The 63,997-nt window shown below is 31.6% G+C and overlaps 4 protein-coding genes across 5 annotated transcripts; 1 reads left to right on the top strand and 3 right to left on the bottom strand.

Moving 5' to 3' along the window:
• Window positions 1-13,498: 13,498 nt before the first annotated feature.
• On the bottom strand, window positions 13,499-15,863 carry LOC114196001 (transcription factor TCP14-like). The gene has a single exon (XM_028086473.1). It carries the CDS (start codon window positions 15,506-15,508, stop codon window positions 14,366-14,368), a length of 1,143 nt encoding a protein of 380 aa, XP_027942274.1. The 5' UTR covers window positions 15,509-15,863; the 3' UTR covers window positions 13,499-14,365.
• A 12,760-nt stretch (window positions 15,864-28,623) lies between these two features.
• Window positions 28,624-30,009, top strand: LOC114163404. Its single transcript, XM_028047722.1, has 2 exons — window positions 28,624-29,412; window positions 29,662-30,009. The coding sequence occupies exons 1-2, from the start codon at window positions 28,624-28,626 to the stop codon at window positions 30,007-30,009; spliced, it is 1,137 nt and encodes a 378-aa protein (XP_027903523.1).
• A 7,813-nt stretch (window positions 30,010-37,822) lies between these two features.
• LOC114164443 (scopoletin 8-hydroxylase-like) lies at window positions 37,823-39,436 on the bottom strand. The gene is made up of 3 exons (XM_028049117.1): window positions 39,370-39,436; window positions 38,886-39,207; window positions 37,823-38,148 (listed from the first exon to the last, which is right to left on the bottom strand). The coding sequence occupies exons 2-3, from the start codon at window positions 39,177-39,179 to the stop codon at window positions 37,885-37,887; spliced, it is 558 nt and encodes a 185-aa protein (XP_027904918.1). The 5' UTR covers window positions 39,180-39,207; window positions 39,370-39,436; the 3' UTR covers window positions 37,823-37,884.
• A 2,225-nt stretch (window positions 39,437-41,661) lies between these two features.
• Window positions 41,662-45,573, bottom strand: LOC114164468 (NAP1-related protein 2-like). 2 transcript variants are annotated; one of them, XM_028049155.1, is made up of 10 exons: window positions 45,301-45,573; window positions 44,916-45,038; window positions 44,747-44,797; window positions 44,297-44,368; window positions 44,045-44,158; window positions 43,894-43,955; window positions 43,252-43,312; window positions 43,061-43,120; window positions 42,874-42,921; window positions 41,662-42,132 (listed from the first exon to the last, which is right to left on the bottom strand). In XM_028049155.1, exons 1-10 carry the CDS (start codon window positions 45,421-45,423, stop codon window positions 42,052-42,054), a joined length of 795 nt encoding a protein of 264 aa, XP_027904956.1. In that variant the 5' UTR covers window positions 45,424-45,573; the 3' UTR covers window positions 41,662-42,051. The 2 variants fall into 2 exon arrangements, with proteins under 2 accessions (XP_027904956.1, XP_027904958.1); XM_028049157.1 differs by having other exon boundaries at window positions 41,667-42,132; window positions 43,061-43,117.
• Window positions 45,574-63,997: the final 18,424 nt, after the last annotated feature.

The raw sequence follows: 63,997 nt of genomic DNA on the forward strand, positions 1-63,997 counted from the left end.
ACACCAAGAAGCACGTGGGGGGTGGTGATCGGAGGTGAGTGGTTTTTTATATGTGAGGGTTAAAAGAAATTGTGTGCTTAGGGTAAGAGAGAGGTCTTCAGAATCATGAGGGAAAAAAATTGTCCTTATTCTTTTGTTTGATGGGTTTATATAACATTATAAATCTAATGTAATCTCGTAGTAAAGTTAGTCTTGATTACAAAGAATTTTAAAAGGCAAGAATTGATTTTTATATTATCACATTATGGGGATCAAATCACAAAAAAATCATAGATGATCAAGAAAATTAATTATAATTAGAAAAAAGATATTCTTGAGAGACATATTACTATTTTCCTCATCTAGAAAAGGAGGTGTCATAAAATCAGAGTACAAAATCACAGTAAATGATACTAAATATTAGAACATATTATGTTTCTAATTATTATACTAAGTTCTTGATCTAGAGCAGAAACGACAAAGCATAGAGTGGGGGTGAGGAAATTAAATTTTGGGTTGCTGTTAGTTGCAAGAAAAAACAGTATGGATGTATAGAGTATTTTGGACTAAAATAGAAACAAAGTCTCAAAAGAAAATACATAAAGGATTAAAACATTTTTTCTTTTTATTTATTTATTTATTTATTATTATTATTATTATTATTATCCTATTATTATTATTATTATTATTTAGACAAAGAAAAAACCAAAGAAAAAACTTATTTATTTATTTTTTTTAAAAAATAAATTATTATTATTTATTTAGCCGAACGAAATTGGGTGTTGACAATAGGTATAATTTGCTTATGTTTCGTGAAGTGTAATTTTTATCATGGGTTTAGTGTGGTACCACCAGACTTTGTATTATTTTATTTTATTTTTTTATTTAATAAATTTTAATATGATGACAAATGATTGATGAGCTTTGAAGTGTCAGTATAGCAGATATGTCAAATTTCATAGTGATGTCTAACATTACTTTATTAGAGAAGGAATTGAGAATTCTTAGTAGGAGAAAAATATTTTGAGAGCATATATTCTGAGTCTTTTAAATTTGATAAAGAATATACAAACAAAAAACTTTATTATTATGTTGAACTCATAATTATGTTTAAAGTTAGGCAAAAGGAAATATTGTTATTTTTTTTTTTAAAGAAGAAAAGGGATTTTCTCAACATCATAGTTATGTGTTTAAATATTGATGTATAATATAAGAAAGTCAGTATAGAAGGAATTTTTGAATTGAGGTTTTGCACAGGGTGGGTAATATGAGTCAGCCCATCCGCTTTTGCTTGCCTCACATTTGGTCAACAAAAAATGGTTGGTGTGGCTCGTCCTGCGTAACATTCTAAGTCGTGGACCTGTTAGCCGGACCATATAAATATTGTTTATGTTTTTAATTTTGTTATTTTGAAATAATAAGCATAATGCATTGTGCCTAAAGAAAAAGAAAAGGCATAACTTAGACGTAACCAGTAAAATATACGTTTAAAACAAAATAACATATATACTTAATCTTAATTTTTCCAATAATGAATATTCTTAAATTTGTTCAGATAATTATTTCGATTTTATAGCGTAGAAATTTCTTAACCAGAGTGAACAATTTTTTAATGATATGCTAAATTATACAATGACTAATGTAATATGATTTGATTTTGTTAGGCATGAAATCATGTGATGTTTTGAGTAAGAAATGGATATAAAAAAATTGATAATGGGATAGTTTTAGAAGGAACGTGTGATAAGTAAAAAAGTTCTTAGGTTTCTCTAAATTTTGTAATATAGAATACAATATATTTTTAAAGGACGCATATTAAACTATATTCAATATTTAAAGTGTTTTAGTAAAAAGAAAATTGGAGGTTTAAAATTCAATAAATTGGAAAACAAAATTAAATATCAAAAGTGAAATTCTAGAAGATTACAACAAATCAATTCACATATTCAAACAACCAACCAATCCAAAAGTTATGGTTCTCTAAAATTAAATCAAAGTTTGAACAATTAACCCATTTTATTAATCAACTAAAGTATATATGTGTTGTTCTACCACTACAAGAAAAATAATTTTTATCAGGGGTTAGTTTTGCCATTTTTGACGATTTTAAACCTTACTAAAGGAGTTATTTGCTTTTTTTCGGAAAATATCGACGGTTTTGACTAACTTTTGGTAAACCAATACTTATCGGCGATTTCGAAACCCATATTATTTATCGACGATTTTGAAACCTCTGATATTTTCTGACGATTTTGGAACTCTTGTTATTTACCGGCAGTTCTCAAATCCTAGTACTTTTCAGGGAGTTTTGCAAACATCTACTAGTTGCCATCGGTTTTAAATCCTTTGCATGGCATGACAGTACTAGAACCCCTTTTCAGTAACTTTTACCCCTACAATGCAATTCATTGTTTATTGATGTTTTTACTTGATTTTTCAAATTCCCTTGATTTTTTTTTTGTTGTAGTTTTTTAATGCACAATTCCTAAAACATATAATATAAAAAGCAAACATTATAAATTTTTGATATTTGTTTTTAACTAGATATAACATTCATAAAAACAAGGAACATTGTATTTAAGTTCAAGGTAAATAATAAAGTTCAAACCTTTAAAGTAGTGAAATATTACAATATCTTTATTCTTATAGTTATAGAGTCAAACATAATGAAAGTCTAATAACATTCTCCAATCTTGATGTGAATCATTTGTTTCTTCGTTAGGAACACTCCCTTGATTAGATACCTAACATAAAAAATAATCATAATAAGTAACATTTTTACACTATAAAATATATATTAATATACAAAAGATTTAAATATCACCGGTGATGAATGGAATATAGAAAAGTCATAAGACAATTTTCCTTGATAGTTTTGTACAAAGAAAGTCATTATTGTCTTAATTTCATTAACTTGTTATGTTAATGAAGAAACCTATTTTAGAGTATAATTAATCAAATTGTCTGTATTTTACAACATGTCTAACAACAATACAAACTTAAATCAAACATGGTTATAAAAAAAATTCAAAACCAAGAACAACATGAGTTGGTTGATCCTTATCATGGGTTTGAGAAGGATCATGCTATAAGGAGGATGACAACAACAATGGTAGAGTTGGCCTTTAGGTGTATACAACAAAAAAGAGATATGAGAACATGCATGGATGAGGTGGTGAAGATCTTAAAAGGAATCAAGAGTGATGGGCTTGTTGCTTTTGAAGTTATAAGGACTGATGAAGTTATACTTTTGAAGAAGAAGGCTCATTTTCCTATTTCACCAAATTCAATTGACGATTGGATTAAAGGCTCCTCTATATCTAACATATTCCCTCTAAGGATCCCAGAACCAAAATCCCTTTAAAGATCACAGTACAAATTGATATGTTAAACCTCAAACTTCTTCCTAGGTTTAAAATGTGCGTTTTTTATGCACTCAAAGCCATAATTTTAGATTATATACAGTATTACTTTTATTCTTTCGATAACCCTCATAAATATATAATGTGAAATTATATATTGGATTTTGAAATCACAGATTTTAAATTACAAAAAACTAGGTTTTAGACTTTTGAAATTAGATTTTGAAACATAAGTTAAGAAGAGAGGAGTAGGTAGTCGTTCTCATTAACATATTGCAGAAGAATCTAAGAAGGAAAGCATGTAAATATATTGCATTTTTATCTCTAAGAAACTGACTGACGCAACAATGTGGTAAGAAAAGAAAATTTCTAAAAATGATTAAATAGAAAGTATGACTGAGAAACCAAACTACTAACCTACCGTATAGAGGGAAGTATTTGAAGTAAAATGTGAATTTGTCAATGAAAACTACTGAATCAAGAAAAGATGATAGGAAGAAAAGAGGAAGCATCTTAATGAACAACCCTACATCGAGGAACTATGGGATTCTATGGCATTATTACATCTATTTATATTTTAATTTGCCTTGGTTGTATACGTTGTGATAAGAACATTTGTCTTTTGAAAATGTACATGTTATGTAACTGTTTAGCTATATTATTGGCTATATAGTTCATAATCAGGATTGAGAAAAATCATAACTACATGTATGATGCATATTTGTTATTGTGTGCCTCAGTAGCTATTTTTTAAATTCAAATTCTTATAGCTTGTTCTTAGTCGTTATTTAAGTTTGAACAAGTCTTGCCTGCAAATTTGTTGAAGTTGTTTAAGTCTATTTTATATTTTAAATTTTGAAGATGTGGTGGATTGTTTTTAGCTTAGTTTGTGAGTGAAGTTTTAGTTAAATACATGTTCTGCTAAATTTAAAATATTCTTCTACTAGTATATCAAGTCTTAAAAATAACATTATCCAGAAGAGATAAATTAAGAAAAAAGCAATGATCAAAAATAAGAAATTATTAACCTGATTTTATAACTATGTATAAAAAGGAAAACTTGATGGCATCCCACTATACGAATGAGCATTGAAGCCAAACACTTTAAATGGACAAAGTCTGAAACATAAATCCTTAACACGTCCATGATATTCTTGACTTTCGAAAGCATAAGCTAAAGAATCGGTACTTGATATATATTTTGATTGACATGATGATAATTTTGATTCATTACTTGAATTTTTCCCTATATAGAACATGAGAAGAAATTAATTGAAATAAAATGAAGTGTGAAAGATAATATTATAGACTTTATCATAATCGCAATTATACAAATTTCCTTTGTTTCATTACTAACAAATGTTCCATTAGCATGCGTGTGTGTAACTATCATACCTCTCATCTGCTGACCTTTTGGCCACATTCCTTTTCCTATAAAATTGAAGAAAAAGTATACGACACAAGAATAAGAGTCATTGATTATTCTTAATCCAAAGGTCCATATTCAAAGATAATAAATCTTTTCACTCACAATTTTTTTCAATTTTCTATATAAATCAACTCACTCATTTCTTTCATCTACACTGGTCTTTTTGACTCACCTACTAATTTCATCGATACTCATCTTCATCCATTTTCATTTCCCTCGTCCACTATAATTTTCTTATGTTTTATTTATTATTTTTTGTTTAAGATAAGGACCTTTTACAATAAAATTCTTATTAAAATTATTGTCCTTAACATCAGTCACATTGATACAAATTAAATTAATATTAAAAATAGATTTCATTTAGTTTTATTTTAGCTATCACTAAATTAAATAAATTTTAAAATTAAAATACTTATAGTAACCTTCAAAAATCAATATCAATAAATTAAGTTGATGATAACGCAAAATCAATGACATTATTTTTCTGAGAAAAAAAATTGATTAATTAATATTTGACTTTTTTACTTATTAAAATTAGGTTTTAGATGATAGTAAATATGTTTTTTTATAGTGGTATTTAAATGTCTTGTAAATTATGCAATTCATTTAAAGTAAACCGAAGGTAAACAAAACTTATATCCAAACAGAAGAAACTATGTAAAATCATTTATCTGATGTAGTCAGTATTGATATATAGGATTGGAGGAGTCCAAGATAAGCTGCTTTCCTTTATCCACACGATATCATAATGCACATATATGTTTTTTAATTACTTCATATCAATTCAATTTGCATTTTCTTTACTTTTTTTTTTTTTAATTTTGGCATTTTCTTTGACAAATTTAATCTATAACTTTGTGTTATGAATCTAAGTATGAGTCTAAGTTTCACATTGGTTAGAAATAAGAAAGTAGAACACTATATAAAAATAAAAGTTTATAAATTTATTGTCTTAATGTTTTGGATTGAAAGTGATGTCAATATTTTATCTAGTTGAATTTATGTTTCATTGATATTGTATCTCTCCAATGAAACACTCCTTCATAAACTTAATGCTTTGAAGGTCCAACTGTGTTGAAGCTGATAAGGAATTCACCTAAAATATCTTCTGTTTCTTTGCTCAGTTGTTAATTTGTGTTATTCATGAATAATGTCAAGTATTTCCAACAGAGGTGCACATTGCCCTATGCGGCTATGGTGTGATTCTGTGTTTGTCCGAAGCAACAACAATTTACAACAAAATCATTCAAGTCCGAAAGACTTCACATGTCAAAAAGATAATACTGTCTAGAGGGCTATCATTTTCATTGTTTTACTCGTATGTATCATTCATCGGGTGTTGGAGCAGTTTACTGTGATGAAGAACAATTATTGGCACCATCACAGCATATAACAGGCCAAAACCAAATCATATTCAATGATACGGCTATGCAGCAGCAACAGGGAACATATCAGACGTTGACCTCTTTCATTTCCAGATTAATAACATCACTTCAGACAAAACAGGGTAAATAGGAATACACTTTAATGTTTCACAAAACTGCATATTACTTACTCGATCAATTTCACATTTTCTTTCTTTCATTTCCGTTATAAAACAGGGTCAAACACAGTTTAAATACCTTTTTTATGTATATTTTTTGATATATTTTTAAAGAACAAAATCGTAATAAAACTCCACGATTCACTTACAATAACCTCGAAAAGGCGAAAGTGTAAGTTAAAATATGCAGTGTAGCAGTTATGGAGACAAAACCAACCAAAATCTTGATTTGTTTGGGGGAGTTAGAATGCACATGCTGGTTGCAGCAGGTTAGCAGCCAGGACAAACACTTAAGCTGATGTCCAACATGACATGTGAGGGATGTGGCAGTGTGCTGCAAATTTTGCATTATTGTACCTGTCTGACTATACCCCGTTGTCACATGTACCAATTAAGAGCATGTAACAAGCTTCAATATGGAGGACTGTGATTATTACCACCTGCTCTCTTGCTGCAGCTGCCTCCTTAATAGCTACGAAGAGTACACACACCCGAATAAATCTATCAGCTCTAGTGAATTTGTATATTTTTATGTATGCTGTTAAGTTAGTTACTTTACTGTCTTTATACCCTTCTAGTTATAAACAAAAACAACAACTTCCTACTTTCTTTTAACATACTTTATCTTATTATTTAACATATTTTTAAAGTTTAATAAAGAAACTGTATCAAAAATTTTTAGAAGTCTCAAGATTAAACAATCTTCTAATATATAAATAGAGTGCAAACTTCACTTTACTAATTAATTTTGTAATATAAATTTGAGAGTATTGTTTTAGTTGAAATAGGAATGAAAAAGATGATATGGGTGAATTTATTTTTTGTGTGGCATGTCCATAGAAAGTGGAAGCACAGAGGAGAGTACTGTAAAACAGAGGATATTGAGTGGATGTGGTGGGTCTGATCTCCGATTTGTGATGTGGTAAGCAGTAACTCCCAAGCTGTTGGCAAAATGGCAGTATGGAGGCACATGCTGCTGCGTCAATATCAATCATTTCTCAGTATTTCCTCATCACAAACTATGCCAGGATTAACAGATTTTCTGGGCCCAAACAGGGAATTAGGGAATTTTATGTGTCAAATTATTGGAATCTGCTGCTCCTTACCACCTAATTTTCCACCTCCTTTTCTCTCAAAAAATCTACCACATTTTCGTCTTTTTGAAGGGGTTAATTAAATTTGCACATAAAGTTATTGAATAAAAGAAAATATATATTAGGTATAAAATTATGGGGCAGTGAGATTGAAGTTCATGTTGATGAGTGATGAAGTTGTTTGTTATGCAGATATTAATGGTTTTAATGATAATAAATGAACAATAAAACACTTCTAATCAGACAAATCATTGGCAAAAGATGTCGAGCGTGAATTTAACTGACAGACAGGTAGTGACGTCACCTAATCATGCAAAAAGGACTCCACCAATAATTTTAAATCCTCTCATCATATTAATTTCTTCACCACTTTTTTATCTTTTCTTTTCTTTACCAATAGTTAAATTATTTTACCTTTTCAAAAATTACTACGAGATGCGTTTCATTTTAAACAACATTATACTTCCACTATTTTATTCTAAAATGAAAAGAAAATTAAGACTGCACTACTATTTAGGTCTTTCCACATTAACTCAAAAATTAAGAGTTACAACAAGAATCATCATAATCACAATATAGTTACTATATATATTTTTAGTTTTTTCTCTTATATTTGTAAATATTATTAATGTTTTGATTTTAAGTCTCTTAAGATCAATGGATTATTAAAATTAACTTTTACACTTGAGGTATTATCTATTTTTTAAGTTCAAATTGTTTTATTACGATTTTATCTTTCAAAAAAATATTGGTATGGGAGAAGAAAATTAAGACAAAGATTTGTATAAACTTCATTTTTTTCTATACTTCTAAACCAAATAGGAGATTTATGTATATCAGAAATATCAATATTTCAATTTTAAGTTTGTTAAATAAGATCACACAGATTAAGATTAATCATCATACTAGAAATATTGTCAATTTTAAAAATTAATAATTTAACCATGATTTTATTCTTAACAAACGTTTCCATAGATTATAGAAAAATACTGTATATAAAGGATTTCTCATCTCAAATGTTAAACAATACAAGGCTTTTAAGTATAGCAAAACATAATACAATTTAAATACTTATCCAAATAAATGCAATGAAGTCCAAACATATATATATTAAATCATTTATGGTATTGTTGAAGACAAATATATTTTATAAAAAAAAAGTTTAATTTATATTTTTCCAAAATTTAAACCCAAAAGAAAAATAATTGAAAGTTTCCCTGAAAAGTTTCTCCAAATAATATATATAAAAATATCCCGAGATTTGTTGTTGTTGTGCCGACGTTACTTTTTGTGGTGGTAAGCTAATGCATCACCTAAGCCATTTATTGTTGTATAATATGTCAAAATGGTGATGGGCCCTGCTGTAACTAAATTTAAAGCTTCATTACTAACTCCAACCCAATTAATGTAACTACTTCTTATATGTCTCCAATTTCATTGGATCATTCATTTTTTCTTTTTCAAATTATTTCTTTCTTCCAATATCCTTTTTAAACTAATTTTCTATAAATTTCAAAATATGAAATATATTAAATTCATATACAATATTCATACACACGCACACCCACTCATTCAAGTTGGACTTGAAGGATTTACACCAGAAAACATTTAAGTCAATGTGCTTTAATTCTGATTCTACTTGTTGTCGTCATGGGAGATATTTTTTCTTCGAAAACTTTTGTAAAATATATCGAGAAAAAAGTAGAGGAAAAGAAAAAAAAAAAAGAGAAAAAAGAATTTGAGGTTATCGTAAATCTAAATATACTTTTGATATAATAAGACTCTTGAAATATAAGGAAGAAAACATAACACAAAAAAAATCACTAAATAAAACACTTTCTAATTTCTAATATCTTTTTGTTAAGGGAAAATTGTTGCAGGTTGCACAATTGTTTCGTGACGAAAATCAGGTGGACCAAGTCATAATCCAAATGAAATTTTTAATAGGACAATTATTGAAAGAAAAATTGTTGCATGTGGCTTCAATTGTCCCGTAATGGAAATCAAATGGGTCAAATCATTATCAAATTGTGGTGATTGGATTAAGTTACACTCTTAAGTAAAAAGAGTTACGTCCTAACTAATAGTTATAACTTTTAGTCTAGTGGTAAGCGTTCGATCCTAACACTCTTTATAAAAAAAAGAGTATAAAAAAGAGAAGTAGAATCAAGACAAAACTTGAAACTAATGTCTGATACACATTGCGATCTGCTACTAATTGTGATGATACCATAAATCTGTGTAGTATCTGATAAGGAAGTAAGTTATGTCTGGGACAACATAAAACGCAGATTCATCCAAAATAATGTTATTTTTGTTATCCGAAACGTGCATTATTTACCGAAGCAATGATGCATTAAGTGGCAATACGAGAAAGTAGACACGTACGTTAGCAACTTCAATTGTTGTTCCCTGATTCGCCTTTTACAGCGCTAGCTAGCATTAGGTGGGAGCCATCTTCAAGCACTGTCTTTATCCCTTTACTGTTCAACTGCCCATAATTGGAACATCACCAAGGTACCTTCTTCCCTTCACCATTTTCATCTACTTACAATTTTTATTTCACATCACATATATTACATACAAAACCTTTAATCTCTTCTTATGCTCATCATCTTCATAAATAAAGTTAAATCAGAATCCTATGTGCACAACACAAACTGTACTGCTGAATATCCTGAACCTGCTTTTTAGGGTTTCCTCTTTTTCTTTCTAATTTTCCTTTGCATCATACACTAATGCTGCCTGTTATATATATCCATACTTTTAACAACTTAAAATTAGCTTATATATGCTTTTTAAAATAAGTACTATTATTAACAATGATTTATCTTATGACAATTTATAAATGACAAGATTATGTAAATTTTTTTTTCATTATAACTAGAGGATTAAGTTTATTCTTTTGTATGTTTCTTTCTTCGGTGGATAAATAATTTAAAAAAAGTAATTTAGAAATATATTAATTCCTCCTCACTCTTTTTGTTTTGTCATCTCACTCCCGAAGTCACGGAGATCCCTTTACAAAATCGTTTATTGTAGCATATGATAAAGCATTTAAATTTTTTTTATTTATCATAACTTTGGCCTAGTACGCATATTAAAATTCTTCGTTTTGTAATTCCTTTACTTTAAAATTATACATAAAGTAAATTATAATGGGTTAAATGGCAAATATATTGCAGTGTAGGAAATTTAAATTAAAACAAAATTAAGTCGTTTATGATCGTTTCTTTAAATAAAAAACTATTTATAGTAATATTAACATATACAACACGTTATTTAAATAATATTTAAGTTACAAAATAATAATGAGTTGTACAGAACATGAGTTGATAAAGATTGATAGTTAATTTCATTAATTTACTATAAAGAATAATGGTTCATTCACATTCATGCGTCTTAATAATAATTATTATCACATACCTACTTTCTCTTTTTTTAAGGAATGACTACTTTCTCTTATTTCACTTCTCTTACTCCATTTCATATTTACCATCTCACAATTTTACTTTCTCTTTTTTTTTCAATCTCTTTTTTTTTTCATTCATATATTAAAAATAAAATAAATGAAGGGCTATCCCCTGGATATATGTATGAGTATCTATGTCATTACTATATTTAATAAATAACAAAGGAATGATTATTCCGAATAGTTGTTTTTTTTTTCGCACTTTCTCTTTGTTTCGTCTTTTTCTCGTCAATGGCACCCCTCTAAACTACTCTTACTTAAATAAAATGAATGTGATATTAACTTTTAAGGAAATTTTATTTAGAAGTGAACTTTTATTTGCAAATTCACTTTAAAATAAATTAGTAACCTTGGATTTAAATATCTCAAAGTATTTCGCATGTGACTAGGACTTGTATGTGTAGATATTCTATGAATATGTATCCATGTTGATAGAGAATATACAAATTAATCGATACAAGTAATATCTAAATTTTTAAATTAGGTAAGAGACAAAAATAAGTATATATAAAGTCTTAACCTGTTAAATCATTTTTAGTTTATTTTTGGTATAATTAACGCAACATACTCACTCTCGTCTGAATGTGTCTAAATGGTACCCGTTTTTTACTTTGTGTATATTTAGCACCCTAATTCGTTAATTTGTATCAATATAATTTCTTTTTGTTAACGTCGTTAAATAAGATAACGTCTGACTTTGTGAACCTAGTAAGTGAGGAAAAATATTATGAGGTGACACGTGAGTTATGTGTGATGTGGAACACTTCTGCACTCGTTGGTGAAGAGGGGGAAGAGGGTTTGCTAAATTTGGAGGAGTTTGCGTGATTTGGACAAAATTGAAGGTGCATTTGACATCAAATTGGTGTTGATTTCGGATCGCAGGTGCGCAAACTAGTATTTGTGGTTGTTGATTGCATGATTTGTTGTTGGGATCGTGGTTTTTGTTTGAATCTTATGCGTGGTTTAATTATTGTTGTTATGTGGGAGAAGAAACGTTGTGGTTATGTGACCCACACGAACGGATGACTAAAACTGCGAGACATTTTCCACTTCAAGCACCACCTTACCCCTACAGCAAATGAGTTCCTTTAGCTCAAGATGAAGAAGAAGATGAAGATGGCAATGGACAATTAGGGCTTTCAAATGGGAAAAATCATTTAAAATAAAATTTAAAAGAGATATGACACGTTAAACCAAAATTGCCACTATACAATTATGTTCATTGACATGTATTTATTCTGCAATGCCACATCAGTGCACTGTTAAAGATGTTTATGAAAACTTAACGGGATGGATTACATTGATGCAAATTGACGAATTTGGACATTAAGTAGACACAAAGTTAAAAATGAGTACTATTTAAACACATTCAAACGAAAGTGGGTATGTTACAATTAATTATACCTTTATTTTTTATTAAATATTATTTAATAAATATTTAGATGAATAGGAGTGTGAATAAGATAGGCGTATACAAAGAAGATGTTGATGAAATATCCTCCTTGAATATTAGAAATGAGAATGTGAGATTTACTTTCAAATGAAATTAAACTTGCACTCATATTTTTTTTCTTTCTTTATCTCAATCTCTGTTTTTTTTTTATTCATATATCTAAAAGTTAAATAAATAGATTAAAGAATGAAAGGGTATCAATTAGATATACGCATGAGTATCTGTATCATTATTATAACAAGAAAGAGTACAACCATACAACTAGATTCCGCATGTCGTTGTTTTTCTTTTCTGCACTTTCTCTTTGTATTTTCTTTTTCATCAAGACACCATTTTTTTTTACATTGTCGATCTAAACTACTTTTAATTAAATAAAAATGAAAATGATGATATTAATCTTTATGGAATTATAACTCTATATAGTATGTGAAGCTTTTTTCTAGATTTTTAATTTTAGAAGTGACCTTAAACCTTCTTTACAAATGTACTTTAAAATAATTTAGCAACTTTAGAATTAAATCTCCAAAAATAATTCGGATGTCACTTCTAAAGTAAACAGAAATAATTTTAAAGTTAGATTAAATCAAAAGATGATGCCATTTGAAAAAGAAAACGATTTGGTGGACACAGACCCAATCATTCAATGCGGCGATCAAAAGAATGGCCCGCCAAATGGACGGTCCTGGTTGATGGACTGGTGGGCCATGTCACAGAAGATCATTAATTAACGCTCTGATGCCAGCAACTGCTCCATGAAAAGTGAAGAAAAAAATAACTCAAAGAAAAAACAATACAGAAATGAGTTTGTTTTAAATTTATACTCTCAATTGCCTTTTTTTTCTTTCTAAATGCTAAGGTCTTATGATTATGCAATTTGATTATTCTTATACTTCAATTTACTTTATTATTAAGTTCTATTTAAATTCCATGTAATAATTGAGTCACATTTTATACTTTTTTTTAACATGAGAAGACATTTCTTTTGCTATTTATTTACTTGCTCATTTTTAAATCACGCATGAGAGATAAAAGTAAGAATGATAAACTTGATTATTATAAATGTAAAAAAAAAAAAGATGAAAAAATATTCCATCAATATAATTGAAACTTGATAGATATCCATATATCTAAATGAGTTTTATGTTTTACAGAGAAGAGAAGTATTATAAAAGAGAAAAGACAAGTCTAATTATGTAAAATAAAATTAATAATTACCTTATTATAGTAATTTCTGAATGAGATTAATATTGTTCCTGATGGAGGAGTTAGTGAGTGAAATTTGTACATTGGTTTGGACAATAAGCAGCAGCTGGAACCCACCATGGAGGCAACACCTGGAACCGATAAGGTGTTGCAGACCCCACCATTCTACTATACCTCCATCTCTCAAAATTCTTAATCATCCATTCTCCAAAACCTCCACATTCATGGCGAAGATTTAGAGTGCAAAAGCATTGTCACACTTGTTTCCTTTTATCCCTCTAGCTTTTTCCCTTTGGTAAACTGTTTCATCCCTTTTACTAGAGACCAGGAAAACGCAACATGTGAAAAACACCAATGTTGTTAATTCAGAAGGAAGATAATTGAACTTGCCATGTTATGATGGAGAAGTGAGTTGTTTTCTTTCTCTTCTAAGAATAAAAAGCATAAAATTACAAATCAAAAGGCTTTCGGGAGAAAAAAGGGAGAGAGGAAAAGAAAAGCCAATTGCACAAACAATGATGATAAGATATCGTGTAGTGAAATAAAGCCAAATAATATCCAACTGTTAAATAGTGTCATCTCTCTCTCTCTCGAACCCTAAAAAACCCTCTTCTCTTCTCTTCTCTTCTCTTCTCTTCCAACATATTAACCACACCAAAGAAATAGAAAAAATAATAATAATGATAATGATTATCCTTTCAAAATAAACAAAACTCAATTTCGTAGGGCAATAATAACCAAACCTCACGTCACGTTGTGTTAAAACACCAAACTAGTACACATGTAGGAATCGAAGAACACGAGTTGGTGGATTTGATGATCCTGTGGTGTTAATTATCATCGTGCCGATCCTCGCTTCCACCGTGATGTGACTGTGACTCACTCGCCTGAGATTCCGAAACGCCGATCACCGTCCGGTAAGGGTTAAGCCCCGAAAGCATGCTCAAATGCCCTTCGTTGATGTTCCCACCAATCCCCGAAGACCCTAATTGTTGACCCGGTAAAAGGGCCATTGGGGTGGGAAAGTTCATGAAATGCAACCCACTCGACATGTTTCCTCTATACAAGGCACTGTTACTCACACCGGGGAATGTCCAAAGAGGAGCTTCACCACTCACGCCTTGGCTATTGGAATTCGCCACCATCCATATATTCGCCGGGATTTGAGCATGGCTCGCCGGAATTGTCCCGGAGGAGCTGGATTGCATCAAATAGCTTCCGACATGGTGTTGCATGGTGGAGGATAGGTCTTGCTCCAAGGGCCGTCTTTTCCTTCCCAAGCCCTCTTCGTTGTTCTCCGAGGACAAGTCGAGGGATGAGGAGTCGCGCAATTCGTGCTTGGGTTGGAATATGGAAGTGGAGATGGGGTTGTTGGATTGAAAATTGAGGAGTGTGGTGGAGGTATTGGTGTTGTCAAGGAACAGGCTTCTCCTGGGTTGGAGAGAGAAGTTGGAATTGAAGTAGTTGGATCGCAGCTGGGAGGGGACGGACATGGAGGAGCCGGAGCTCCGGTGAGATATGTTAAGGGAGGTGAAGTTAGCAGGGATGGTGCCGGTGCCGGTGGCGGCGATGACAGCAGGCTCGGCCTGCTGGAGGAGCCACTCTATGGTCTCGCCGTCGGACTTGTGTCCGAGCTCCCGCGTGAGCTGGAAGACTCTGGCGGCGCAGAGAGCGGGCATTCGAATTCGACGGCCGCGGCCGTCGACTTTGGTGTGGCGGTCTTTGGTGGAGGTTCTTTTGGGTGGTGGCTTTTTGGGGGAGGCTTCGGAGGGTGTGGGGAGGAGGGTGGTGGATCGGGTGGAGTTGGAGGTGGAGGGTTCGGCTGAGATGGCTAGGGAAGGGTAAGGGGAGGAAGTGGAGCAGGAAGAGGGGTCTTGGTCTTCTTTCTTCTCGAGGAGTTGAAATGGGAAGTTTTGTCGGTGTTGGTGTTGGTGGTGGTGATGGTGGTGGTGGAAATCGTCACCTCCGTCCATGATCGCATGGGAGGGTTATTGAAGTTGTGTTTTTTATGGGACAGAGTGAGTTTATGGTTTAATGTGTTTGTGATGAGAGGGGTGTGTGTCTAGGTTTGTTTGTTTTGTTTTTTGGAGCAAGGGAAGGAATTTGAGAGAGAGAGAGAGATAAGAGAGTGGGAGAGGGCATGAGCTTTAAGCAACAAAGATAATGAGTGGGAATTATATGGGTGAGCTTTAAAAAGCATGATTTTTGTGAGAAAAGAAATTTGGTTGTAGTTGTGTCTGGGTGGATGGATGGGTTTTGAATTGTATAAGCGTATAAATGAAAGGAAAATAATTAAATTTGAAATGGCGAACGTGGAAAAATGAAAGATTTTATGGTTTTGAATTTTGTGATGGGAGAGAGGGAGGAGTTGCCCTTTTTATTGTGGTTGGACAGAGTCTTTGGTTCAGAGTCCACGTGAGGTGCTCTTTTTTATCATTCAATCCATAAAGACAATGGAGGGCGTGGTGGGTCCCAATCCCAAGTCAAAAATTGAAAGACCTGGAAAGGAAAGATTATCCGGTGGGTCCCTTCTCATTCAAGTAATCATTTCGTTTTGCCTTTGGCCTTTGCCTTTTGTTCTGCACCTTTGTTGGGGAACTTTGGGATTCCTCAATTGGCCTTTGCCCCTAAAAACAAGGGCTCTCTCATTTCTCAATTCATTTTCCTCCTTCTTAGTGGACTTTACCATCATCATCATCTGCAACTCACACATTTACATTCTCCATTTGCTTTATACACCAACAACGCTCACACACTTCATTCTTACTCCTTTTCCACACTTCTCTACATAACAATACACATAATAATTAATACACTATGTCACTTCCATAATATGTGATCAACTTTGTGGACTCCATTGTTACGTGCGAGTTTTTTAAGAGATTTGTTGCTAAACTTTCTTTTCTCTTTGTACTTTTTATTAAATATTAAATTTCTTGATGATGATGGGAGAAAAGGAGAGCACAGAGGCTCTTTTTCTGTGGACATAAAATGGATGTAAGAAAAATGATATGGGACAATCGAGCTTTCTTCCAAAAAATATAATAATATATGTGGTAGTTGTTGGCCTTTATTTACTGTTTTACCCTCAACTCAAAAATCTTCACATTTACCTGTAAAATTAATGGTTTCAAACAACAATGTATCTAATTGATATTATCCGCAACGTATTTAGTGCAAGTATATATCGTTATTATATGTGGAGCATCTATCCACTCCTATTAATCTAGTTGATAGGACACATCATTAAATAATACAAGAAAGCACCTCCTTAAAACTAGGTTCAGAATGTAACACCAAGAACATATAGAAACACTTGAAGTCTAAGTCTTTAAATATCAGATACTTCAAGTGTTATGTAATTGTATTGTATATAAATTTTTTAATACGTGTTTTTGTTGCATAGGTTTTACATTCTGTCACCTATTAAATGGATTTTGTCAAATAGATCTTAAGTTACTTAATAAAATCTTAAACAAGTTGTAATGATTAACAATTTTATACTAAGTTAAAATTGAACTCAAAGCCGTTTATATTGTATGCTTTCTTTTAACTTTGTTTAATTGTTATATCTACACATATTATTTTAATTATTTCCTTTAATGAGATAAAGAGATATAAATGTTTTGAAGATTGAATAAGAATATTTCAAATCAGGGATCTACAACTATAAAGATGCATCTCGAAGTCTATACAAAGAGTCAGTGAAAGACTAATTCTTACTTAATATGGGAGTTAAAATTTTAAGTTATATAAAAAGATTGAGTTGAAGTTGAAGAAGACATACTAACACCATATCTTTCTAAACTTTATCGAAATTATTATATTCTTTGTCGGTCGTGAGATATGTTGTAAATTCTTCATTCTATAAAGTTTTTCCAAGTGAGCTTAAAAGGTTGAAGAACACACACTAGCACCACATTTTTCTAAGCTTTATCAAAATCATTGTACACAAACTTAAGAGGTTTTGTGTACTCATGTAACATAGAAAGGTTTATGTATTCACTGCAGTCCTTTAATGGAGCTACTTAAGCAATGAGCTTAAAGGAGAAATGAACGTAGTTCCAGAATTAGGATAAATCAATATAAAATCTTTTGTGTGCTTGATATACTAAACGGTCTAGTCTTGAGTTGTGAGAAAAGAGTCTCAGGCTCTATTCAATACCCCTTTCTGGAGTTAGTTGTTCTATCAAGAGTCCAGACTTTTCTTGAGTAAACCATCTCCTCTTTTGTTCTTGAACCAAGGTATTTTCCTTGGTGCTATAATCATCAAAAGTCTCAAACTTATATGGATTCCTGTGTGGTGGTTAAAGGTTGTTGGCATAGTCTTCCATGTTGTGCTCCACATCAAACCCTAAGGGTCTAGATTGATGTCTAGATACACCATAACAATGTAAAGGTGTGTTGCACACCACTATAGGTCCTCCCCTTTGGATGATCTTCTGCTTGACCTGAGGTTTGAGGTTGTAAAGAGATTTTATCGCTCTTTGTTTCCTTATCATCTATTTTAGTAGTTTGGAATAAATGTCTTCATTAACATTTTCTCCCAAACCTTTCAATTTCTCAATAGGTTTGAGTGTAGGATATGAGATAGGTTGAAAGGAATTTCTCTCATCAAATGGAAAATTATGTGCTTGGAAAGCTTTCTAACATGTTCTTCAACCCGACTTTGTGCAAGGTGACCTTGCAACACACTTATTTCCATATTTTCACTTCCTTTTGTCAACTTGTAGACGACAAGAATATTTACAAGATTTTTATATGAATACAAGTATTTACAAGATTTATATAAATGAGGAAAAGGTCTCATCCCTCATTTCTTTTCATTTTGACCTCCATAGAAGGAATGTATTCTAGCATTTCTGTGTGGTTCCCTCATTCTTCCATTTTTTTTTCTCATCATCTATGATTCTTCAAGTTTAATCAATCTTTTTATCATAAAGCTTGGATTACTCATCTTGTTCCACTTCTTTCCTTTTGAAACTTCTAATTCCATTGTTATATTGGCTCTTGATAATAATGTTGATGTTGTTGACATTGTTCTATCAAAACAAACAAATAATAGCAATATAAAAGAAAAAAAAAAGAGTTAGTAAAGCAATTAAATATCACTCTTTCAAGTGTATACCCCCAGCTCGTTTAGTGAAGGTAGAAAACCATTCTCAATCACTCAATTTTTGAAACAAATAAAGTAAAATTTTAAAAAATCTGTCTTGAATCAAATGCAAGGGGATAAATTCAATACACACTTAAGAAGATGAAGGATTCAAACTTATCCAGAACAAAAACTTAAGAATTTTGAAAGACAAACAGCAAATCAAGTGGTTAAACAAAGAATATGACAAAGAGAAAAAAAAACTTTAGAAGGTAACAGTAAGAATAAAAATGTATTAGACTTAATATTGCAAACTATTCAATCAAGATAATTAATGTCCAAATTCAATATCACTTTTAGTAAGAAGTTTTAGACATTACAATGTTACAACTAATTTGTCAACTCAAAATGAATTAACAAATAATATTGTACATAAGTTTTAAACTAGACAAAGGAGGAAAAAATTTAATCTTAAAATTCTCATGCTTGAGTTACTTCCCATGCTTCATTCATAGTTCTCATGCCTACCTTATTCTTTACTTTATTTTAATTTTGATTTCCATGCTTAATCAAAAATTGAGCGGGTTACATTTGGTTGTTAATCACTTAAATTTGCTCCTTGCTTCTTAATCCTCTACTATCCACACCTCCTAGTTTTTGGGCTTTAATTGTCTCTACTACAAAATTACTATTTGCACCTATTTTACAAGTAACAAAAGCTAAAATCAAATCTCTAAGTTTTTAAAATTTACAAGTATACAAGAATTTATTTAAGATCTTCCTTATCGTGCATCATTAACTAAAAATCCTTGGAAGAAACTCAATTAAACTGGAAATTTCACCAACAACAGGAAGAATTTTTCAAGAAGTTGTGGAGTTGCAAAATTTCACCAAAAGTGTTGTACTTCGATTTCAGGCTATCATATATATTGTTTACTTTATTTTACCTTTCTCCTTTTATTTATCTCATTTCTTTTATTTTCTTCATAGTGGTGGTGTCTATAATTACGATTAACATTTTAATGTAAAATATCAAATCCTACTCAGAATGAGTATAGTGCAAAATATATTATAAATATCACAATGCTTAAAAATTAAGGGTTCTTCAATCAGAAAATAAATAGATAATGAACACACATATGAAGAACTTGTATAGCACTCATCAACTTATTCTTCTCCTTAATTAGGACCACACGCAGTGATATCGTTTTCTTAGCATTTATGAACTGGCTGAAGAAAAATATTAAAGTGACACTTTGAGTTTGTGACATGCATATATATAAAAAATCGAAACAAAAATATGTGTCTATAACCTTGCATGCGCTAACATGCTTTGCTTCGAAGATGACACTGAATCTTTTGAATATATCCAAAATTTTCCTTTTTCCCTATTAGTTAAAGTAACAAGTGTTACACTTTTTGGTGCTTACTATGCTTTTACACTTGGATTCCTTCACATCCTAATTTTTACTTTACAAGAAAAAGAAAAATAAACATATTTAATATCATAAAAACATGAATCAAGTCAACTATCGAGCAATAAAAATTTAAATTTCTTTTTTTATATATTTTAAAGGAGAGTATACCAGAAAGGGTTTTTAGAAAAATATTTTTATATATGTATATGGTAAAGTCTATGATGAGAGATGTAATATTATGCGTACTCGAGAATGGGAATTTTTAGAAAAATGAAATCTCTTTTATTTAAGTTTGAAGAAGTTATGAGAGTAAAAGAGAAAACGAGTTACGTTGTGTAAGTAACTTGAGAAATGCACATCACGAATAACGACAAAAAACGCTAGCCGCGGATAGAAATTAGGTCAATTTTGGATTGCATGTAATGAATGATTAATTTATTGTGACATAACTGGAAAAGTAAAGAAGCATCATAATTCAATGCTAAATCCAATTAACAGGGATGTATAATCTACTTTTTACTTTAATTTGTCATTTTGCAATCACTTTGTTTGACCCAATGAAATTAACGATTAAAAAATTGCAAGACTTATTAAAGTATACGATTACTGTAAGTGTGAGTTGATTGTAATACCAAAGCGATTGACTTAATATTATCTTAATATAGATATAGCTTATTGCATGTGAACCTTTTTCTAATTAGTGAAAAAACAATTCGAAATTATCAGTTTTAGTTTTGTTTTGTTTTTATTTGAAGCAATAAATTTGAAATTTGAAATTAATGCGTCCAAAATTTTTAGGACGCAACACGTGAGATTCCTCAGCTTTTTACCCCCACAAACGTAAAAGTAGTTGTCGCCAAATTACATGCCAAGAATTGCATATACAACTTGACAAAAAACTAAACGCTCTCATCAGTCCTTGATAACGACTAAAATTCACAAGTAAATTTGGATTCTCAAAATCAAATTTTAATTTCAAACAAGAAAAAAAAAACCCACCAATCTTAAAATTAAAACACATCTAATTTAAAGATCTTACATCAACTACAAATAAGACTAATTTATACTATTTAAAACAATTCTCACTTTATATAATATGAAGATGAATTAGATTTAAATTTAATTTTTAATGTAGAATCAAATGTCATTATAAGAAGATTTGATAAACTTACCATAATATATAACTACTTACAAATATTTAAGTTTATACACGAAATATATATATGTTTGGGACGAAAAATACCGGATACAGGTCAATTTGTAAGAATAAGAAATTTAAATTCAGTTTGTAATAATGTAGAATTTGTTGAAAATAGTACAAGTGTGAGTCAAAGTTTTACCTTAGATAAAATAGACAAAGTTAAACACTATATAAAAATAAAGACTCATAACACTTAAGATTTTGACGTGAACATATATATATATATATATATATATATATATATATATATATATATATATATATATGAAAAAATATAACACAAACAGAAGTTTAATTTCTAAATAATAATTTAGAATCTTGATTTCTAGGTACAAAACAATGTAAAACTCACTTACGATAATCATTATATTGCTTTTATTACTCAGAGGATAATTTTATCTAACTTGTTTATAAAGTATAATTAAAGGCATGGGAGATTTGTTTATTTATCTTGGTACGACCTTCATCGTTCGTATTTGTAAAGATGAGATGGTAATTTTTGGTAATAATTATATATGAAGTTATATATAGATGCATAATAAAGCATGTTTGAGTATTATCTGAAGAAGGGTATAGATGGAGATTGAGTGAAATGAAGAGTGTTTAATTATGGATAAGGCGTGAAAGAGTGGACTGAAAATGTAGGATTTTGTGTCCTGTCCAGAAGGGCATCGTGGACCATCTTCATATTAGCCATGGATTGCTGCCTTTTATGCCACCACATGCCTTCATATTATGTATGTCATGTTCAAGAACACAGCCTACCCTCTATCAATATAATATATAACTCAGCTTCACACTTATTCTTGCAACTGAAATCGTAACGGACGGCTGACAAAATTTTTATAAAATAATAGAGGAAATCACTATCATAGTTATTAAAGAAAATTACGAAAAAATTTTAAAAAATATGACCTTGTGAAATCGAACTGAGTCTGGGAATCAGTTTTATATAAGTAAGATATTAATACTCTACACGTTCGTCCTAAGATGGTTTCCGGGCTGCGAAAAGCTAATGTCATTTATAAAATATTTGTTTTCCCTAAATCAAAGAAAATAAGAAAAAACGAGATAATAAGGAAAATAGTTTTGAAAAAATTTTATTTGGGTCATACATATTTGACGTGAATCAAAGGGATGAATTCATTTTATAGATCTATTTAGGTTGGAATGCTAATAGACAAGGAATTTGGAAAACTGTTTAAAACAAGAAAATGAAAATCGATAAGAAGATGGAGTGGAAGATGAGGAACGTCACACTTCCAAGGATAGAAGATAATCTTAAGAGTTTAAATACACAAAAGGATAAAGAACCTTTAATAAAACAACTCAAGGATTCTTGAATCACTCAAGAACTTAGGAAAATCACTCTCTCTCACTAAGATAGAAGAGATGAACTCTAATGTTTCTGAATAAAACTCAACTTGTTTTTATCGATAAAATTGGCTTAGCTTATATAAAAATTTTAACTATCAAAATTACAAAATACCCATAAATTGCAATTACATCTCACTTAAGCTATTAATGATCCCACTACTCAATGGCTAATTATAACTAAAATTGTGGCAACCCAAAAGTATTCAGTTATACATCCTCTTGGTATTCCAAAATTTGATTCCTAAGTTGTCAAATGGACCCTCATTACAACTTGAAAATGAAACAAAAACTAAAGCCGGTTAATTGATTAACCAAATACATAATTTGGTCAACTAATTTTACAAAGGATTGAGTCATTATTTAAACAGACTAATTACTTAGAGATTGTAGTAAGGTGGCATGTTAGTCCTCCTCCCTTTGGGTCATGATGCAATTCACATCATACACTCCTTCTTCGAGAATATTCGTCCCAAATCTTAGGGGTTTATTTATTTTTACCAGTTTTAATAAACATTTATTATGTCCTTGTAAAGAACTTTATTTTTCCACAACTTTGAGACAAAATACAACTTGAATAAATTTAGTTTTGTTCCTTTTCAATGGTTGCAATCCGTGGAGCACCTCTCTTGCCAACACTCTCTCATCTTCATAAGTAACAACAAATAACTTCATGTGTTGTATTTCATTATCCTCAAGACTTTGTTTTTCAGTAGCGAACTTGTACTCTCCAGGACCTGCATCTCCATAAAGCCAAAGATAACTCATTAATGGGTCAAGATTGCAGATCGTGAATTATGTGAGAATATAAATAGAAACACTTGGTTAGTTTAGTAAGTTAGATATTTTAGGTATTTAAGAAGATTCTTTTAGTTTATTGTTAGGAAAAGATATGTGGGTTGTGATTTGGTAGCTATCTTGTCGAGGTATTATTTTACAGCAATTGATTATGTAAATCTTCTAGCAACTAATTATGTAAATCTTTTAAAGTTGTAATTGATTCACCTATAAATAAGAACTTTACTTCCATGGTCAAGGGACAAAGGGATTTTGGCCTAAGTGAGTCACTAGTTGAGGTTAAAATACATCTTTCTTTTTGTTTTCGGCTGAAGCTTATTCTACATCTTTTTTGACCAGAACAGAACTGGATGCATAATAAAGCACTATGAACAAGTTTTATTTTCAAACATAGAAGTTGGTGTACATGCCCATCCTTTTGTTCCTGTAAAATGACATCTCAAGTAATAGAAGAAAAATAACGAAGAACTAAATTTTGTATGCTATTTTTCTCTAGTTATTTTTCTTTTTCTTCATTATGTCTTTTTTTTTCTATTTTCTCCTTTAGCCTATGTTTACTGACTTGTCTTGGTGTCACAAAATTCAACTTAGTTTTATGTCTCTCATGCCTCAAATAAAGCAAATGTTCATCAAGATTGAATGTTTTAAAATGAAGCCATGACCATCCCAAAAGAATATGACAATGGTCCATGGGAGCAATATCACATAATACTTCTTTCACACATTGTCCTGTGATGAATTGGTCAATGCTTGAATCAGATGAAAACTTGTTGGTAAGTGAAATTTTTCCATCAATCTTTGGCTCACAACATTGTTGTCGCTTCCGTAATCGTATGCAACTAAACAAGGGTGACCTTCGATTAAACACCTTGTATAGTAAACTTCCATTGTTATTCCAAACTAAGAGTTGAAGCTTTGATACCAAATGTCGTGAATCTAGAGGGGTGGATTCGTTTTACGGATATGTCTAGGTTGGAATGCTAACAAGCAAGGAATTTGGAAAACTATTTAAAACGAGAAAACGAAAATTGATAAGAAGATGGAGTGAAAATTGAGAGACATCACACTTTCAAGGATGGAAGATAAGCCTAGATTTTAAACACACAAATGGATGAAGGACTTTTGATAAAACTCACGAGTTCTTGAATCACTCAAGAACTTAGGAGAATCACTCTCACTAAGATAGAAGAGATGAACTCTAATGTTTCTGAATAAAACTGAACTTGTTTTTATTGATAAAATTGGTTCAGCTTATATAAAAACTTTAACCATCGAAATTACAAAATACCCATAAATTACAATTACATCTCACTTAATCTATTAATGATCTCACTATCAATGGCTAATTATAATTGAAATTGTGACAACCCAAAAGTCACCCAAAAGCATTCAGCATCCTCTTGATCTTCCAAAGTCTAGTTCCTAAGTTAATAGGCCCTTATTACAACTTGAAAATGAAACAAAAACTAAAGCCCATTAATTGATTAACCAAAAACATAATTTGATCAGTCAATTTTACAAAGGATTGAGCCATTATTTAAATAGACTAATTACTTAGAAATTGTAGCAAAGTGGCGCGTTAGTTCTCCTCCATTTGGACCATGATGTAATTCATATCAATATTCTTATTCAAAATGAGAAATTCAGGTTACTTAATTCTTTTGAAAACTGTTTGAGAAAAATAACTTTTTGTTTGGATGAATCTGACAAGGACTAATATCGCTCCTATGTATTCTCATTCAAGATGAGAAATAATGAGAAATAATGGATCATGTACTTTTTAAAAAACTATTGGTTAGTTGATATTTTTTGTTTTGAAATTTTAATATTTTTTATTTATCAAGTGAATTCAAGACTCAATATAATAAAAATAATTAATTATCAAGCAACACCAAAATTTAATGAAATGATAATTAGTAATTTTTAAAATTAAAAAAAAAAACTAATTGTTAAGTCAAGACTTTAATTTACAAATAACTTTTTATTAGGAATGAAAATTTTAATAATCAAGAAGTCCATGACTTGACAACCATTAATTTTTTATTGAAGATGTGAAGCTTATGAGTTCTTTCTCTTAAAAAAATGTTTTAGAATTAAAGGATAAATAAAAAAATAATGAATAAAAAAAAATTTAAAATCTGTGGTATGAGTCTAGCCGACTCAGTTTTCTTTTTTAGACCCCCTTTTTCTACTATTTTCTTCCTAGCTTTATTTTCCTCAGATTGCTATCCGCACCTCACTGTTACTTAGTGTACCTAAATATTATGAGCCTTGATATGTATTTGCCCACATGTATTTGGATTGTTGCAATCTATATTTTTGGCAGCTTGTTCCTGTATCCCATTAAATTTCTTGTGCCACCCATCAAAACTTAAGGAATTTTTTTCCGGTATAGGATTGTGATGAGTGTCTTCCGGGAAAAGTTTTCAGGAATTGATTTAATGTGTTTCAGAAAGTAAAATCCGAAATTGGTATGGTACCAAAAAAATTCGATGGTGTGTAGGAAGAAATTGCATTTTTCTTTATATTTAAACTGAATTTCTTTTGTTTTAACCCTTTGGTTTAATTTTCAGACTTCCACCTTGTTAACGTAATATTTGGCACCCATATTCAAAACACCATCTTCGTGCAGCCAACCATGGCCAACGCCACCGGGTTCATCGATCACCACAGTCGTTGGCGTCATCATCGACGACGATCATCACCAGTAATACCAGTGGCAACACCAATTTTCCCCCTTCCTTTCCATCCATCAGTGTCGCTACAAACCAGTGGCAAATTATTATAGGAGGAAGGGCTCATGGTGCCTAAATATTTTTGAAATCTTTTTAAATTAATTAATTAATTATATAATATATATATATATATATATATATATATATATATATATATATATATATTGAAATTATTTAGATTGTAAGCGGTATATTTTAAAAATTGATAAAATTTAAATTGTGTATTTTTTTTATAAAGCATAACATTTAATGTTAATAGATAATAAAACATAAAATTATATATAATAAAAAAAATATTTAGGTTTAATTATTTTTTGGTCTTTACTTTTCTTATAAACATCAAGTTTGTCCTCTAATTTTTATTAGTTTCAATTTGGTCCTGATTTTTGATACAATCACATCCTTTTAGTTAAGTTTCTGGAAACAGATCAATGATTTATAATTAAAATTGACACTAAAATTATATTAATTATACTTTCCTTGCTCCGTTTCAATAAATTTAATGAAAAAGACCAGATTGTATCAATTTTTCAAAAGTTCAGACTAAAAAGACGAAAGGACCAACTTAACATTTTTTTAGAAAAACAGTAACCAAAAGAGTAAATAAACTAAATATTTATTAAGATATATTTTTATTTCCTTTCTCATTATCTTTTAGTTTTCCACAAATTGTTCTATTCTTGTTTTTAAAGAAAGAAGTTAGACACAAACTTACTTTTGCTCCCATTTTTCATTTGTTCTCTTCCTTTCTTGAAGAAAAAAAGATAACTCTCTCTTGTCTCACTTGATAATGAAATATTAGTTTAATATTTGACATTATTTTTTATCTCATGAACTTTTTGTATATTCATTTTTTTATGAATATAGAAGAAAAAATAATGTATTATGTGTTTTTTTGTAACCGATTTTTAGTTGTAACCTAGGAAGCTCCGACACGGCGTCCGAGCCACGCTTCCTCGTTTCGGAGGCGCATCGGACACGGACACTCGCCAGAAGCGCACACGACGCGATGTCGGACGTTGTTTTTTGGGTCGGACACGACCTTCTCTTTGGACGCGGAAAAGACACGTTGCGGTGCTGCAAAAAGGTGGAACGTGGACGCAATTGCAGAGTTGACACCGTTTACGTTGCAGGCAAATTCACGAAGAAGAGAAGACAAAAGATAGGAAAGGGAAAATTAAGCAAAAGAAAAAGAAAAATCTGAAAAGAAAACATTATCATATTCTTATCAATTTAATAATTTAGTTATTTTATATGAAATTTGTTTTAATTTTACGGATCCCCAAATAAATCTGTTCAGTTATCACATTTTCACTTTATCTAAAATTTTCTTCTTTCTTAATATAATATTTTATTTAAAGAGATTTTAGTTTGTTTTATCAGTATATAATATATTATATTATAATTAATTTTAATCTATAACATGTTTCATTTTTTATATGTAAATAAATATAAATAAATTACTAGATACATGTTCTGTATTTCAAATAAATATAAATAAATTACTTTATATAAAAAATAAAAAATAAAGATAAATATATAAATCATCTTAACTAAAAATCTTAATAAATTATATAGAATTAAAACTAAAAATTTTAACAAAATAATCTTTAAATATATCTATTTGAATATCTTTATATTTTATCTTTTAATAACAAAAACCTTATACATGTCCTATAAATACATAACGAGACTTACACAATATACAAAGAAAAAAGAAATCAGTTAGAGGTAAAAGAAAGAAACGTTGAGATTTAGTGAGCGAAACACATAGTCATTGCAAGAAAGCTCTTGGAGGAAGAAGGAAGAAGGAAGAAGCTCGGATAGAAGAATAAGAAGAGATATATTTTGAGCAGGAGAAAAAAGTAAATACTGAGAAAAAGAAGTGTGTAGAAAAAGGTAAGTACTCTCTATGTCTCTTCTCCTTCTATCTATTAAATTCTTTGCCTTCTATATTAAATGTTATCCACACACTCTTTTCCTTCTACTTATTAAATCCATCCATTAAATGCTAATAATTTAACTTTTTTAATACTTAATGTCATTCTATGCATCCATCATATTTGCTATAACTTATACATGTGAGGGTACTATGTTCCTTGTTCTTTTTACAACATAAAATAATTTAATAATTTAACATTACTTTAAAAATATATTATATTATAAATAATTATATTTTATATTATGATTAGATTATACATGATACTTTATTAGTTTTTAATTTCAGATTTCAATACATATGCGTTACCTAATTTTAATTTATTTTATAATTTAAATTATAAACATAAAATTATAAGTTTTATATTTTGAATTTAATTTTATAAATATATTATGTATAAAAATTATTTAAATTATATACTTTTGTTTTATTTTTAAATTTTAAATATTAAGTAAATTTTGTATTTTCAATTTATTTTATTATAGGAAATTAAGATGAGTAGACCTAATCAAGCTATTGAACAAGAAGATGAAACAAAACCTCTTTGGAGATATTTTAAGAAAAACTCCCGGTGGTGGAAACTATATGGTCAACTGTACTTTGTGTGATTTTGAATTTAATGGATCTTACACTCGAGTGAGAGCTCATCTCTTAAAAATTAAGGGAGAAGGGGTTAGAGTTTGTCCAAAGGTGAATCCGACAAAACTTTCTGAGCTTAAAAGATTGGATAATGAAGCAACTTTGAAAATTGAAAATTCAAAGAAGAAAAAGGTCTCTCTACCACCTGTATCTGAGGAAAGAAAGCAGACAAGCAGTGGTGGTGTTCACCAAAAACTCAAGGGTCCTCTAGAAGCTTCTTTCAACATTCAAGCTAGAGATGCTCTTGATTGTGAAATTTCAAGGATGTTTTATTTTTCAGGATTAACATTTCATCTCGCAAGAAGTCCTTATTATAGGAGTGCCTTTTCTTACGCTGCCAATACTTCTAACCTTAGTGGATATGTACCACCATCATATAATAAATTGAGAGGTCCACTGCTTGATAAAGAAAGATCTCATGTAGAAAATCTTCTGCAACCTATAAAGAATTCACGGAAGCCAAAAGGTGTGACAATTGTTAGCGATGGATGGAGCGACCCTCAAAGAAGACCTCTTATCAATTTTATGGCTATCAATGAGAGTGGACCAATGTTTTTGAAAGCAATAGATGGATCTGGTGAGACAAAAGACAAGGATTTTATTGTCAAACACATGAGAGATGTAATTATGGAAGTTGGACCAAAAAACGTGGTACAAATTATCACAGACAATGCAGCAGTATGTAAGGCAGCAGGTATGATCATAGAATCAGAATTTTCTTCAATCTATTGGACTCCTTGTGTAGTGCACACCTTGAATCTTGCATTGAAAAATATTTGTGCGGCAAAAAATACAGAAAGAAATAGTGATCTTTATGAAGAATTTTATTAGATCTCACAAATTGCTGATGATGCTACATTTATTAAAAACTTCATTATGGGGCACTCTATGAGATTATCAATGTTTAATAACTTCAATTCATTGAAGTTTCTTTCTGTTGCTCCAACGAGATTTGCTTCAACCATTATCATGCTTAAAAGATTTAGAAGCTTGAAAAGAGGACTCCAAGAGATGGTAATTAGTAATGAATGGTCTGATTACAAAGAGGATAATGTTGATAATGCACGAACAGTCAAAGAAACTTTATTGAATGATAATTGGTGGATGAAGGTTGACTATATACTTGCTTTTACTGCCCCTATTTATGATGTTATCAGAAAAACATATACGGATATGGCTACTCTTCATTTAGTGTATGAGACGTGGGATTCAATGATTGAAGATGTGAGGAAGATCATATACCAACATGAAAGAAAGGCACAAGTTGAACATTAATCTTTTTTTGAGGCAGTAAACTCAATATTAATTGATCGTTGGACTAAGAGTAGCACATCTCTTCATTGTCTTGCTCATTCTTTAAATCCAAGGTAATTATACTATTAAATTATTTTATTATTATATATTTTTTGTATATGTCTTATCTATAATATATAATATTATGTTAATTTATGCTTATGTTCTTTAATACTGTAGATATTATAGTGATGAATGGTTAAGTGAAGATTTACAAAGAGTTTCCCCACATGAAGATGCAAAACTTACTCATGAAAGGAAAAAATGTTTTATGAAGTACTTTGATGATGTGGATGTAAGGAGACAAGCAAATTTAGAGTTTGAAAACTTTTCAAATGAAAGAGAAGATTTTGCAGATATGGACGCTATAAGGGATAGAACTAAAATGGATGCAAAATCATGGTGGATTATTCATGGATCTCAAGCACCAATACTTCAAAAGATAGCTCTTAAGCTACTTGGACAACCTTTTTCTTCTTCTTGTTGTGAAAGGAATTGGAGTACCTACTCTTTTATACATTCTTTGAAAAGAAATAAGATGACTCCCAAAAGGGCGGAAGATTTAGTATTTATCCATAGTAATCTTCGTCTTCTCTCAAGAAACTCCTGAAAGTACAAAGAAGAGGAAACTAAATTGTGGGATATTAGAGGAGATGACTTTTCATTGGAAGACAGCGGAATTCTTCAGATTGCTAGCCTATCTCTTGATGAACCAGAATTAGAAGAAGCATTTTTCAATGAAGATGAACAAATATGAGAGTTAAACATCATGATTTACTTACGTTTTTTTTTTTGTTTTTCTTTTGCTAGACTTTGTTTCTTTTATAATTGTGTATCTTGATTTCTATTAGATCATGAAGTATAATTGGTGGATTGTTTTTTATATAAATATTAATTTTCAATTTTTTAGACTATGAATTGTAATTGTTATATATATATATATATATATATATATATATATATATATATATATATATATATATATATATATATATATATATATATATATATATATATATATATATATATATATATATATATATATATATATATATATATATATCCGTGTCCGTGTCTTACATTTTTTTGATTTAGACGCTTCCCCGTGTTTGTGTCCGTGTCCGTGTCCGTGTCTGGGCTTCATAGGTTGTAACTTGATTATAATATATTGTTCTTTTAATAATTACGTCTCTAAATTTTTTATTATATTATGATAAATTATTTTTTAATAATATTTTTAAAAATAGGTATATTGATGAAAAATAAAATAATAGATTCATTGTTTAGAAGTGATAAAAGAGAAACTATTTGTGTAGATGAAAACAAGATAGATTCTACTTCTTCATATATTTTGAAGTATTGTAGTAATGATCAAATCTAATGATCCAATGGTTAGCTAAAGGAGCCTTTTTTTGAAACATTGTACTAATGATCCAATATAATGATGAAAGAATTATATTACTTTGGGCCCTCCAAAACTTTTGGTCAAGATTTATCATTGTTAGAAACCCCAAAGTTAGGGTTAGGTCAGTGCTTTGTGCGAAGGCAAAATACATGGAGTCACTCTTCACAACTACACCAAGACCATCATGGATCCTATAATGTAATTCTTGATGCAATTCACATAACATATCATGAAAACAAATGATAGACTTTAACAATTCAATCGATAATCAATCTAATCAAGAATAGAAATTATGTCCAATGCGTGATACTTCTTCACTTGATTGCTTCTCCTATTCACTTGCGCCTCTCTTTCTCTCTCTCTCTCTCTCTCTCTCTCTCTCTCTCGGTTTCCTTCCCCGATTTTTCAAAACTCTAGAACCAAATGATGTAACAGGCTTATATAATATTAAAAACATCTCGCTCTTGGTGTTTCACTTTAACGAAATTTTAAAAGGAAAGTTGATGCACTAACGGTATGAGAAATGTGACTGCTACTTATCAACATGTGATTGGTGTTAAGACTCTAACAAGCATACTAGGTCGCGCAAGTAGTAACTGATAAGACTACGATATCGTTTTCCAATAGACTTGTGTAATACTAATTAATCATGCAATTAATAACTAATTTAAACTAAAGAATAAACCCATAATGTGAGTTTTGTGCAAGAAAGTAAATTTGTGCATAAACAAGTAAAAGGTGAACTTTGGTGGTTAAAACGCTTAGACGGTGAAAAAGACAAGAAACAATATGGAATGGTATTGTTGGGGTTTGATTTCACCGACCTCACTCTCTAGCATATAAAAGAAATCACACCCTCTCCATTAATATACTAATGTCAACCCACAAGTCTACTCAAACTATAATCTCTTAGTAGAATGAGTCTAGGTTTCCTTATTAAGGGTTGATCCCTTGAACCCTTAACAAACAAACTTGCTTTATGAACTAGGGTTTAAGACAACCAATGGGTCAAGCTCCATTCCTAGATGCAAGCTCCATTACGTATCTTGTTCAATTTCTAGGTTTTAAAAGATATTTTCCAATACCCAATGAACCAAGTATCACGCAATGGGTGATCAAACCAAACAAGCATTAAGCAAGGAAACAAGAATACTAACATTCAATGGAAGAGGTGTATATATATATATATATATATATATATATATATATATATATATGTATATATATATATATATATATGTATATATATATATATATATATATATTCAAAGCATTTGCAAAATACAAGAGAGTTTAATGGTTACATCTACCCCTAACAAAATGGGTTTATCTCTCCATGAATCTTACAAAATGGAAGATGGAAGAAGATGAAGATACAAGGAGGAAGAAGCGATAGTTGTCACAAGCCCTGACACACCTCCAAGCTCTCCAAGACTAAGAAATCACGTCCTAAACTGCCAAAGATGTGTTTACTTCGAGCAACCAAGTAGAAATAGGGCAAATTTGCCATGTCAGCATAAGTGGCGCTCGACCTCATGTAACTGGCGTCCAGCACTGACCCCCTGGAATGGTCTGGGCTTTCTAGCACCCAGCGCTATAAACTGGCCCCCGACCTTGGCTTCTTGGACTCTTTGCGTCCGCCCTTGGCTTCTTGAACTCTCTGGTGCCTGACCTTGTACATTGGGGGCCCGCGTTGGCCTCTTGGGCTTCTTTTAATCCAGGTTCTTGATTGTTTCTCATTATTGCAGTTTGAGACAAAAGCTTCTTGACTCAAAATTTACACAAAATAATGGGGATTAGTGGGAAAATTATATTAGTGTAACCCAAAATTAATTATTTACAAAAGCAAGATAAACTCTAGCAATAAGAAGGTTAAAAGATAAAGAAAAATTGATTTTGTTAATAAAATATGACTAAGACAATGGTAAAATTTAACATTATCAATTGTGGATCAAATTTTGGAGAGTGCATGAGATGTGAGTGAAATGGCGTGCATTTGTTGAGAATTTTAAGAATGAAGTATGGCATAAAAATGTGACAAAAAACGGAAAGTAATTAACAATTGTAATAGAAAAATGTGATGAGAACATGATATCTCCTGATCTTAAGAGGAAACATTTTTTTTTAAAAAAAGAAAAAAGTGGAAGTACTGACACAAAAGTTTTTTATGTATGTTATTTTAAGGTTTTTATGTCTGTTGTAGGTCAGACGTAATTCGGGAGACATAAATTTACATTTATTGCATTTATAACAAACGTAAATTTACGTATGTCATAGCAACAACAGATTGTAAATCTTTTATGTTTTTTTTTCTCATATCTGAATAAAAATTTATCCTTTTTCTTCTTCTTGTCCTTGTCATTCTCTTTCTTTTTCTCCTTCTCGTCCCTCATCTTCATCTAATAGGCCAGCAAGTCAAAATCATGCTTCATCACTCATGCAAAGGAAAAAAAAAATCAGAAAAATGAGTGTTAATGCTTCACTGCGCACAAACCAACAATGCAAAGGAGAAAATCAAAGAAACAAAATCATGTTCATGCTCCATCACGCACATGTAGAGATAATTGGAGAACATGAGGAGAACTAACCTTAATGTCGAAAATAATCGGGGAGAATGACGTTTCTCACTAAACTGTACACCACAAAGGATGAAAATGAAAGTTTGAAGCACCAATGGAGGCCCTATGGTGGTAGGAAATGAGGTTGGCATCGAGAGGCATGTTCACGTTGTGTTTTCTGTGAAAGAGAGAGTGAAAATCGAAGAGGCACTAGGGTTTTTTTTAAGCCATTTACGTCTGACCCTTTCTCATGAGACGTAAATTTTGATTTTTATGTTTGACCCATTGATAAGTGTCTAGTATTAGTTAAATTGTATATCATTTACACACTTATCTTGCATTTATTGAATATTAAAATCATTAAAATAATTCCTTTTGCATATAATTACAGAATGAGGAGAGTTTAAATCATAATAAGTGGAATTTAACGTATTTGTGCTGTTTTTGCAGGAAAAGATGAAGGAAATTGAGAAGTTGGTGCTAAGCCTTAAAGTTGCAGCTTTGTTAGAAAGATAAATTATGAAAATTCAAATTATAAGCTTACAGTTGAGAAGCAATATTAGCATTGAGCCACATTTTTGGAAACCTTCACTACAAGGAAACACAAAAACTCCAACATGAAAATTGAGCATTGAAAGAAAACCTCTAAGGGAGGGAAAACTACATTGTTGATTACCAAGGTGACTGCCCAAGCTTGAGAGCAAACTCACTCATGAAGGAAACCTCCATGGCTGATCTTCAAGGATGAAAGCTAGAATAGCACTAGAAATTCTATAAATACAGGACATGTCTATGTTATTTTCATGCTAATTTTTGTATATAATTTTAGAGAGAGAAACTCCATAGTTATCTTTAGTTCTTATTGTACATCTTTGTAAAGCTATAAAAGGAGGAAGGTTACTCCATATTCTTATTGTATACATCATCATGAGTAGGGGTGGCAATGCGGGCCAGCCCATATTTGGCCAGCACAATGCGGGCTGGCCCGCCCCACCCCACATTTTAAATATGGTCTAAAATGTTTGGCTTGCCCTGCATAATTGCGGGCCCACGGGCCATCCCACTTTTCTTTTTTTAAAAAAAATTCTTATGGCAAAACTTTCAATGTTCAAAAAATTGGGAAACTTTAAGAAGTTTACAAAATTAAGCAAAGACTTTGGGAGATTTTGATGATAAATTGATAATTTAACATTTTTATCATGTTCGTACTATGACATAGACGGTCTATTCTTTAAATTTTAGCACTGTAAAAAATACATAATACTTGTATTTTTCAGTCATATAAGAATTTGAAACGTTAATGCAAGAGTCCATAAAAAAAGTAACTGATATACACAAGTGTAAATTTTTTATCAAATGCAAGAATTCGAAACGTTAATGCACAAATAATTTCCATGAATCAAATGTACAAATACACAATTTAAACAGAGAACATAAAAGAACAAAAAAAAACGCCAAATAAAAAAAATTCAACTAAATTGGAAACAATCTTAGGGGTTTTACTCCTTACAAATGAAACAAGCAAAATTTAAAACAAAACACAGAACAAACAGACATTGAACATTGTACTTTTTTTTTCATATGACAAAAAAATAACATAGAAGAGGAAATTCAAACCAGAACCTTGCTCTAGATACTAGATGATACGATCCTATCCAGGAAAGAGTATGATTGTTTCTGAATTTAAATCCTCAAGAGGCATGACACGAATATATTAGAGAAGAACACGAAATAAGACAGAGATGGAGGATGCCACAATCTAGCAGATTGATAAGTCAAGTGAAGATTCTCCACAAAGATGTTAATATTTGATAAGAACCGGAGGCCTAAGCCATGAACAAAGAGAATTCTCTCTTTAATTAAATCAAATTCAATATATGACTAAAAGTGTCTACAATAGTTTTTGGTACCTCTATATATAGGCACATGAGTTTAAGAAAACCTAAGAACCCTACAAGAATGCCCAAACCAAAACATAAACTAATTTATAAAAGAAAGCCCAAAGCCCAAAAACATAGAACATAACTAATTTCTAAAAGAAAACCCAAAGTCCAAAAATATATTTTGAATTATACAATTGAAAATATAATTTTGAAGGTCATGTTATTGCTCTAAATGGTATAATCCATAATACCATTTTAAAGTTTTAGATTTTACATGAAACAAATAACTTTTTTCTTACATATTACACAATTTAGAGTACTTATGGATTGTATAATCCCATAAGCCTCTCAATTACTCATTCCAAACAGAACTTCAAGTGTATAATCCAAGAAGTCTCTCAATTACTCATTCCAAACAGAAGTTCAAGTTAGAAGTCCAAGATATCCAAAACTAAAAACTCAATTACCTAAATCCATACTTCACACTATAACAACCAGTTAAATAGGGTGCCAAAATCTACCTCTCAACACCTCTTCCATATGAAAAGCATCAACCACATACAACAAATATTGAAACAACTTTGCCTTGAACAAATTTCAACTGTCATTTAATTTAGAAGGAAGTAGAAAATTTTTCAACTTTATGGGGTTATAAGAACTTATGTGGAAAAGGCAAACATTTTCACTGTCGTACAAAAACCGAATTATTTGCTAAAAGAATTGATGACTCATATGTTTAAGGTTAAATTACTCTTTTGGTCCCTCTATTTGTTATGAAATTTCAGTTTGGTCCTCAAGTTTTTCGTTGTCTCAATTTGGTCCTCATTTTCTTAAAAATGACTCAATTTGGTCATCACCGTTAACTTTGACCAAACAGTGTTAAAGTCAACGCCACGTGTCAATTTTTGATTTTTTGAAAAAAAAAATAATTTTTTTTAATTTTTTAATTTTTTAAACTTCTTACACATGTTACTTCACAATTGTGCCACGTGTCAAAAATTAACAATTTTGACACGTGGCACAACTATAAAGTGACACATGTACAAAATTAAAAAAATAAAATAAATAAATAAATAAATAACCAGAAATTGACACGTGGCGTGACTTTAACATCGTTTGGTCAAACTAACGGTGAGAACCAAATTGAGTCATTTTTAAGAATATGAGAACCAAATTGAGACAACGAAAAACTTGAGGACCAAACTGAAATTTCATGACAAATAGAGGGACCAAAAGAGTAATTTAACCTATGTTTAATAAATTTACTTTTGTAATATACATTTTTAAGAGTATAAAAGTTATAACTTATAAAACTTATATAAAAATATAAAGATATAACTTACAAAACCTTCAAAGTCCGATAATGTCTATGGTTTTTTTTTTCATATAGAAATCAAACTAAAAATTTCAATACTCCAGAGATTAAATTACGTTCAACTTACATCTTAAATTTATACTTAGACCTATTTTTGAGGATACAAAACATTGAAAAAATAAAGAATACTATAAAATAAATAACGATAAATAACCTCATTTAAAATTAAAATATCAAAATCAAAACCTTAAAATATTAAGTAGTTCAAATGTTTAGTGCTTTACACAAACGGGTGGAGCTGCTACAATAGTTCATTAACAAATTTGAGATGTACTATCAACATTATAATTTTTTCCTTAAACCAAGTACTATCTCAAATCCTTGTTCCTTAAGTAAAGTCTGTGACATTACGTGGAACCGTTATCTTATCCAAATAACATGTCTTTGGGTAAAGTATTTCAAACTCTCTAGAAAAATGAATTATCCTCTCAAAATGACTTATGCAAACATAATTTGGAATTTTTATTGAACATCACGACAAGGTGAAATATCTTACAAGAGAACTTTGATCTAAGAACTCTTGAGCCAACATGGGAACAATGATGAACCAGGAAAAGGTCCTAACAACTTGTACTATGAAACTAGAACATGGCATGATTATTTTGGTCTCATTAAGTTCATACAAGACTCTGGGTATCAAATTTCATAGTGAGTAATGCGGATGACATCCTCTGATCGAGAAGGTGGATGAGTCTTGTTCCTCATTCTCAAATCCTGATACTCTTTATATAGGAATCCTATATACTTTGGTGGCAGACCAATGTCTTTGGTAAATTGTGATAATGGTTCGATCCACTTGTCTCCTCTTATGTTATGAAAGAACACGTAAGAGTACTTGTTTCGTTCTTTTGTTCTCACAACTTTGTGAGTTGCACTCTTGAACTTTTTGTTACTCAACACCTTTCAAATGTCAACAAAATCAGTTAGATCCAAAGATCAAATGATTATATTTATATGTTACCATATCCCATGTTTCCAAGTTTTAATTTCTATGACACATGGATTATATTGAGACTTTTCACATCCAACAATGACACCGTGACACTATTACTGTCACATCACTTTATCTCTACCACATGGCACAACGTCGTGGCAATTTTTTTTTTGAATTATAAAAGAATTAAAAATTAAAAAATCACGTGCTGACACATGCCACATAGTTAACACCGTTAGTGTCCTACTAACGAGAAGGACTTAATTGTAACTAATTTTCCAAAATAAAGACTCAATTGAGTGAAATAAAAAGAAAAAAACATACTTGAGATTTTATTATAACAATAAAAACTTCTGAAATAATTTAACCTTTGAAATAGAATTTTATCTTTCGAAGACTTTTATCTTAAAATACATTCCAAAGAAAGAATGAATATTTAAAACATTAAACTTTAAATATTCATTTTTTTTTTCTTCGATCCTTTCGGTATCTTTTAAAGAAAAAGTCATGAAAGAACTTTAGATTTCAAAACGGTCTATATATCGTATACATTATTCACCTTATTTTAATATTTTGAAAGAAACACGTGTGTAGACTGGTTCATCTTCTCTGCTAGACTGAAATCTTGGCTGGTTAAGAATGATGTTAAAAAGATGCAAACTATAGACCAGAATTTGGTGCATTTGAAAACATATATAGTTACCTGCAAAACATCACCAACATTGACCACAATAGTGCCCTCAGCAGGAACAACAGGGATCCACTCTCCATTCTTACGAACTTGCAGGCCTCCAACTCCATCCTGAATAACTAAGGTAACGGAGTTAGCATCCTGATGCTCCCCGATTCCATTATTCTCACCGTCAGAAGCTGGCAAGTAACGCAATGCCACCATGAAATCCCAACTCCTATCATCATTCAATTCCTTCAACAAGTTGGTAGGAAGACCCAAACAATCGTTTATAATGCTCTCCAACAACATACCCACCTTGCTCATTTGCACAAACAGTTCTTCAAGCACTCCCCTACCACATTTCACACACAATTTACATTTCCCAGACACAGATTCAGAATATTCAACGAGTGACTGATATGATAAAAAAAACCTTACTGATGAGAAGAATGAATTTTTATTATATGTGTAATAAATAAGGAGTGATGAGATTAAGAAAAGTGATTGAATTAACCTGAAGCGAGGAGGGTTTTGAGGGAAGATATTGAAGTTAGATTGTGGAGGGAAAAGCAGGAAGTACTCATTTTATATTTAATATTTTATTTAATACTCATCAATAAAAATTAAAAAACAATTCAATAATAAAATAAATATATTTTAATTTTTAAAAATATAAATAAACAAAAGAAAGTTTAAATTAACAAAAAAATCAAAAAAAAAATAGGGTTGAACATCTAAAATTATATAAAAAGAAACAATTAAAATATCAATTTTGAATAGAGACTTTAAAAATTCTAAAATCTTTGTTTTGTATAAAAAAATTATAGTTTAAAAGGATATTTTGTCTTAAAAAAATTTGTAATATGCATTTATACTATTTATACTATTTTAATTAATATATTTAATTATTTCAGTTTTCAATATAAAAAATATAAAAATTATAGTACCAATGCACATTAATGATTCTTTAACCAATACCCTTAAGACATTGGTTAGCATTCTTTTTTTATTACTTAGTTATTACAATGTCTTCTAACTTTGTTAATTACAACACAAGGACTTAATTAATTAAGTTTCAAACCTTTCATAAATTTAGTTATTTAAATAACGAGATTGTCATGTTTACTCATTCCTACGTTATCATTTATGACATAAAAAATAACATAATAACCAAAAGGCTTAAATACCTTTTGGTCCTCATTTTTGTAATGTTTGTTGTATATGATCCTCATTTTGACAGAATGTTTAAAATGGTCCTTATTTTTACCGAATGTTTAAAATGATCACCATTTTCGCAATTCGTGTTTTATTTGGTCTTTTTTGTGACGACATTTAAATCATTAACGGAACATTGTATAGGTGGCACGATTTGTATTAGGGTGTGTTACGTACCACCTGTACAATGCTCCGTTAATAATTTAAACGGCGTCATAGAAAATGACCAAATAAAACACGAATTGCAAAAATGAAGACCATTTTAAACATTCGGTACAAATGAGGATCATCCACAACAAACACCATGAAAATGAGGACAAAAAGATATTTAAACCTAACCAAAAATACTCAAATATGCAACGAAAAAAACTCTTCGATTCTTCAAAAATCTATAAGAATAACGGTACAGAGAATGACAATAATAATAGCAAAAGAAAGACAACTTGTGAGAAGAAAAATATTAAGGACACAAATCACTCGATCAACCTCCACTAAAATAAAATATAGATATAATTTAAAATATTTTTAAATTGCATAATCTAAAATTTTAGATGGTAGAATCAACAGGCAAAAGATAACTTCAGGATTCTGAAATAAAAAAGACAAAATTTGAAACAAAATACGAGGGTGCTGGAAAAAGTTACGGAGGTGTAGGATGAAACTCCCCTCACCAAAAATTCATCACCCTCTGATTGCTTGAATTTGCCAACAAAGTCAATGTTTACAAATTTGGTCAGAAATACCCTTACAGTAGTAACATTTTAATTTACGTAATATAACATTAATAACAACTTAGACAAAGATAACTTACTAACAGCTTCATTGTTCATCTTTTTTTCTTTCGTTCCGACTTTGACTCCCTTATTCCAATAAAGCCTTAGACACAAGAATTAGATATTTATTTATAAAGTAATAATAATAAATGAAAATAATAATTTAATTAAATGAAGCGTGAATAATTAAATTCGCTTTAACATGTTTTTAATTAGATAATAAACAGATTAATATATTACTTTATCCCGTATCAGTCAGTACTTCATTTATTAACATCCCGTGAACATCAACTCTTAAAATGTGGATATTGTGATGCTGTTTCATTGGAACCCATCTTTAACGATTTCTTGGAAGCCTCAAATTTCGGAACCGTAAAAATAACAAAATGTAGATTTCATTCATGGAATGCCAGAATTTACGACAACTGGTTTGATAAAATTATAATAATAGTCACTGTATTTTCATATTCCATTTACGTGGCCTACGGCATTTAGTGACGTTAAAAATTGGAATTGAAAACCTCGTAGCTTTTAAGTTTTCATCAGTACTGTGTTGATTCAAAAATATATAATGTACATGGAACTTTTTAAAAACGTATTTTATTTAAAAATAAAACAATGTACAGTTTTAAAGCTAGTAAGAGAAAGATGACCACCATTCTCAAGCAAACAATAATGTACTAGGAAAACAGTACCTCAAAAGTAGCCCAGGACGCCAAATGTTACTGCCTCTAATTTAAACTGGAAAAAGTCTCATCAGATTCAGTAGAACACGTGATAACACACTCAAATGTGACTCATGCAAGTAATTAAATAGATTGGATAACACTGAAATAGTAATTGAACATTTGCCTAGGTGTCGTTTCTCATTTGTAAAATTGGTTCCATACTCCTGCACCCTAAGAAAATACCGAACTCAAACTGCTATACAATAAATGCTGCAACTTGACTAGGAAATCCCACAAGAAAGGTTTATAAAAAAACCGATATAACATTAGTATATGAAAAGTGCACAAGGGATTAAACCAGAAATAACTCCATAGGACAATAAATAAGACTATAGTCAGAGAGAACCAATAACTAGCCTTGGTAGCTTCACCTGCCGAGATAAGTTGATAACCACAAAGGGTGGCCATATGATCATCCCCTAAAGAACGCTTACATACTCCTACAACGCAAAAAAAGGTAATATGACCATAATGTATTTTTCATTCGTCCTCATCTTCCTCCCCCTCATCTTCATCATCTTCACCCTCATCATCATCTTCAGAGTCACCGTGATCCTTCCCCTGCTGACAGGGAAATATACATTTTATAATACACCATATATAGCTGTATATACTATCTCAAAAGTAGTAAAGTAATTATAAACACAAAACCCAAAGGGAATAAAGCAATGGATATGAGCAGCAAGACTAATAACTTTCTTGGTAAAGCAATTGTCTCCAAAACAATTTCATTAAGTTCTGAGATTTGCATTTTCTACATGTAAGCATATTCACAAGTGTACACAGAAATCAATAGTAAAACTTAATTGATATAAAATTAAAATCTCGATAGCACAAAACTAAGCATGATTTAATTACATTCCACACGATATTCATTAATGGTTGGCAATGGGTCAATGCTGAAATCATCATATGTGCACAAGTTACAGATTCAGTCATGCTAATCTACCCTGGAATTGAATATAACGACGTGATATCACACATTCATGCCAACTTAATGAAATGGATATGAGGCAATTGTTAGTTGGTGAGTGTAAACATAACAAAATTTGTCCATACAACACAATGGTTGGTAAAATATTACACAGGAACTGTATGTGTGATACATATTACAGATATAACCAGAAACTGTCACATTTCCCATCTGCCCCAAAAACACATACTACCCATTAAATGGTAGTGCACAGTACATATTACATATATAACAAGAAACTGTCACATTCCGAAGCAGTACGAAAGAAAAAATCAACAGCATTAATCAACTAATATTATTCCAAAACAAGAAAAGTGTACATCAGTTACCTCATCATCAGCTTCATCCTCATCACCCTCATCTTCATCAGGTTCTTCCTGTTCCAAAATAATTGTTATTGCAATTATTGTAAGTACAAGGAAAGAAACAATATTGATAGTAAAATGAATTATTCAAAACCAAGAAGCATTATTGTCTCCTAAGAGAAAAGGATATCAGAACTGAAAGTTAACTTACATTATTGAAATAAGTAAGCGGATTTGGCCATAAATCATCCTTGATTAATTCTGCAACCTGCTATTTAGAAATAAATATAACACTAAAATTTATGACTAAAATACACAGACTAAAGAAATCAATTATTATGATAAGAGAAAAAAAAAGGCATTGATGCACATTGCATAATGATCAAATCCAGAAAAATATACCTCATCATGGATGTCATCAATTTCATCTTTTTGCTCAGTGTCGTTAAACCAACTAAAGAAGCTGCATGCATTAAAATGAGAATATGAAAACAATTATTTATTGTTTCATAATATGTTTACAAAAGGATTTTTGTCAATAATTTTATATAAAATCATTAATTGATAATTTATTAAACAAGAATGAAGCATAAAAGAAAATGATTTATTTATTCATTCCTTGTAGTAAAAAATCGTTTGCAACTATTCTAAAAGCAATGTCCATTGACCATGTGTAAAATGTTTTATAAATGAAGAAATAGAGCATAAATTATAAAAGAAAAAAATTGCTAGTCCACAGTATTAAAATTGGTCTCATATGCACTGTAGTTAAATATTTATTGATAGTTGATAATCCAATGTAATGCCAATGGATCTGTGATCAGATCAAGTATAATTCGTAGTAGATCAGACATATCTCAGTCCCCTGAAAGAGACAGCAATCCCCGTGCGAACTCAAACAAAAAAAAAATACAGTTCTGGTTATCGATAACATAAATAGTGGAAAGCCAGAACAAATGCCAGTTAACAGACCCTACATGACCATTGCTTTCTTTGTTGTCAATTTTTTATTGAAAATCACTTGGATCATATTTAGGCACCAACCTGATATCAATAGGAGCCCGCTTGTTCCCTTTTTTCTCATGACTAACTCCATTGGGTATGCTCTTCATGTTTAACAATTAGGAGTTCAGAAACAAAACATAAGCAGCACAAGTTAATAAAAGAATTCCCAAAGTTAAGATCGTAGTCCTACCTTGCCCTCCTTCCATTTTATGGGAGTGGCAGTGACTTTTGTTGTTCCTTCCTCAAGGAAGGTATAAGTCTTTACAAGTTTTGTATCTTCAAAATAGGGATTGGCGTTGAAATTCTGAACAAAAAATCAATTTTGGAAGGGGTTATTATTCAATTAAATGAACAGTCCCTACAAAACATAAACTTCTTAAACTGACTGTCTTGCAAAACATTCCGTAGGTCTACAGCAAAGGAAAGAGGAAAACCATCTTACAAAGGTGATTGAGTAGCCTGATTTGACATCTTTAAAATCTTCAACCTCAAGAGAACTCAAGTACTTAAATATCTACAAAATAAGGGTATCGTTAATGAATTAATGTTACTCATTAGAAGATATCTGTAATCAAAGTAACAACAGTATTCGACGAACTTCCATGGAAAAATTATGTCCCAAGTAATTAAAAAGAACAGGAAAGTAAACAACTTAAACGAGCTATCTATTCATGCAAGCACAAGTCAATTCAGAGAAAGATTATATTGAAAAAGCATCCAGCACCTAGGTTGCTGTGTTCGACTATTAAAAAGGCTTGTGTAAAAAGCATAACTCTCTGGGAACAAATACTAAAACAGACCAAATTACTTCATAGATGCACAGTGGTAGACAAACTCAAACAAGACAAAATAAGCCCATCCAACTTTAGAAAGACTGAAAAAGAGACCAGACCTTCTGATCTTCCTCGTTCAAAAGATCACCAAGAGCAGGATGACTCAAAAACTGCAAAAGGACAACAAACAATAATAAACAAGGTATTCCCAACAACACAACAATATCCCAATTTAACAAATAGCACACATGTATATAAATATAATATAATGTGTAAAGCTAAACTCACAGCAGTTAGCCAAAAATCAGGAATTGACTTGATAATATCATTCCGCTTGTCATAAACGGGCTTCCTAATCTCATTGTACTTCTGCTCTATCTCAAGAACTTTGTCGCTGGCTTCTTCATTGATCTAAAACAACACAACCAACAAATGAAACAAAGCGCAAACAACAGGTTAATGGATCACGTTCCGAAACCAGAAACAGATAATCAAGCATAAAAGCAATCACATTTAGCGCGTGCAATTCGGAGGCTCCAAAAGCAGAGTCACATTCCCAACGTAACATAAAAACCTCAAGAAAAAAAAACGAGGGAAGATCCGCAATCCGCGATATTGAAAAAACAAAAAACGAGGAAGAAGGAAAGCGCGTGGGATATCGAATAATTGGTACCTTTTCCAGCTCGTCTTGGATCTCCTGCAACTTCTCAATGGAAAGGACAAGTTCTCCGTCGATTTCGTCAAGGTTCTCCCCCTTTTCGGAAACCTTCAACTTCTTGGTCCGGTCGGCCACCATTTTTCTTCCTTATTCGGTTGTGGACGGCCCCTGAGGGTTCTCGCGTAGCTGGTTCGTAAAACCCTAGCACGGTTTAGGCAGAGCGAGACAGGGTAGTAGTGAAGTGAAGACTTAGGGTTTTGGGGTTTTATATGTGTCGTTAGTGCGCAGTGTCCGGGGTGCACCAAATAAATGAGCTACCGGATGACATCTGTCCGTTTCAGGGGTAAACTCGTCATTTTCTTTACCTGAACTTTATTTTGTGGATTGGAACTAATATTTTTTATATTTTCTTTGGCAGATATTTTTAAAAAATAAATAATATTTATAAAAATATAATTAAACTTAATAAGCTTAATTAGTACTTTAATTTTAATATTAAAGGTAAATATTTAATTTTTTTTAATTGATTTTCAATTTATTTTAAATCACAATATTAATATTTTAATAAGATTGACGTTAGGAATATATTAGTATCTTGATTTTTTTTAATTATTTTTAACTTTTTTGTTTTTTTTTTTATGTTTTGTCATTCATTTGTCAATTTCTTCTTCTTCGTCCTTCCACACACTATCTTTCAACTCTTTATTCTTCCTCCCCTCCATAATCCTTAGGTTGTGTTCTCTTCAGCTGATTTACTGTTTTTAAGGATTAACAAGCATGAATTTTAACATATTTTTGTGTTCGTGTTTTACATCATTGGAGGGAGAGAGAAAGCAAGGAAAAGGAAATGAGAGATGTCCAATCTTTTTAATCTTCGCATCACTTTGGAGATTTGAGATACAAAACACTCCATTACTAAAATGTCCCTTCTTCATGTGCAGTTCACCATTTTATTTTTTTATTTTTGTTTTTTTTTAATTACAACCTATGTGAGATTGCTTCATGAAAGAGAGTGAAGAACTTGCATTATTGTGTCTATACTATTAAAAGTCATATGATATATATATATATATATATATATATACATATATAATATTAAGTAATAATAATAAATAATAATTATTATAAAAATAATAATAAATAATAATTATTATAAAAATAATAATAATTTAATATAATTTATCTTTTTTTATTTTGTTGTTAAAATTTATTAAATAGTATTTTTTACTAATCTAAAAAGTATTTTAAATATTTTTAGCATTAAGGGTATTTTGGTCATCTTCAAAATCTATCTATTAAAATAATTTTTTTAATTTATCACATCACTCAAATCATTCACTAACTTCCACACAATTCATCTTTAAATCCATTCACTTTACACTCTAAATCCACTCAAAAAAACACACATATTCATCCACTCAAATTTACACAAATTCATTTTCACACTCTCTCCCAAATTCATTTATTCAAGTGAACAAAGCCTCAATCTCTTTCCTCATCCTCTCTCACACCACCACCACCACAATTAAATTGAGTTTGTATATCGTCCTAAAAATGTAACGGAATTTGTGTTCGCTGAGTAAAATCAACTCTTATGACAAACAAGTCTTAAAGACTCTTATTTTGCCACAACAAATATAGTTGTGAACAAAATTTGGGGATGATTCTTTGATTTATCTAAAGGTGTAAAACTGTTAAATGTTTTTGCAATCTCTAACATTAAGATAAATTTATAAGGCTTTGAAGGATCAACTCAGTATTAAGCTTGATCTTTTTTGGAGGTCGCCTGAATTATGAAAATACCAAGTTTTAACCAATAATAACTTCTTAAAGCATTTGAGTTTGGCCATTAAAAAACAAAAAATTACAAATACCTCTTGAAGAGAATTTATTACTCCATTGCGAGGTGGAAGTTTGAAACTTAATGACTCAAAAAATACCAACACATCTTTTTTGTGACCTTGACATACCACATACATATCTGAATGAAGTAAAAGATTAAAACGTTCAAATGTTTCCAATGCAGGCTGGAGTAGAACCACAAATATAGTAATTTTCAATTGATGAACAAAATTGAAAAAGATATGAAGAGGAGTTGGGGTTTATGATGATGGTGTGGAGGTTGTGAAGTTCAGGTTGGTTGTGTGTGAGGAATGAGGTAAAAGGAGAGGGATAGTGTGAGAAAGGAAGAGGAGGAAGGAGATGGAAGGTGTTGTAGGGAGAAAGAGGAAGAGATGGAGGCATGAAAAAAACTTACAAAACAAAAAACAAAACAAAACAAAAATTAAAAAAAAAGTTAACGATAGTCACACTTACCAAATCATATTAAAGTCAATTTAATGAAAGAGCGAACATTTTATGGTTTTAAATAAAAGTAGGACTCAATTGAGTGAAAAAAAAAATTAAAAATAATTAAATATTTGTCTTTAATATAAAGACTAAATTATCAATTAAACTAATTTAACACTAATATTTTATTTTATATAATTAAATATTAATATTTTACTTGTGAAAATATATTTAAGTTATTGATAAACTTTTTCAATAAAATATATTTCCTTGCACAATTATTTTCCAAAGTATTTTTTATAAATTATTATTTTTAAATATATTATTAAAATCATAAAATATGAGATGAAAATTATTTTTTTTTTACTAAAGGTTAATCTCCATTTTTTAGTAAAAGATTCATCCAGAAATTCAGTATATTTTTTATTAATTTTTTAAACATGTTTATTTGTATGTTTAAATTATTTTTTCAATAAATGTAAACATTTTTAAATTTTCTTTAAAAATATTTACTTAATTTTATTTTATTAATAAGGATATTGATGTGATTAAAAGTAAAATATTTACTTACTAATTAATAGAGTTATCAAAACGGGTAACCCGACCCGATCCGGCTCCCCACCACGGGTTGATGATTTAGTGAGTCAACCTAACCCGGCTCACTTTTTAGCGACCCAAAAATATTCAAACTCGGTCCGACTCACCACGGATTGGCAGGTTAAACGGGTTGGCTCACGAGTTCACTTAATTAAAAAAAAATATTATTTTTTTATTTTTTTTAGTCAAAACTAAATTGTAATTCTAATTAAAATTTAAATAAACTTTAATACATCCAAATACAAATCAAATCAAAATAAAGAAAATACAAATTATTTATGGGTTGGATAAAAAAACAACCTAACATGACTCAAATCTAAAGCCCAACTTAATAAAAATAAATAAAAAACACTTGTGTGACCCTTTTATCTGAGGGTTGGTGAGCCAACCTGACTCACCACGGGTTCAACCCGGATGAGCCGGGTTCTAAATGAGCCGGGTCAAAAATCAACCCGTATTGAAATTTGTAAAAAAAATTCAACCCAACCCGACCTGAACCCGTGGTGAGCCGGGTTGGCTCGCGGGTTCCAACCCATTTTGACAACTCTAGTAATTAAGAATAAAATTTTGTAATTTTTTTAAGAAAACTTTAACATAATTATTATATGATTTTATTTTTAATATATGTAAATGTATATATTAAAAACAACTTTGTCTAAAACTTATATTTCTTTCCTCTTTCATATTTTTTTGTGTGTTTCTTTAGTATCCTTTTGATTTCGTTTATTAGGAGAGACAACTTCTCATTCTTATCTAATTCAATTTGGTCTTAATGGTCGTCTGATGTCTCATATGCCTTTTCCTAATTTAATCTTCTTGAACTTTCGAGCATTAAGAGAAAAACTATTTGTTTCACTTTTTTAGCATCGCTAAGCAGAACATATTCATGTACATTTAGGATTCCAACGAGTCCTTTCATGGGCCATCACCTTTAGAACCTTTAAAGCACGAAGTATTGTTTGTTTAGCTCCATTGTGGTGGAAAAGTACTCAATACTTTGTTTATGACATTATATGAGTCAACATTACATCTAAGCAATCTGAGCTCGTCGCAGATGACATGTAACCTTCTAATTATAAACAAGATTGTCTCATTTTACTTCATCGTGAACATCTCATATTAATGTTTTAGAAATGTCAACTTGCTTCGTCTGACCACCTTTGAGGCCTCATAAGACAAGATCAAAGTATCCACATTTCTTGACAAATGTTAGGGAAATGTATTTTGAGAATGTTTCTTTAGATAGAGAACATAAAATAATACACCAAACTTAGGATTGAGTTTATACATGCACTTTTAATCTTCATTCCACAATTCTCAAGGTATAGGTTTACCATTAGCATCATAAACGAAGGTCATATCATTTTGGACAATGTTAAAAAGGTTTACATGAGATACTCAAGGAAAATCATCATCTTGAACTTTTAGTAGTTATAATTCTCTCCTTTGAACAACAATGGACAATAGGTAATTTGTTATAACAAGGTTGTGCCTATTGTGATGTTAAGAACTAACCCTAAAGGTTATGTTTAACAAATGCATCCATCACCATCAAGCTCGCCAAAATGAAAGGGAAAGATGTTTAAAAGAACTAAAGTTGCTCAACAACCAGAAACTACTCTACAATAGCTACTTTTTTAAAGCCTTTATAAAGATATTTAATAAATACAAGAAAGTGAGAGAGATTACATGTATAGTGCAAGTACATTGTGATTTGAGCCAACTAAAGCTTCAAAGATGAATAACACTAGTGTTCAAATAAGCAAGTTTGAAGGAAGAGCGACTCAATTTTTCACACATTGAAATCTTCACCTAGAAAGCTAAAGTGTGATCATAGATATACACTAACATAAAAAAGGCTTTTAAATTTTGTTATTTTTGGCTTTTGACGTCTGCCTGAACTTTGACGTCGTACTAAGTGACATTAAAATTGACGTCGGAAATAAAATTCGACATCCCTTAACGTCAGTTGTAGAGAACACCGAAGTCTCTTAATGTTTTCTTTGAGAGAACCCGACGTTCAACTAGCGCCAAATGAAGGTAAAAACAACAGCTTTTTACGTTTGTCTTTGTGCTGCCAGACGTCAAAGGATGTCGGCTGTTGCACAGACCAACGTCCTTTGACGTCTGTCAGTATAAAGATAGACGTCAAAAGCTGCTTTTTTTAACTAGCAGTGACTATTTGGTAATGAATATTAGGTTATTAACTAGGAGCGGTTGTCGTTCAAATAATACTTATTTAAGTTAGGAGTGACTTTTGAAAGAATATTTGTTTAAGTGAGGATTGACTTGCGAAAGAATGCTTACTTAAGCTAGGAGAGGCAAAATAATACTTGCTTAAGTCGTAAGTGACTTGTTGAAAGAATATTTAAATGGAGCAAACTAGGATTGGCTGGGAGCTAATAAAATACCGGTATTGAACCAAAAGTGACTCGGGAAAAAAATACTAAGTTAGTAGTGGCTTGTAGAAAGAGTACTCAAGGGATTAGCCAGGAGGGTTGTGAGCCTAATTAATAAGAGGTTAACTAAAAGTTGCTACAAGTCCAAAGAATACCCATATTGTATTTTACAACATTGGTTTAGTTAGTGGAACTTAATTAATTGATTAAGAATGGACATAATATGTGTGATTGGATGAACTAATATTAAAGTATGATGTATACTTTCCCTCTCTCTCAATTTCTTCTTTTATCTCTTTATTTTGCATGTTATTTACAGAGAAGGAAAGATGTTTATAAACACTTAATACATAAATCTTTGTGCCACAACTAACTATCTTCTTTTTTTCATGAGGCACGAAACATTTTGAGCTAAAGATGGTTTGTCATCATCAACATCATTAAGTGATCTCATACGAATTAGACCATCTGATTGAGTGCACTTAGATTGTTTGATCTTAACATATTGGATTGTCTTATTTTAACAAGTTTCTTTGAATTTTGTAATATAAAGCATAACCTAGATTGATTCTTAAAGGAAAACACATATTAATTATATTTAATTCTTAATATTTTTCCTATACAAATTACATTTGGGATCTAATTAATTATATTTAATTCTTAATATTTTTCCTATACAAATTAAATTTGGGATCTAAGATTGAAATTGTAAAACAAAAATTGGAAAACATAACTAGAGATCAAAAGTGGAAATTAAAATGATAAAAAATGGACCATTCTAAAGACTTAAAGAGCCAAACAATCCTCTTATCCTAGGTCTCTACAAGTTTAGATCCAAGTTTATCAACTAAACTAGTTATATGAATTAAATAAAAATTAATATTGGATTTAGATTTCGTTTATCAAATCAAAATTCAATTAATTCTTAATTTCAATTCTAAAAAACCATAAACTCAATTTGATATCACAATGACCAAAATTGAAATTAGTGAAAAGAATAACAATTTCAAAGTGAAAAATGATTGCCATATAACTCAATTTGGCTTGTTTTTTTATTTTGCGAATTGATCCTTAGAGATGTATTTTTTCCATTGTTGAGGAACAAAAAATGCAACTATCGAAAAAATGAAAAAGACAAACAAAAATGAGAGAAAAGAAAGGAAAAAGATGAAGAGATAGTTCCTCCTCAAACTCTAAAATTAAGAAAATGATTTTTTTTTTAGTTTTGAGCATAGTTAAACCTTATATAGACTATGAAAATCAAAACAAATATAATCATAACTCTAATTAGATCCATGAACCCAATTACAACAGTTTAAACTAACAATCACAAAAATCTAATATGGAGGGGTTCCTTTAATAAATTTTAACAAATCTTCTTCAACTTTAAAAAGTCATAAAATTAGCAAAGAACTCTAAATCTAGCAAACCATTTATCCATTTTGAAGTCCTAAAAATGTATAATCCAATTCAACTATAATCAACCAAAAATAATATATACAAAAAAGTGATGTTTAATTTAGTGAATAAATGTTAGATAAGTTGAAAATACAAAGTTAAAGTAAAAATTTACAACGAACCCAATTTATTACTATTGAAAGAAAATTATGTAAAAACTAAAAATAAAGTATATAAAAAGTGTGATCCTTGAACAATAATGCTTTAAACGTGTGTACAAAATATGTGTCATCACTAACTTTGCAAGATACAAAATGAGTATTATGTGGGTCATAACCATTCATAGCTAACCACATTATCATTTTTGCAATGACCACTCTAGGCTAAACACTTCATATTCTTTGGACAACAATCATTCCTAACTAAACACTAAGTATTCTTTGAACCACAATCAATCATAATTAACAATGAGTATTATTTGAACACATAGTCATCTTTGATAGGGATGGTAAAACAGATCATCACAACATGCATAGGACTTACCTAATCATTGTCAAAGATGGGATATATCATCCCTACTTCCAACAATTTAAGCTCCTCCTTTCTCATCACTTCTTTCATAGTTGGATCCAATCTCCTTTGTGGTTGTAATTACCCTTTTGTCACCTAACGGGACCATCCTCCCTGCCAAGTGCCACGCGTTTCTAGTGGCCACTATTTTGGCCGATATCACTTGGCGGCTTGCCCCTCGTAGCCATGTGCCATACCAGTAATATTAATGCTATTGGTTTTTAACAATTTAGAAGGTTCTAATGAACACAATCACCACATATGCAATCCAGAACACCAAAAAATCATATTATTAACATGGGAGTACTCAACCGTAAACGAAGGCATCATTTTGGATATCCACATACATCTACAATCAATACCATCCTACCACTTACTTTTAAAACCAATTAATCGTCAACTATTGAAACTCAAATCAGAAAATCCAAACTATGTATCTAGTTCATGCCAACACAACAACCAATATCACACAGTACACATGGTACTCTCTTAATCCAACCCCTATTTTAGTTCAATATCTCTTCATGCCTAGAATTCATAACCCACCAATGGTCATTTTTCTCCTTGCTATCACATTTGTATGCCTCAATCACACCCACAGAACTCCTACGTCACACCCAAAACCAGCCAACATCCACAAAATTGTTGATTAGCATCTATTGCTTGGCGGCATCTTGCGTACTGCCAGGTGGTGCATCCCATTCTAGATAATCCCAGAATTTTCCTGCACTAGTGCGAACCCTAATCCCCCCAATTATTCATTCTCGTGCTGCAACACCCATTCGTGCTCAAGCATAATTATAGAGTTCAATAACAGTAAATTTTCATTTAATTTCATCCAATCACTCACAAATTATAATCTGGAATCAGATTCACTCATCCATAATCCTAATCATGAACCCTCCCCCAATTATGCAATGGTTCACACAATTACCCTCCATTAGCACCTTTTCATACATCAAATCACAGTGCAACTCACACAATCATGTATATATATTCAATTCAGGCCTCCCCGACCTCATGGATACCATAGGAAATCATAAACTGGGCAATTCAGTTAGTTCGCGTCACCTAGTGGATAGAACACAACCACCAGGCGGTTCATAGAAAAACCCAAAAAACTAGGTTCAATACTCATTTGTTGCTTGGCGAGCCTTCAAAGCCGTTAGGCGATTACTGGAAAATTTTCACAGCTAGGGTTTTTGAACATCTCTTCTCAGCAAAAATAATTTGAATGCAAAAAGAAAGATTTTGTGTTCACCAAGGTTCAAACCCCTACAACCTAATTACCAAGTCAATACAGAAACCAACAATCTATTTCATGTTTCGTGATATTTTATGCATGCATGTGCTTATACATCAAGTCACGTGTACATATCTCATTACAAAAGAAATTAAACAATTAAATAACATCACAATAACATACACAAGATTCAAACCCAAGTCCTCTCATAATAGCCAAATACTCTCAACCACTTGAGCTATTACTTTTCCTTGTCTTTTCTCTTTGCATTAATTAACTTAGGGATCTCCGTCCTCGCATTTATTAAATAAATAAATATTTATTTATTTATTTAATTTTTTCCCGAGTCTTACACTGTAGGCATATAGCCTTTCTCCAATATGATGTTATGTGTAACGCCCCTACTGAAAATTACTAATTCAAAATAAATAAATGATAATTGAAAATCAAACGTCAAAATTTTATTAATCCCAAACGCGGGAAAATTTGAAACATTATTCCATGCACCATAATTTAAATAAAATTAGAGTAATAAAGTTATTACAAGTTTCAAAATCTGACAAAATAATAGAAAGCACAATAAAATTCCTAGCTTAAAGTTCCCAAGCTAGCCCCCTCTCCGTCGCTACGCATCAACAACATCACCTAGAATATCATCTGCTCCCGTGTGATAAATAAAACTATCATCGCCAAACACAAACAAAAAGGGTGAGCTCATAAATAATTAACACAGTTAATAATATCAAAATACACCAAACTATTTTATTCTAGTTAGTTCTTGGTCAAGACCTTAATACCCCAAGGCTTTTCAACCTTCAATTCACACAAATAGTTGACCATGGACTCAGGATATATGATGATCACACGAACCTGCGAGCTCGTGGTCCTGTCTCTACGAACCTCACCGCTCGTAGTCCTACCTCTACGAACCTCCCCGCTTGTAGTCCAACTCTACGGACCTCCCCGCCCGTAGTCCAACATACGTGACCACCAGCTACAAACCTCTCCGCTCGTAGCATCTCTCAAGTGTGAGCACGAAATATACGAATCTCCCCGCTTGTATCCCCACACGAGAGTAACAAGATATGAACCTCCCCGCTCATATCATCACGTGTTCACCACCATCTATGAACCTACCCGTTCATGGCACAACATCTCCTGATCCAAGTCTCGCATCACTGCGTACAAACAACACGCGCAAACCACAACTTGCAGCGTTATCGCTCGGCGTTACCTAAGTGCCGCCAGGCAAAAATCCTGTGCAGACCGCCTGGAGGGACACCCTTGTCGCTAGGCGCTAGGCCTCTCCTAGACCCACTATTTTAGGATCTATCAACTGGTGGATCACACATTGCCGCTAGGCACCACGCGTTGTAGGAACATCCCTGCTACTCTTATCGCTTGAACCGCTAGACGCCATACCAGTAACACATCCCTGCTGGTTTTGGCACCTAAAACAGACCATAATTCACTATGAAATGTGCTCACACCTTCACCCTTAATTCTAAATCAATGCTTAACTCTAGCTACAATGCATTCTCACACGTAATTCCATTATTTAACTTTATTACACAACTCCTTATTGAACTATATTACTCATTAGTCACTCTAGCCTACACAATGCCTTAGTCAAATTTATGGATATGACATCCACTCCAGTATTTCCTTATCCAACAACTGTTAACATTATTTTGCCACAACATACACTTACCACAATTTTAGGATTCCCATATAATAGCAAATTAATACATCCTAGATCACCCAATTTATCCATCCAAGTGGACTTACCCCAACTGAGAATTAGAATTCAACCATCATCCTAGACTATATAAGACTCATACCAGAATAATTCCTTACCTCCTCTGCCACTAAATTCCAGTCATTTCCAAATATTAAACTTATCCAATTTAATATATTCTTTCATCATTCAATTATTATTCATTGACTTACCAAACTCCATAATCCCTAAAATCCACCATTTCAATTTAGTTATTCTATTTTTTACTATTCCCTTATTTCAGATTGTTGATCACCACCAAAGGTTCATTACCTATTGACATCAATTCATCCCAAGTACACCCTCACAACCAATACATTGCCTATATCATCACTTACCTCTCATTTCTTTTATTTTTTATCATCTGGTCACATTAAATTTGTTCACCACTCAATTCACCAGCAACCTCCCTCGCAGCCAATCGACCAATTTCCCCAAAACAGTACTGGTCCACTGTTATCGCCTAGCGACCAATGAGATGCTGCCAGGCGGCACATCAGTACTTAGGTAAAAACTCAGGTTTCTTATGCCTATGAAACCCAATTTTTCAATCTTCTATTCCCGTCAATTTCTACGCACCAATATTTTACATTTACTTAATTTCCTGATACGTACTCAACCCAAACATCATACCATTTCAACCAAATCGTCATTGGCTCCTATTTCCCTGGATTCAGAATCCTTCACCCACTTAAGTGAACTCTCCAAGTATATATATCCCCAACTCGAGTCACAAGTACCCCGAGCAACAATAACAATTCAGAATTAAACATTTACATAGGCATAATATTTAGACTCGAAAAATCAAAACATCATGAAATTCACAAAACCCAACGAAACAGATCCAATCACATCGCATCGCCTGGCGATTACACCTCGTCGCCAAGTAGTTCATGACAAAACCCAAAAACTGGGTTAAAGTTGATGTGTCACCTGAAGGCACCTTCATCACCGCCAGGCGGTTTTTGGGTAGAAACCCAGAAACTTCGAAAAATAGCGTGAAGAGAGGGGGTTTTCATGCAATTTGATCACAGGAAGGCACAATACATTATGCACAAATAAAAACATCCAAAAACAGCTCCCTTACCTTAAAATTCTTGCTCCAAAAGAACTTTTAGTCTTTGCTGTATGATGTCCAAGAGCCTTCCTTTACTTCTCCAAAAACTCAGTTCTCTCTCTCTCTTCCAAAGCATGATAATAACTCTCTCAATTCACCTTCATAATTTCCTTCCTACACGCCCAATTCAGTTCCCCTCTTCCTCTCTCATGTTTTTCCTCTTTCCTCTCCAAAAACTACCTTAATTAAGTGTAATTTACCCTAAAACCGAAAATGCCATTAAGTTTCATGTTAATGGCTATTCAAGAACCATTATTGGTTGTCTCCCAGCCCACTAGGTTGCCTCTCTTGGCAGCTAGGGTTCCTTTGCCTTTTCATCTTCATGCCAAAAGAAATTTTGACAAAAAGAAAGTTTAATTTGTTCTTAGCATGGTTTGAAAACACAACCATTCACTTACACAAACAATGCATAACTAATTCAATCAATACATGTTTCGTGATAATTCCTATAATTTTAGGATTACTTTATCACTACTAACGTTTAAACATAACATTAAAATAATACACTTATTAAAATAGCATACAATTGGCATACACAAGACTTGAACCCAAGTCTTGTCACATAATCAAGTACTCTTAACCATTTGAGCTAGTACTTTTCCACGTCGTAACAATCCACATTAAATGCCATAAAAGCTCCTACTACCCACATTTATTAAATAATTATTTAAATTTCTCGGGTTTTACATTCCCCCACCTTAAAAGATTTTCATCCTCAAAAATTGAACTTACCAGGAAACAAGTGCGGATAGGATTGTCTCATGCAATCCTCCATCTCCTAAGTCATCTCCTGAGTAGCCTCATCCCAGAGTACTTTAACTGTTCGAATCTCCTTTTCTCGCAGCTTCTTCACTTAGGAGTCTAGTATCCTCATTGGTCCTATATTCACCGTCAAATCCTCTCTAATATGAATGTCATCTGACTCTAGTACATGCGAAGGGCTTGCTATGTATTTCCTCAACTGATAAACATGAAATACATTGTGCAAGTTCACCAAGTGCGGTGGCAGGGCAATCTGATACGCTGTAGTGTCGATCCTCCTCAAAATCTGATATGGCCCAACAAATGTGTCAACCTAAAGCTCCTTGATTTGTCGTGAGAACCCGAACAAGCTTTTGTTCTTCAACCTTAGATAGAGAATTGTTGATACTGATTGGCTTCTTTGAATTGTCTTCCAAGAACACGTACTTGACATGATTAGTCAACAATTTCAATACCATTTTGCCTTAATCATCTAACTTTCCTTTTTTCCAACTTCTCCACTTCAACATTAGTGGATGATACTTCTTTAGACTTTTCCAAATGATGTTTTACCTTTTCAACTTCAGATTCCTCTTCCAAAGTCAAATCCTCACAAGCATCTATCAATACTCGCTCAAGAGGAGACTTCACATACATTTGGCTTTTTGCAGTTTCAACAACTTCATAAAAAACTTACACTATAAAGTAATTGCTACTATCTTTAGGATGTTTGCATGGCTTCTTTAACAATGAAAGCCACAGTTTCATCTTGCACAAGCACATTGAGATGACCATTATCCACATCAATGATCACCCTAACCGTCTTCATAAATGGTCTACCCAAGATAAGAGGAACCTTAGTATCCTCCTCCATGTCTAAAATGACAAAATCCATCAGAAAAGTGAATTTGTCCACTTTAACTAACACATCCTCTATAACACCATTTGGACACTTGATAGATCGATATGTTAATTGAAGTGTCATTCTTGTGGGTTTAACCTCCAAATCACCAATTTTCTTTAACATGGAAAGATGCATCAAATTGATACTTGCTCCCAAGTCAATTAATGCCTTTCCAATAGGTAATTTAATAATGGTGCATGTAATAGTGAACCTGTCAAGATCTTTGAATTTAGGTGGCAAAAGCTTTTGGATGATTGCACTATAATTCCCTTAGACTTCTATGGTCTCTTTTTCAATGTACTTCCTTTTCTTGGTGAACAACTCCTTCAATAATTTTGCATATGAAGGCATTTGTTGAAGAGCCTTAGAGAAGGGAATATTAATCTCCATTTTCTTGAAGATATCCATAAACCTTAAGAATTACATCTCTTCTCTTTTTTAGAATAAGACTTGGGATAAGGAAGAGGTTTCATAACCTCTTTTCCTTTGCTTGTCACTTCCTTATCTCTCTTTTTCTCTTCCTTCTCACCATTCTCACAAATCTTATTTTGCTCCTTAATAACCATTTCCTTCTCTTTTACTTTCATTTCATGTTGGCCTTCTAACACTTGATCACTCCTTGTAGTGATAGCCTTACACTGCTATTTGGAATTGATTTTAGTGTTAGACCTCATTTTTTTCTCAAGTTGATCTTCCAACTTCTTGGCCAATTGGCCAACTTGAACCTCCAAGTTATGGAGAGAAGCTTATGTGCTCTTATTATAAAACAAGGACACTTGCATAAACTGATTGAGAGTTTCCTCAAGCATGGAAATCTGTTATATAAAGAGGATTACTATTGAGATGGTGGTCTATTTGAAGAACTAGCTTGTCTCATGGTAAGATGAGGTTCTCAACCTTGGTTGTAATTACCCTGACGACATTGTTTACCCATATAGTTAACGTCCTCCTACGAATTTGTTTGCATGGCACATTGCCTATTTGGATTATCACCAACACACTACTCACACCCTTGCACATGTTGTTGGTGTTGAGCCTAAGAAACATTTTGAATTTCTTTAGGTAAATAGGAGAGTTTCTTCAGGAGGGTTTCAAGTTGTTGAGTCGTGATTTTGTTATAAGCCAACAAAGAATCTTGGGATTGAAGTTCTAAGACTTACTTCTTCTAAGGTTGAGTTTTCTCATTTTGCAATTCATTGTCATTAGATGTCATGTTGTCAATCAACTTATGGGCTTCATGAGGTGTCTCCCACGAACCTCCAGCTAAAGCATCTAACATCGATTTTGTGTGAGATTTCAACACTCCTAAGGAGATAGTCAATGTGTCAAGTTCATTAAAATCATGAGTAAGGATTTTTCTGAGCAATCTGTTAACTCGCTCCCAAGCATGACTCAATGACTCGTCAAATTCTTGCTAAAAAGAATAGACTTTTTACTTCCCTTTACTTATCTTTAACTAGGGAAAGTATTTATGCAAGAACTTGGCTACAATGTCTGCCCATTTAATTAAACTATTCTCAAGAAAGGAGTTTAGCCAAACCTTGGCATTACTAGCCAAAGAGAAAGGAAAAAGACTAAGTCTGATAGATTTCCAAAAATGTGATCAGATGGGTGTATGGATTCTCTTGTGACAATCCATGGAACTAGTTGCTTTGGACCAAGTGAATCAGAGCTGACTTCATTTCCATGTTTGCAACATCCACAACTAGTCGAGCTATGCTATTGAAATTTAGTGGTATTCGAAATGAAACATAGTTTTCCAAAGTGCGATGACCCTGACCATTTCCATCATCATGTTGTCCAACCATTTCTTTTTCCTCTTAATCAAATGAGGAGAAGATAATTGTTGGTATCACGCAGCGGAATGACTAAACAAAGGTCAAAAATCAAGAGGAGGGTGAATTGGATTCTTAAAAATCTTGACAGGTTTTAAAATTTTTCTCAAAATTTAATTAATTAACTTAAAGTAATAGTTAATTTAAATGCAAGTGCAGATAAATAAGGAGTTTAAGGGAAGAAGATGCACACTGATATTTATACTCAATCACTATAATAATCAAAATTACAACAGATTATATAAGAGAAAAGATTAGAAAACACCTCTCTTGAACAACCACAAGAGATGAACAAAACTCCCCTTGAATCTCACAGAGGATAACCAGCTTTCCTAGCAACAACACAGCACTCAATCTTCTAAGAACTCACTTAGAAAAAGTTATCGCTCACTCACACTAGGTTTTTAAAAGCTTTCTTTAAGAATCTCACAGAGCAACACTTTGCAGTCACAACCAAAGAACTCTGAATCTTAAAAAGGTGTGTTTGAAGTTGAACTGCAGTTCCTTAAATAGAGTTTTCAAAAATTAGGTTAAGAATTGAGCCGTTATGTTCCAACTGCTAAGGATAATCGATTATCACTAAGGATAATCGATTATTCCAGTAGGTTTTCAAAATTTAAGTTAAAAATTGAATCTTTATGTTCCAACTGCCAAGGATAATTGATTATCACTAAGGATAATCGATTATTCCAGTAGGTTTCCTAAAAAGCAAATTTTGAACAGGATAATCGATTATTTCAGGAGATAATCGATTATTCCAGTAGGTTTTCGAAAAATAAAAGTTCTGCACAGATAATCGATTATCAATAGTGATAATCGATTATCACTGTAGTTTTTCTAAAAATAAGAAACCTTCTAGAAAGACGAATGCCATGCTTCTGATTCTAAGTTTAATTAAACTATTCTACAATACACTTATTTTATTTTACAAGATAACATTTGCATAATTGAACACTTTGTCTTCATTAGTGCTTGATCATTATTCAAAATCACTCGACTTCCTTCTTTTTGCCAACAATCTCCCCATTTTTTATGATGATCAAAAATATGTTTAAGGACTTGTTGCTACCTGTAATTTAGAGACTTGCAAAGAGAATGGTTAAAATAAAATAACGTGTCTTTATCATTTAAACTTATTCTCCCCCTTTTTTGATCATATGAGAAAAGGGTAGAGCTCCCCCTAAATGAAATAATGCTTGAGGGCACACAGCAGGAGATAAAATACTTAAACATTTATTGATTCAGAAATGAAAAGAGACTACAAGCAGTGGTAAAACATATGTTAGAAATCCTCCCCCTAAAATTATGCACTCATGTCATCATCATGAGTGAATTCCTCATCAAACCTATGTTCTAAGTGGGAAATTCTAGTATCAATCCCCCTATGAGCCCGACAACTTCTTCATGACGAGAGTTAGACAGAAGAAATAATTCTTCTAGTCGTTTGTTCATGTTGGCTATGTTGTCTTCTATAGAGAAAGATGAGCCAACACCACTTGAAGAGGCAACATTTTGTGTAGCAGGAGGTATGGGATCAGTAGGAGGAAGTTCTTCATCTTCAGCGTTATAGTTGGGCATATCATCTCTATGGACATAGGTATCACCAAGAGGAACAAGTTTTAGCTATTTGAGAGAACTTTCAACAATTTCATTTGCACGTAGGGTACTTTGACAAAGCTCCTCGGTGGTATCAACTCCTTTGTATTCGCAAATCCTTGAAATTAAGAGGGAATATGGGAGAGGATATTGTGGGTACCTCTTTGCTTTGAGCATAGTGTCAAGGATTAAACTAGACCATTTTATCGGAACACGATTTAGAATCGCATACATGATGAGAAGGTCAGCCTCTGAGCACTGAGCATGATTGGTTCCTCTAGGACACAAAATCCAGACAATTAAGTAATGGATGAGTCTTTCATCCATTTTTAGTCCTCCAGCCAATAATTGTCTCCCAACATCCTGTGCTGGATTGCGTAAGAAAGATTGATAGGCAAGGATTCGATTGAAGCCATCAATCCCATGGAGAATTGATTTCGTAGCATCATTGATGGGAAATTTTGCCACATTTTCCCAAATATCATTGTCGATGATAATATCCACCCCCTTCACCTTTGATAAAGCAACTTCATCTCTGATCTTGAGATTGTAGTAGAACACTCGTACAAGATCAGGATAGTAGTTTCCATGCATTTCCACAAATGGTTTGATGCCTTGAAAATTAAAGAGAGCAAGAAACTCAAAACCTGCAGCTGTGAATTTTCGAAGAGTGATGTACTTGGGAGAGATGAGTGTTTTGTTTTTCCAAATCTGAACGAATTCATCCCTTCAATCTTCGTCAGAGATCCAACCTTCAATGGATGCTGATCTGATGGAAGGTTGAGTTGGACGTGGAGCAGTTCGTCTACGTGTTGGGATCTTTCTGCGAGATGATTCTGCCATGGTGCTGATTGTAAGAGCAAAGGATGACACTTTTAGGGTTTTTTTTTGAAAAGAAAAAGGGGGCAAATGATGAGAGGAGTTCGTTTCTGCGTGAATAGTTGAAATTTGGACTCGTAATTTATAAAGAATAGGCTCCCAACGGCTAAAATGCGAAAATCAAAGCAAATCTAGCCGTTACAACGGCTATTTTTTTCGAAAATTTTTACATAACGTCGTGCAATAATCGATTATCCTGAGTGATAATCGATTATTGTTTCATAATATGAATTCCAGAAATGATTGGTATGAGCAAATAATCGATTATTGTAAGTAATAATCGATTATTCCAGAACGATTTTGAGTATTTTGATCAGGGTCATGATAATCAATTATTCTGCTTGATAATCGATTATTCCAGGAATTTATAACTTATTTTGGGAGAAGATAATCGATTATCATGAGTAATAATCAATTATTTTGCGTTGTTTTACGAAAATATGAAAAATGAAGGTTATTGCTCTTTCAAGAGACTTCTAATATTCCTAAATCTCTCCTAAGCTCATAAAATCTGTCTTTGGCTAAAGGCTTTGTAAAGATGTCTGCCAATTGATGCTTGGTGTCTACATAGTCTATCACATAATTGCCTTTACTTATGTGATCCCTTAAGAAGTGGTGTCTAATTTCTATGTGTTTTGTCCTAGAATGCATTATGGGATTCTTAGTTAAGTTTATGGCACTAGTATTGTCGCATTTTAGAGGTATATGATTTAGATAGATACTGTAATCATCTATTTGTTGCTTCATCCATAGGATTTGGGCACAACAATTGCCAGCAGCAATGTATTCAGCCTCTGTAGTTGACAAAGCCACACAGGCTTGTTTTTTGGAGTGCCAAGAAACTAAGGAGCTTCCTAAGAGATGACAAGTACCACTGGTACTTTTTCTATCTATTTTACAGCCACCATAATCAGCATCAGAGTACCCTATTAAACTAAGTGATGCCTTAGAAGGATACCAAAGTCCAAAAGATATAGTTCCTTTAAGATATTTTAAGATTCTTTTTACTGCTATAAGATGTGATTCCTTAGGATTAGCTTGATATCTAGCACAAACGCATATAGATTGCATAATATCAGGTCTACTTGCAGTAAGATATAAAAGAGATCCTATCATACCTCTAAACATGGTTTGATTTACCTCAATACCTGATTCATCTTTATCCAAATAGCAGGAAGTTGCCATAGGAGTACTTGCTGCTTTAGCACTATCCATTTCAAATTTTTTAAGTATTTCCTTACAATATTTAGATTGAGATATGAATGTCCCTTCATCCATTTGTTTAATTTGCAAACCAAGGAAGAAGTTTAATTCTCCCATCATTGACATTTCAAACTCACCCTGCATTATGCTTGCAAACATAGAGA

This window comes from Vigna unguiculata, chromosome 9 (assembly GCF_004118075.2).
Source record: "Vigna unguiculata cultivar IT97K-499-35 chromosome 9, ASM411807v1, whole genome shotgun sequence".
NCBI classification, from domain to species: domain Eukaryota; kingdom Viridiplantae; phylum Streptophyta; class Magnoliopsida; order Fabales; family Fabaceae; genus Vigna; species Vigna unguiculata.

Excerpts from the sequence above, each read along its gene's own strand:
- LOC114196001 (XM_028086473.1), bottom strand. The coding sequence starts at position 15,508 with ATGGACGGAGGTGACGATTTCCACCACCACCATCACCACCACCAACAC.
- LOC114163404 (XM_028047722.1), top strand. The coding sequence starts at position 28,624 with ATGAAACAAAACCTCTTTGGAGATATTTTAAGAAAAACTCCCGGTGGT. Across the intron at positions 29,413-29,661 it reads TTATCACAGACAATGCAGCA|TTTCTTTCTGTTGCTCCAAC; the intron begins GTATGTAAGGCA and ends AATTCATTGAAG.
- LOC114164443 (XM_028049117.1), bottom strand. The coding sequence starts at position 39,179 with ATGAGCAAGGTGGGTATGTTGTTGGAGAGCATTATAAACGATTGTTTG. Across the intron at positions 38,149-38,885 it reads ATGTTGGTGATGTTTTGCAG|GTGTTGAGTAACAAAAAGTT; the intron begins GTAACTATATAT and ends GACATTTGAAAG.
- LOC114164468 (XM_028049155.1), bottom strand. The coding sequence starts at position 45,423 with ATGGTGGCCGACCGGACCAAGAAGTTGAAGGTTTCCGAAAAGGGGGAG. Across the intron at positions 45,039-45,300 it reads TCCAAGACGAGCTGGAAAAG|ATCAATGAAGAAGCCAGCGA; the intron begins GTACCAATTATT and ends GTGTTGTTTTAG. Across the intron at positions 43,956-44,044 it reads TAAAATGGAAGGAGGGCAAG|AGCATACCCAATGGAGTTAG; the intron begins GTAGGACTACGA and ends TTAAACATGAAG.